At 36.9% G+C, this 51,149-nt stretch overlaps 4 protein-coding genes across 12 annotated transcripts in view; 1 reads left to right on the plus strand and 3 right to left on the minus strand.

Annotated features, from left to right (window-relative positions):
- Window positions 1-2,592: 2,592 nt before the first annotated feature.
- Window positions 2,593-5,044, minus strand: LOC148842382 (putative transcription factor At5g61620). The gene is made up of 3 exons (XM_088959711.1): window positions 4,362-5,044; window positions 3,448-3,644; window positions 2,593-3,338 (listed from the first exon to the last, which is right to left on the minus strand). Exons 1-3 carry the CDS (start codon window positions 4,669-4,671, stop codon window positions 2,898-2,900), a joined length of 948 nt encoding a protein of 315 aa, XP_088815837.1. The 5' UTR covers window positions 4,672-5,044; the 3' UTR covers window positions 2,593-2,897.
- A 6,784-nt stretch (window positions 5,045-11,828) lies between these two features.
- Window positions 11,829-23,543, minus strand: LPXA (bacterial transferase hexapeptide repeat-containing protein). 9 transcript variants are annotated; one of them, XM_088958941.1, is made up of 10 exons: window positions 23,388-23,543; window positions 23,213-23,310; window positions 22,288-22,412; window positions 21,885-21,993; window positions 14,006-14,098; window positions 13,784-13,900; window positions 13,592-13,675; window positions 13,286-13,390; window positions 12,309-12,395; window positions 11,829-12,188 (listed from the first exon to the last, which is right to left on the minus strand). In XM_088958941.1, exons 1-10 carry the CDS (start codon window positions 23,506-23,508, stop codon window positions 11,994-11,996), a joined length of 1,134 nt encoding a protein of 377 aa, XP_088815067.1. In that variant the 5' UTR covers window positions 23,509-23,543; the 3' UTR covers window positions 11,829-11,993. The 9 variants fall into 9 exon arrangements, with proteins under 9 accessions (XP_088815067.1, XP_088815069.1, XP_088815068.1 ...); XM_088958943.1 differs by having other exon boundaries at window positions 11,829-12,201; XM_088958942.1 differs by having other exon boundaries at window positions 11,829-12,201; window positions 21,885-21,996; window positions 23,388-23,533.
- A 5,728-nt stretch (window positions 23,544-29,271) lies between these two features.
- Window positions 29,272-36,675, minus strand: LOC148842384 (inactive protein kinase SELMODRAFT_444075-like). Its single transcript, XM_088959030.1, has 9 exons — window positions 34,703-36,675; window positions 33,946-34,100; window positions 33,767-33,861; window positions 32,539-33,575; window positions 31,410-31,570; window positions 30,701-30,777; window positions 30,468-30,615; window positions 30,132-30,281; window positions 29,272-29,698 (listed from the first exon to the last, which is right to left on the minus strand). Exons 1-9 carry the CDS (start codon window positions 34,881-34,883, stop codon window positions 29,468-29,470), a joined length of 2,235 nt encoding a protein of 744 aa, XP_088815156.1. The 5' UTR covers window positions 34,884-36,675; the 3' UTR covers window positions 29,272-29,467.
- A 12,176-nt stretch (window positions 36,676-48,851) lies between these two features.
- The window catches only part of ET2 (effector of transcription2), a 6,770-nt gene continuing 4,472 nt past the window's right edge, over window positions 48,852-51,149 (plus strand). Inside the window, exons 1-2 of the mRNA XM_088960048.1 lie at window positions 48,852-49,014; window positions 49,927-50,298. Coding sequence (XP_088816174.1) covers window positions 48,928-49,014; window positions 49,927-50,298 — 459 coding nt within the window. The 5' untranslated portion in view covers window positions 48,852-48,927. The remainder of the gene's footprint in view (window positions 49,015-49,926; window positions 50,299-51,149) is intronic.

A 51,149-nucleotide genomic window follows, 5' to 3' on the forward strand; every position in this document is an offset into this window, starting at 1 on the left:
GATGGCTGTGTAGGGGGCTGTGGAACTAATTATAACGTCCTGCGCAAATGATAAAATACATGGGCCCACGGTGAGAGATTGAGTGATTGTGGGCCCATGCATTAAAAGACTGGCGTGGGGCATTATCATTGTTCCCACAGCTGAATAGCTATTGCATTCAGTTAATCCTATTTCTGTATATACACCCCACTAATGGTGGTAGGCTGATAATTCAACTGAAAAAAGAAATGAGTAAAATACAGAGGAAAGAAGAAAAAAAATCGAATCCTGATGTAAAATTGAACTGACTTACAGTGTTTCATATCCGAAGAAAATCACCTTAAACTATTATTTTACTAGGAGATGTATATTAACATTTAACAATGTAAAGATCGAAGAGTACTAGAGAAGGGAAATAGCTTGAAAAATGTAAGAAGCAGTGATCACTTCTGAAGTTTCAACTAATCCGAGTGGTGGCTCACTTGGTTAAAATGGCTTACTTGGTTGGTTAAAATATATGTACGATGCAAGGGCCCACCTTGTCTGGTTGTGTGTGATCCTTCTTCTAGAGTTGTTGCAAAATCTAATCCAACGGAAACATGTGACTATGAAAATTGGAATACAACGAAAAGCTTCCAGAAAGGATAATGGGATATGCGAAATTTGACACCTCATTGGCTCATTCTGAGAGAAATTTTTGCCACCCCATTGACAGTTAAAGGTAGTAAAGAAGGCATGCTTGGTGGTTCACACGTCGCTATTTCTTAAAAGTGATAATCAAATATGATAAATTGTTCATATTCAGGGGAGGGAGAGAGAGAGAGAGAGGAGTAATTTCTGAAACAAAGTAGGATATATTTCTACAAATTAAGATATGATATTTGGATACTTATTTTTCTTGGCAAATTACTTGGGAAGCTTTATTATATTCGACTGAACTCTCACCATGACTCTGTTTTGTGTTTTTTAAGTTAATAAATAAAAACAGAGTAATAGGTGAGGTACTACCTTTACAGTGAGGTTCAAAAGTAACCCACTCTGGAGTCACTTCAAACCTTCATAAAGATGCTATTATCAAGTTATCCTCTTCACATGTTATATTATCTACACAGTGTAAGTCAAAATCAACTGAAAAGAAACAAAAGGTCTACACCCACCAAGCAAACCAATTACTGAGAGGTCGAGGTCCCCCCACAAAACTTCAATGGTTTCCCAAGCAAGTAGAAGAAGAAAGGAGCTGGATGACAACACTAGGCAGAGAAGACCCAAAAGTTTTGTCTTCACAGTTTGTGGACATGCTTTATTCTTTCTCTCCTCTTATCCACATGGTAATAGTTGTCACAAACCCTGGAGCTGGAATGATGTGTCAATGCCTTAGACACACATCTAGATCCTTCAATTTTGTAAATCCATGGACACTATATCAGGTCTTACCTAAGGTAATGAATCGTATATGTAAACCCTGTAATCACACTTTTGAAAATGTTGAAGGCTTAATTGTTCGCCCTCCTTTCTTTCTGCAATTAAACCCAAAAATAAATAGAAAAGAACATTCTAAACACAATAATATCTCAAGATTTGATGACTTAAATTGCACTCCAGTAGCTCAACCTTAAAGGCCACTTGAATCAATCCATTCGAAGTTTGTTGTATGACTAAGCATGTGCATGCAATACAAAATTAAATCAAATGCAAAATTGAGTATAGTTTTATTGATGGAAAAAGTTCCTTCTGTCGATTTGGTCGACTGTAACGTCGTTATTGAGTCATATAATTCACAAATTCAGTGGTGTTGCTAATACAAGTTGGACCATTTCTTCGGCTTTGTTGCGTCAACTACAAAAGTTTCAACCCTTTTGAACCAGGACAAATCTGCTTAGCCATGTCATAGTCTATGTCATACTTTGTTTCCTCTCTTGTGCCTGATGTCTTGTTCTTGATTGAAAAGTGTTCTTTGATAAGAGCAATAGATGCCCAGGCCAATGGTTAAAAGAAGAATGAATGCAACTTGTAAGAGGGTATAGTAAAAAGGGGAAGAGCTTCACTGGTTATTGTTTTGACAATCAAATTACCTCTATTACAAATGAAGTACAGCTTCAATTAACTTACAATTCTTTGTAGTCCTTAAGATCAGAAAGAGCTCATTAAGATAATTTAGTGAAGTATGGTAAATTTCTATTTTTACAACCCAGAAACTCAAAAGAAGGATTTATTCTTTGTGGGTAGGAAATTAGTTTTAACTTGATCAGCAGGTGAAGACAGGTTTCAAATCCGTGTATTTAGGATACTTGTGCAACTGAGCAAGTTGGCATGTTCAACTTGGATGGATTGATTGAATGACAGAACAGAAAAGGCATAAGATAAAAATCTTTCCTGGTCCTAATTTTCCATGGACACCTTTATTGATGCAACTAGCACTTTAAAGGAATTGAATCTGCTGTGTTTTTTAAGCTCCAAATTGAAGCTAAAGTGGGGAAGACAGAAAAAAGTTAGGTATTGAGATTTCCTGTGGTGGTAATTGCTACAGTTTTGCATCTCTGACATCTGTTTTGTTTTTTGGTTGCTGTTTCAGTCAATGAACAGAAACGTGAATGGAGCACAAAACATCATGACTGCATCAAATTGTCGGTTCTCATGACATGTAAATCAATTTAATTACCCATATACAGAGGAACTCTCTTTCCTTGATAAGATCTAGCTACTCCCATTTAAGTGTCATCCACAGTCTGCTCATTCAGACAACAAGACTATTTTCTTTTGGAACATTCTGAGAGTACAACAGTAACAATGTCGTTGAGCGCAAAAGACATTAAAAATGTCCACTTTCAATTGATCACCTGTTCCATCCTCCGCTTCAGGTCAAAAAGGAATAACACTGATAATGGCAACTATTAACTCATGGATTCTGCTAGCTAGAGCTAGATCACACTAATGGGTCCGATTAAAAGGGGACCTGGGGACGATTTACCCTGATTCAGTGGCCTCTGGACAGAAAGTGTGAGCTCTAGATCAGGTGAAGCATTTTGGACAGTGGGGTTTGTTGTGATGGTAGCACTAGGCCCTGCATCAAGTGATTCATATGGTCGAACTGGCATCAAATGAAAGCTTGAAGGAAATTTGGAGAAACTGGTTTCTTGGTCATCTATCTTGGGGCATTGTTCTAATGGATTAAGGTCTAGCAGTGGTTGTAGGTTAGTGTCCTGATAAACTTCATTAAACGAAGCAGCTGTTGCTATAATAAAGGATGGGGAAGTAATGGGACCAATGGGCAACAATCCACAGGAAACAGAAGGGTCCTTGAGCTTGAAACTGGTAGTGCTAACCTGCTGATCTGCCATACTGCTGCTGCTGCTCTTAACCTGCAAAGTTAAGAAGCAAAAGAGAGGCACAGCAACTTATTGACTGGTTTTGACATTGATAACACAGGATCCAATAATGTATAATAGGATTTCAGAATGGTGGATATACCATGTCAAAGAGGCTTGAACGACGCTTCTTCTTGTTGAGAGATGTCTGCCGGAGAAAATACTTCTGGGCATGGCTTGCAACTTGGGTTGGAGTTCTTGTGGTGACGAAGTTCCTTGAGATACCCCTCCAGTCACCCTTGCCAAGCTTCTCAAGCCCAGCTAGAAATGTCCTGTGTTCTTCCTCTGTCCACGGGACTCCTAATCATCCACCATTAAAAACAGTCACACCTCCCAAGTAAAAACGTATTAGTCAAGAAAAATGACAATTCTAACTAACATTATTGACATACAGAATGAAGTTTCTCACTAGCAAATTGACAAATAATGAAGTCTTGTGAAATCAAAAAAGAAACCATCAACTACTAATGAATCCATGAGTGAGGAATTAGAGTTAATTTGGCGCATTTGAGAGTAATTCTGAGAAACCGTCATCATCGCACCAACACCAAAACCATCACGACCAAACAGGAAATTTGAATTAGAAATCACTAGTAAAAGAATAAAACCTCTATTAGAAAGCATCCGCACAACCCCATTTACAGGAAAATCCGTTGGAAGGTGTATGGGAATGTAGAAAAGAAGGCCTAAACATGAAGTAAGACGACCAAAAGCTTCAGGGATAAGATAAATCTAGGTTCTGCTCATGAAAGTCAACGACAGGGAGATTCATGGAAAAGCTTTCAGAAACAAAAACTAGGCTCTGCTCCAATTCCTCAGGAAAATCAACTCAGAGAAGCGCCAGGAGAAGGGGTCGAAAATCTAAAGAACAGAACAGAAAAGTTTTACATGATCGTGATAAAAAAAAAAAACGTAAACGAGTAATTAAAGTATCCACCTTCCAAAACCAAAGCTATCGCTAACTGCATTGCATGGCGAAACAAAAAGAAGATAAAACAGAACTCAATCCGTGCTCACCCTTCTTCCTCTCTTGGGTTCTGGCAACGAGACCATCCGAGAGATACCCATTGGGGGCTTTATCTGAATTCTCATCAGTGACAACTTGAGACGAAGACGACGAAGAAGAAGCTGATGATGACGAGGCCGACGGTAAGCAATCCATGCTAAAACTCTTCTTCATGGAAAGAGAAGAAGATGAAGAAAGCAAGTCGAGTTGCACACCGAAGAGCCTTAGCCCACCAACGGCGGCGGCGGCACTCCCTCCGTAAGTGGTGCAAGTTCTTGAATTGTGACCCATATTCCCACAGTGTGAGCATTTCCTGCCCATTCTCACTCGGACAAAACTCAAACACGACAGAATTCACCGACACCCACAGCACAAAGAAGCTAGGGAGGAAGAGAGAGAGAGAGAGGTCTTACTAACAAGTTATTAGTTCGTTGGGGTATATATGATGAATTGATGATAATGTGTGTGATGGGTGGGGATTGGGTAGTTCAATAAGAATGCAAAATAAGGAAGGAGTATTGGATGGACATAGTTTTTGCGTTGGATATTTTTCCAGCCTAATTGTTTCTTTCTAACTAAAGGAAAAGCTATGTAGAAGACGTACAGAACGTTTCTATGTATGAAAAAGTTAATCCCATACTGCCATTCCTGTAGTTGGGGACCCTTGTGTTATCTATCTTCCTATATATGAATCATCAATCATGGGTATGTGTTACGTATATTTATCTAGTATTTGAGTCCCCATCCATTTAATTTACACCATAAAATTAATTGACTTTGAATTGATGAGAGAGAGAGATGGAATTAATTTTGAATGGCTTAGGTGGGTAGCTTATAGAAGGAAGCCAGATTAAAATAGAAAACGGGGATCTAGAAATTTGAAGCTGATCAACCAACAACATTATAAGTTATAATAAGAAATAGGAAATGTTTTAATGCGTCAATACTAAGAAAGCTAAAACATTAATCTGAGTAGATTAGTTTTGATTTTTGAATCTTTTGGTTGTCCAAATTCCCTGTCAGTATAACATATATTTATGTAGGGCAAATCGGAGGATTCGGTTTCAACACTCCATTTTTTTATGGGCTGCTTGTAGCCAATGAATTTTCACAGAATCCCCCACCCCTTCTTCTTCTTTAATCAAATCAGTCAATACTACCCACCAACTAGTTTATACCTGTCTCCAATACCCAAAATAATGGGCCAAGATCAAGAAGACACCTATTGGATAATGGTGGTTGTTTGGGTGCATCAAATACTTCATTCACTTTGTCCAGCATTAAGAGAAATCCGATCCCCACCCTACAAGGATACAACCCACAAGACAAGTTAATCAAACCAATTTTCTTAGATTCATTAAGATGTTTGGTGTGGGATGGATTTGTCTTAAGCCGTAAATAAAAATTTTGTATACTTGGCATTTATTTCTTGGGAAATAAAACCACACAAGCACAGTTTGAGAATTTTTTTGATTCCCCTTATATAAGTCAATACTATCTGGCTCACTATTAATATATGCTATTTAATGGAGGAGGAGAAAAGGAAATTGTTTTCCCATCTAATGTAATATATATAAATCAACGTATGAATGGAGATTGAAATATATAATTAATAAAAAGTTACTTTTCAGATAGAAATCCTTCTCTACTTGCTTTTGGCTTGATTAGTGGTATTATTATACCTGGCCCCAGCTTGCTAAGTATAATTAGTTTGTAGGTTTCCTAATCCAATGTATCTGAAACACAAGTTGGGAATACTTTAAGTGCCTGTCACTATTTTGTAATCTGGACCAGAAAAGACATCAATTTGCTTATTAAATTCTTACTATCATGGAGTGGAATCTTCCCTAAACAATAGATAAAGAGGAGAGAATGGTGTTTGAGGGGTTTCTTTTTATACTTGTTTGACTTAATTTTTAATTGCTTGTTATGTGAAGTGACTTGTACCATTTATGCAACTTGGGGTTTTTCTTCTTTAGGCCATGCAATCGCTCTCAGGAATAGTGCAAGGAAAATTCTCTGTATCAATTCTATTCAATGGTTGCTTGCTTTTCACGTTCATTGAAGACTAATGACTTAAAACCAGAATATATTAATGGTTGATTGACATCTTTATATTGCTCTTAAAATGGTTTCATTTCATAAGATAAACGAAATGCTCATCCGATTAAGCTCCCTTATGGTCGAGTATTACTTAAGTGATTAATTAACTAATAGTTCTTCCTACCACTAAATATGAAGTTTTCCCATATTTGATTCGGGGTTTCAAATTTGGTGGAAAAGCAAGATCCACCAGTTGTTCTTCCCCTTGTCATTGCATGACTGCATCTGTGGGGGATCGTTTTAACTTTTCTAAAGTACAGCAGAATATCTGTACTAATGAAGCATTAAATTGAATGAGCATCCGATGATATGGAAATATAGAATCTCTTGCATGGTTTTTGCCTGGTTAGGTCAGTATAGTCTAGTCTGGTTTTGATTTCCCAGTCTGAGTGGAGCATCCGTGGACACATGCTCAGTTTGGAAAGAGTACAAAAGCAAATGCATACAAAATAATATAAAATACAAATTTTTGCATTATATATATTTGTATTTGTACTCCTTCCAAACTGAGCCTAAAATACTCATTGCTCCAGGTTCTGAGGCCATGTTTGGCAAGTTTTCCATGTGATCTTTTGGCTTTGGTAAGCTCAGAAAACCAAAAATTCAGTATTTTTTTTTCGTTTGGTAACCAGAAGTTGAAAAAGACCGAAAACATTGATTTTTGGAAAGCTTCAAAAGAAATTTTCTGGTCTTTTCATGTGATAAATAGCCTCTAAATGTGTTTTTAAAAGTCTGATAAACCAAATTACTTATCAAATGGTGTTTATCTTTAAAGACAATACCCCAAAAATTCAATATATCGTTTGGACATCTAAACTGTTGGAAAGTTTTTTCCAAAAAAGACTTTCCAAATAACACCTCAATTGGCCAATCCCAATCAGCTTCAAGTTCATTGGGTGGCCTAACATTTCGACAGACCAAATCAAGGACCATTGCCCACCTGTGCAGTATATACGGCAGACACAAATAGTTCTTTACCTAAACTTTCGTGGTACATAACCTTCCTCCACACATGCTCCAAACTTATTAAAACACACCAATTAGTCTATCATAATGTACTCCACCCCATTAAATGATAACATAGTTTTTGTGCTAGTGAATAATGAATGATTGATCGCCAAGAGAGAGAAAGAGAGAGAGAGAGCATGGATCAAGAGCTGATTAAAGAAACTGCACGTGAGGCTGATCCAGAGGATCTTACCCCAAGTATTATCTGTACACATACAGAAACCATTGTAGCTGCTGGTTTTAAAGCCTGCAGCAACAGAAAGGGATGCCATTTTGCCTTGCTACAGTGGGTCACTTGGAACATTATAAGTAGTAAATTTTTTTTTTTTCTTTCTTTTCTTTATCATAGAGTTTATGGGCATAGAAGTATGTCGCATAAGGAAGGATCATTGAGAAGAGAAGATCCTTGGTAATCATAGAAAAATAGGGTTAGTTAAAGTATGAACATGGTAGGAATAATCCACTAAAAAGGAAGGTCAGAATTGGTAGACAACCACATGGGTCACATTCATACTTCCAAATCCAAGCCCACAAAGCAACAGCCTCAACCACAACCACTACTGAAATGAGGATAGATGGAAGCAAGCATGTGCTTTTAATCTTATTTGCACATTATGTTAGGCCAATTATGTCTTATTATGCCACCAAAGTTGAATCTAAGGACACAAGTAAGTTTGCATCATAACCCATTTTGTAACTTTAATTATTTGTACTAGAATATGTTGCCAAACAAACAGCCCATAGAGTCAACTGTGCTAAATACAGTCTATAATGTTAATAACTAATTATACTGCTCTTATCTCCATTTCCTTAGTCCTTACTTCTATGGTATATATATATATATATATAGAAAAAGAGTGCCATCAAATATTGGCTGTTCAAAACCAGACTTCGCTAAAGGATAGTAATTGTTAAAAGGATGAATTGAAGGGGGAGGAGCAAAAGAATAGCTTAATGAGATTGTTAAAACGACTTTTGAAATAAAACGAATTCTTATTTTTCCACTAAGAACAAAAAAAAAAAAAAAAAAGCCTTGTTTGGATAAACGAACCAGTGGCAAGATTTTCCACATGTTCTTTCCTCGGTCTCCATTCACTGGATAAACTTCAACTCCCCTTGTCACATTGTTAATCGTTCTTTATAATAAATTGAGAGAGAGAACTTAGGGCTGAAATGGAGTGAGGGAGTGAGCAAATGAATGATTCAGAGGGTCCCCAATCCAAAAGATGGTATGGACAAGCCACATCACTATTAAACGTGTTAAGAATTGGGTTGGTCTTGCTTAAGAAACAAAAACAGAGAGGGAAAGAAACAGATTGGAACCTTGCAGTTGGGATACAAAGCCGTCCCTATAAAACCAGTCTGTATCGAATCTTAAGCTTGGTTCACAGGGGCTATAGTTCCGACTGTAGAGCTTGAATCCATCCTATTAATCTCCAAGATTGAAGATCCCAACCCAACAGTTCCAGGCTTTCAGCATAGGAAGAGCCTATAGGCTGCTCCAAAGAAAAACCAAAGACTTCACAATGGTTCAGTGAATTTGAACATTGCTGATATTTAACAAATATGAAAGTACATGTGAAGTAGCATAATCATCAGTAGGAAAAATGGAAGTAAATGTCATTCCCATGATCCCATCAACGAGACTAGGGGTGGCCACGAGCTCGGTTCGAGTAGAAAACAATATATATAATAAAATTATAGAAAATAATATATATACTAAAAATATTATAATTCTTAATTTTTTACAAATAAAAAAAATATTTTTTATATATATTTTTATTTTTATAAAACATTTTTCTCAAATCGAGCTCAAGCCAAGCTCAAGCTCAAGCTTACAAGTTTTTTGACTCAAGCCGAATTCAAGCTCAAGGTTCTAGCTCGAACCGAACTCGAACCTTATACTACCTTGATGAGCCATGCTCAAGCCTTGTAATATTCGGCTTGGCTCAGCTCGAACCCACTCCTAAATGAGACACTATATGTACAAGGAAAAGCAGAGGTCCTTGCCTCCTTGACAGTTTTAAGTCCCTCAACATTCTCAATACAGTGCACATAGACACTAGGAAAGGGAAATTCTATCTGCCGGATTCCTGTTCTCTCCAAGACAAAAAGATAAGGAATCCTCACAAGAAGCCATAGAGAAGATATTTGCCTCTACCCAGCTTCAATCCGAAGACAATACCCATCAGGCAGTTATGATCAGTTCTGTAGCGACTCTATGGAGAAAAGTGGACTGGATGGTATTTGCAAACCTAGAGGGCAACAAGCTACTAGGCTTTGACAAGTCCAGAAATATAAGCTACGAATCTGTTTGTGGAGGAAGATCGATACTTTACTAGTTTACTTACACGGCCATTATTTTTTTTTTTCTATACAAAATTAGATCTTGTAGTGTGGCATGGAGAAGTTGTCCAAGGCAAAAGAGAATGTAGTGATTAGTGATTATAATCCCCACCTAAGCTGGGATCATTAATTTGGATGTTCACAACAACTAAGCACCGCAGGTAGAAAAAGAGGAAATTCATAAAAGGCCAGGAAGATTCAATGAACTCGAATCGCTTGTATTGACCAAGAAAACTAAGTACCTCTTGCTCTTTTGATTCAAGCTGCAGCCTTGGTATTCCCCTGAAATGATTTTTTTTTTCTTTTTGTTGATAGGTATTCCTTTAAATGATATTTTATAATGTATGTGATGTTAATAAGGAAAAGAAGGGTGTCAAGACTTAAGAGCCATGATAGTAAAACCAAGCTTCACTTAACAATGGATTCCATAAGGCTGGCGCACTTCCTTTATGAACAAGGATAATCTTCTTTTCCTTAGTCCTTACTGTTTTGTAATTGATTCCCAGAGATTTAAGGGTGTTTGACAACAAACTTGGATCTCCCGGATCTCCTATAACAAAAAATTGTGCACATAGCATCCATTCACAATGGAAATATCTTCCATACATGTATTAAATTCATGGGAGAGATGTTCCCAATGTGCAGCTGGATTCTCATGATTGCAGTGTGTACAGAGTTTTTACTTGCAGGGGACCCCATGGCTTGGTTGGTTTCAAAAACAAAACCAACCATGTTGTCAAACACCCCCTTAAATGCCGATGCTGACATTTTAGCTCAGAGAGGCATGGCAAAGGCCTTATGTACGACAGCTCTTTTTCCTTCCCATTCTTTCTCTTGATGATCGGGCTGCAATTTTGCTGATGTGGTTGTTGTTTTTGTTTTCAAAAGCAAAACCAGCCATGTTGTCGAACACCCTTTTAAATGTCGGTACTGACATTTTAGGGTATGGCAAGGGCATTGTGTACAACAATAGCTCTCCTTTTCCCTCCCATTCTTTTTTTTTAAATAAATCTGATTTCATTAAAAGAAAGAGGGGGTATGCATATAAGTTCTCAAATTGTTGACAACCAGATACCGAATTTTAGCAAAGGAAATGCCTATAGGTTCCTATAGGTATAGGGGGTTGGTCAAGGGGTGATTACTTGGTTTAATGGTAAAATCTGGGACTGGCATCCATGAGAACTGAGAATTCAAGTCTGAAGACGGCCATTTTGTGCCAAAGAAAAAATAAACAAAGGTTAGGACTGTACCTAGTCTACCCCTCCAAGGTCCAGAGCTGGGACCAACATTGGGTAATGGCCTTTCCTTATAGGGGTTGGTCAGACCTAATTCATGCCAAAAAAACAAGAAAAGAAACTAAACTGCTCATGGACTTAAACAACTTTGGAAACTTAAAAACAACTGTGAAAGGATAAAAGGATAAAGTCCCATGATCAGAACCCAATAGAAAATTACAAAAATCATGAAAATGCCCCTGCTGCTGAAAAACCAAAGAAGATACAGATGATGCCCACAAAAAAGTGTATGCCAAGCTTCATACTTCCTTAATGAAATATATCCTTAGTATCCCTTTTGCCACAGCCCAAATCATGATTTTTTTATCTTCTTCAACCACTAAGTTGGACAAGAAAAGCTTCTTTGCCAACTCAAGATCTTGAAAGCAAGAACCCTGGTTCTAATGGAATATCCCAATACTAACAGGACTTCTAAAATCTGAATAATTTAACAATAAACTTCCCCTCTTTCTCTTTCCCTCCCTTTCCTCACAATGAAGTGAAAGATTCCAAAATTTAACCTATAACACCATGTTAAGATTTTTTCAATGTAAGGCACCTGAAAGGTCACCACCCTCCCACTCTTTGATGACTTCGATCATAATTGAAGACTCCTGCTTCTACATCTCTAAATATTCTGTGGTAAAAAAAGTTACAAGAGATCTAAAAACGGGAAAGGAAGTCATAGCACAAAAACATCCTTAGAACAATCTGAAAAACAAAAATGACAAAAAAAAAACAACCACCTTTTCTGAACAAGGTATTGTATTGATCATGCATACTTGCATAATAGGCATTACTTGACTACTTTTGAAAGCTGTAAGCCTAGGGACCAATCAATCATAAATCCTCCATAAGTAAGGTGCAATTTTGGCTAATTTGAAGGACCATTCATCAGAAAAAAATGAAATATTACAGTACACAGTAAGAATAAAATAAAACAAAATAAATACATCTGACAGTGAACAAAAATAATAGCAACTCGCTATAACTGTGGCCTTCAGGAGCCACTCCAATGTCTGAACTTGCAAATTCCACGGCGTGTTTCGTCAAAAGAGTCACGAATAGATTGCACCATAGAGCGTATAATGGGAAAGCTGGATAATTCTTCATTATGCTCCTGCAAAAGTGGTTAGTCATCCTCTTTTTTCTTCTTTTTCCTTTTCTGTTGGGTGTTTGTATGTGTGCACATGCAAAAGTAATCAAGTACAACAGAAATGTGATTACCAATTCTTTGAGGCGGTCTTCAATTCCCCCCAACTTTGCATCTTTGGGGATGAATATCTTTTGATAAGCCTTCCTCATGCTCTTAGTCTAGAACATTTGTCATAAGGAACATATCCTTAATGTTATAACATTTCATAAATAATTCAAAAATAAATACCAAGTGGTAAGTATTCTCTTAGCACACATGAATTCAAAATAATGAACCACCAGGTAGGCTAAGAAAAGAACAGAGATTCACCAAATTCTACTCTACATCATTGGATATGTTGTATTCAAATAAGAAGTTTCAAGAAACAGACAAGGTTGGGTAATACCAGTATATTAGCAATCAACTTAACCACCAATCATGCATTTCCTTCTCTTAATGTATTATTTATAGAAGAGATATGACCTTGCATATTTTGTTGCCACAAAAGAAAGTGTTTTCTCAGGTTACATGACAAAATTTTATAAGTTCGTTCACAAACTATTACCAGTAACGCCATCATACATACCAAATTTTCCTGTTAATCATTCAGATATATATAATCTAAGTTCTCCTCAGGATGCATAGAACTGTTCTTCAAAACTTCTCATTCCTTGTTGATTATTCTGATTTTCTCATATTCAGAAGATTCTTCATAAGATTCCCTTTGGGTTTCAGGCTAACCATGTTTATACATGTAAATATGTGTATTATATTAATATATTGAGATGAAAATAGAAAGTTGAAGAGAAGAACGAGGAAGGCTAGCCAAGATACAGGAATAAACAAGGTGGATAATAGAAAGATAACTTTCTTATTTGAATTCTTTACTTGAATTCTGGACAAAATATAATCCCAAATTTTCAATTTCAAGGCATTTCAAAACCAAATTTTAAAACCTTGACTTTATTAATATTTATTAGCATCAGTAAAAAAAAAAAGAACATTATAGCATCGTTAAAGTGTTAACCAACAAGAAAGTGTAAAAGAAAGTATTTGACTAATAACCAACCTCTTCTGCTGAGAATCCACAACGTCGTAAACCCTCCAAATTTAAGCCACGAAGCTCTGCTCTTTCTCCAGACACCATCATGTACCTCGGAACGTCTTGTGAAACCTTTGGGAGTAAATGGTTTTTTGAAATTATGCGGAAGATAATACAACTCAGAGGGGACTTGACAATGAATATAATTCCTTTTTTTCCAATTCAAGTAGAATTCTTGCCAATTATCAAGCCAAAATACAAGGTAGTGCAGAATTTCATGAAACTTCAGTATACAACAAGAATAACAAACTAGAGACCTGAAGATGCACATACCACAGAACCACCTCCGATGAAAGAAAAAGAACCAATATGACAAAATTGATGAACAACAATGGCTCCAGCAGTGTGGGTATAGTCCTACATAAAGACATTGAACCATCTTTAGGTACAATCGTACAAACACTCTCCCAGGAAAAACTAAATAGAGTAACGTGATCCCATAAATGAAAGGACAAGAAAACATACTTCAACTACAACATGCCCTGCAAAAAGAGTATTATTTGCAAAAATATTGTTGTTACCCACTTTGCAGTCATGTGCAATATGACAAGACCCCATAATAAGATTGTTGTCACCAATAACCTAATAATAAAATGCCAATGACCATAAGAAAATTGTAGAAGTTGAAAAACAAAAGTTCTAAAGTTGAGACTTGGGAATTCATCAATTAACGTCACCCTTCCATACAGTTCTTTCACTTGATTTTGAAGATCGGTGAATTGATGTATACTCTCTAATATCATTGTTGTCTCCAATATCAAGAAAGCACTCATCCCCTAGCTAAAACAGGAGAAGAATAACCATGAGAACTGCTATCCTGCTTCCAAACTAGTTATATATGCTTCTCAATTGAAAAAATAATATTGTAATCATTTTGAAAGCGCGTACTGTAAACAGGTGATCGCATAAGGAATGAAATAAACAAATAGAAATTGTACTTGAAATTACAATCTAGAAAGTTCTCATAGACCTTATCCCAGTCTATATCCAATCTAAACTGACAATGGACCTTTCATCATAAGTGCTCCAGAAAGGAGAAAGGGCAAGAGTGAAAAGAAGATGACTGTTTCAGGATCGCAGGAAGAGATTATATGACACTATATAATATTCTTTTCCTATAGGCTTTTATATAAAGATTGGCAAGATATAGTACATTTTTTGGATTCTCACCTTCCACACTTCCTTTTATTACCTTTTTTCCTAGTACATTTGTTAGTCAAGATTGCACTTCAAAGAGATGGAGTACCATAAATGGCATTTGTAATCTGGTTTCATGTGACACTAATGATGAAGTATCACGCTGGTCCTTGGTACATAAAACCAAATCAAAAGAAAGCAACATAGAGTAGGAGATAGACCAGTAAGATATTTAGGATCTAGGGGCAGATTATATTTGAAAAGCTGTTATTAATGCTGATGTGGTGCATCTGGGAAGAATGCAATAGAAGAGTATTTGAGAACAAGGTCACCGCCTTTGAAGACCTTGGGGGAGGATTCACTCCATTCTTTACTCATGGATGCTGAACCATAAAATATTTAAAGGCATCAATTACAGAGGTATCAGCAGGAATCTCTTAGAGGATTCTTCAAACCTCACATTTTAAGCCTCCTACTAGGCCTATCCTAAGCCCCAGTCCTCTACTGGTTTTGAACTCCAGTTTGATGGCAGCTGCATGGGCTCCCTAGGCTCCCCAAATACTGCTGGTATGGGTGGAGCCGTTCTCAAATCTGAAGGTGATATGACGTGGGGATTTAGTGGGCCTATAGGACAGGTTGATTCTATAGAAGCATAAGAACTCTATCAATGGGCCTTACAGCGGCTAGTCCCTACCTATCACTTCTTTGTCCATTTAAGGAGACTCAAGAAATACAATTGGTTGGGCTAAAAGCACAGGCATTGGTCCTTGGGGACTAACTCATCTTATCAAATGAAATTAGTGACGTAATTGTTAGGAGACTGTTATTTGCCAAAGTATAGTACCGCAGGGGTACTCTTGTAATTTTTTTCTTTTATTTTTTTATGTTCTGTCGCCCTAGTATATATATCAAAGCTGGCACCGCCAGCAGTACCTTTTTGGCTCTCAGTTCTCTCTTCTCCCTTCTTCTCTCTCTCTCTTCTCTCTTATTCCGTTCTTCTCTCCTGCATAACATGGTATCAGAGCGGGAATATCAGATCTGAAAGGAGAAGTGGAGTGAACAGTTTTTTCTTCGCACCAGATTTCCAGATCTGCCACCCTCATCTGCTGTTTCGGCTGATTGAAGATCTCACGCACTGAAGTAACTTTTCTCTCTCTCCTCCTATTTTCTGGACATGTGCCAAGGAAGAACCTGTACTAGGTCTGCTGATTGGATGTGAGGTGATCAGCACCTCTTTCTTTCCTTTTTTGTGGGGTCGGATGATCCCTGTAAAACTGTAGGTCATGAGGACATTTTGTGTGCTGCAACAGCAGCTTTTATGGTGAACTGAAGGTCAAAAAGTGACCTGTACTTGCTGTAACAGATTTTGGGTGCTGCAACAGCAGCTTCTATGGTGAACTGAAGGTCAGAAAGTGACCTGTACTTGCTGTAACAGCCATCCTGTTGATGTGTAGGTCAAGAGATGACCTGTATGCACTGTGGCAACACGTGTTGATTCTGTAGGTCAAGGGACGACCTGTTAGTGCTGTAACAGCACCTGTGCTTTTACAAAAAGAAGTGTGTTTCCGAAGAAAAAATGGGTTTTTTCCTTTCTCCCTCAGCGTTAGAATTTTTTTTAAGGCTGTGTACCCCATTTAAGAGTGTTTTTCTGAATCTGAAATCATGAGTGGTGAAGATTCTGCTACATCTAGTGTTTCCTCAATGCCGAATGGAATGAGTGGGGGTGTGGACCTATCCTTTCCCATGGCTGTTATTCCTCTCGATGGCTTAAATTATTTAGAGTGGTCAAGAGGGATCGAGCTATACATCACTGCAAGGGGAAATATAGGTTATATAAATGAGAGGATCAAAGAACCCAATTCTGGTAGTGCTGAATATGACAAATGGAACCAGGAAAACAGCATGGTCATGTCCTGGCTTTTAGTGTCTATAAAACCTCAAATATGAAGGAATTTTATGTGGGCTGAAACGGCAAATGAGATCTGGGAACAAGCCAAATCAACCTATTTTGAACTGTGTCCCTATGCAAAAATCTATCAGTTACAGGCAGAATCGTCCACTTGTAAACAGGGGGAGAGGTGTCTATCTGTGTACTACTCAGACTTGACCTCGGTCTAGAAGGAATTAGACCATTATCAGAATGTGGACTAGAAGTGTGATGAAGATGCAAAATTGTACAAAAAACTTGTTTCCCAACAGATAGTGTTTGCTTTCCTACATGGTTTGAACCCTACATATGAATCTATTAGAGTCCAAATCCTAGGTAGCAAGGATATTCCATCCGTCCAAGAAGTTTATGCTCTTGTACAATCAAAAGAAAGCAGAAGGAATTTGATGAACAATTCTGGAGGAGATGTAGTTGTGTTGGCAGCGAAAGGGAGTGTTACTACCGGTGGGGGAAATACCTTGAAGGGGGATTTTCAGAAAAAAGATGGATGACAATGACAAATTGTGGTGTACTCATTGCCAGAAACCCTGACACACCCGAGACACATATTGGGATCTTCATGGGAAGCCGAAATGGGCTCAAGATCTGAATAAGAAGCAAGGTTCAGATATGAATAAAAAGTCAGGACAGCAAGGTACATGAAAACACACTATGGCAAATATGGCTATTCAGAGAATTAACCCCCCATTACTACTTTGACTCAAACAATGCCTCTGGATCTGACCCAAGGGAGGATATTATAAATTCCTTCTGTGAGCATTTAGAGCTTTATGTAGAGCAATTCATCAGATGGATACTCCTCCCTCAACTTCATTTGCGTCTACATCAGGTAACTCTGCCACACTTTCCATGTAGCATCTCATACCCTTGACACTCCTTGGGTCATTGATTCTGAAGCGTCTAAACACATGACTGGTAAGTCCTCTTACTTTCGATCCTATCACCTCATTTCTGGAAGAGACAATGTGAGACTAGCCGATGGATCATATTCTACCATAGCTGGTCAAGGAACCATTTCTCTTCCTTTTGGCCTTACCTTGTCTAATGTTTTACATGTCCCAAGATTTCCCATTAATTTGTTCTCTGTTAGTAGTATTACTAATTCCTTAAACTGCTCAGTAACATTTTTCCCTTCTCACTGTGTGATTCAGGATCTGGCCTCGAGGAAGATGATTGGTAGAGGATGTATGGTGGATGGGCTTTACATGCTGGAGAATAAGATTAGTCTTCAAGTCACAAAGTCTAAGAGTCAATCTTGTAAGAGTCAGGTCTATTTATGGCATAGTCGTCTTGGTCATTATCTTTTGAGTCTTTAAAAGTTGTGTTTCTAGAATTGTTTAAATTAGTGTCAGTGTCAAAATTTACTTGTCAAACTTGTCAATTGAGTAAGCAATGTAGAACTCATTTCTCTTCAAAGAATAATAAATCTAAATCTCCTTTCCACATTATTCATTCTGATGTTTGGGGCCCTGTTACTTTACCATCTGAGAGTGGCTACAAGTATTTTCTTACCCTTATTGATGATTACTCCAGATATACATGGGTATATCCCATGCGAACCAGGGATGAAGTACCTAAAATTATCTAAGATTTCCAGTGGATGATCTTCACCCAATTTCAAATTGAAATCCAAATCTTTCAATCGGACAACGCCAAAGAATATTTTCATAGTGATCTCACGAAATTTTTTGCTTCACGTGGCTCACTTCACCGTAACTCTTATTCCCGAACACCACAACAAAACGGTGTTGCTAAAAGAAAGAATCGACACTTTCTTGAAGCGGCCCGGGGGTTACTATTCCATATGAATGTCCCAAAACGTTTTTGGCTTAAGGTTGTCCTTTGTGCTACCTATCTCATCAACCGCATGCCCTCTCGATGGTTAGAGTACAAAGCCCCACATCAGTTTCTTTTCCCTAAGGCTCATCTTCTTCCTATTCCTCCTCATGTGTTTGGGTGTCGTTGTTTTGTTCAAAATCTGTCACCCACTCGTGGCAAATTAGATCCCCGTGCCATTCCTTGTATTTTCTTGGGGTACTCCTTCACTTAGAAGGGATACCAATATTTTGATCCTGTCTCTCGAAAATTTTATGTCTTTATGGATGTCTCATTTTTTGAAAGTGAGACTTTCTTCCCTGTTTCTCCTCAAGGGGAGTGTAGGAATGGAGGAGAAACTAGTTCAGCTCCCTCCTCTTCCTAATCCTCCTTCCTTTCGTGTCTTCTTTCATCGTCACAAAGGCCAACCATGTTCAAGAGCTATGGGGCACCTAGAAGTTGTACCACCAATGCCATCAGACTCTCAAGAAGCGGATCATACCCATTCAGGTACATTGGTCCTTATTAATGCTCCTGACCCTATTGCCATTGACACTTCTGTTGCTAATGACCTTGACCTTCCTATTGCTCACCGGAAAGGTATTAGATCTTGCACCACTAAACACCCAATTTCCCACTTTGTTTCCTATGAAAACATTTCACTCTCCTTTCGAGTCTTTCTCTCTTCCATTGACAGTGCCCCTATCCCTGAGAATGTGGCAGAAGTTCTTTCGGTACCTGAATGAGCAGATGCTATGAAGGAAGAAATTAATAAGTTACATAAAAATGGCACATGGGAACTTGTAGATCTTTCTGAAGGGAAAGATCCAGTTGGATGTAAATGGGTTTTCATGGATAAACATGATATTGCGCGATCTGACTACTCCCTGCTGGAGGATGACCCGACTTCCAATCGGGCAGCGAACTAGGTGAATCTGCAAGATAGCGGATCAAAGAACCCGGGGTGGCTAACCCGGCGAGGTCGCTCCGATGCTTAAGTTAGTGTATTGTGGTACAAGCTGGAAGCTTTGAAAGTTTGAGAGCTAGAGAGTAGAAAAATCACGCGTACCTTGTGTCATTGGGGTTGGTGCCTTTATATAGTTGAGCTCTCGCGGGTTTCGCGGATCAGTTCCAGGATCTTCGTTCTGAGGGGATCCGTTTCCCCTTTAATTGGGGAGTAACGTATCAATTAATAAGGTTTATCAATTCCGCTAGATCCGGGTGGGGAGAAGATTAGGCATGTCGTTACGCGACGTGATCCCATAAGGTTCAGAGTCTACTAGAGAAACTTCCAGAGCCGTTACGTGGCGGTTCGGGTTGATAGCCCTGAGCTGACACTTCGGTTCTTTAGTTCCGAACTGGATTGAATGCCGAGGTGACCCTACGCCGAGGTGACTCCATGCCGAGGTGAACCTACGCCGAGGTGACTGAACACCCGAGCTCAAATGTTGCGAACTAGTCTTGCTAAGCTGAGTTGTCATCCCTTAGTCAGGTTGTGTCCACGTGTCCCCTTCTCGCCAGGTCGTGCCAAATCACCCTTCATCAAAACACAAGGCTGATGGCACCGTGGAACAGTATAAGGCTCATTTAGTGGCAAAGGGGTTTACACAAGCGTATAGAGTAGATTATGCAGAAACTTTAGCACCTGTTGTTAAAATGAACTCCATTAGAGTCATTTTCTCCCTTGTTGCTAACCTTGACTGGGATCTACATCAACTTGACATCAAGAATGTCTTCCTAAATGGTGACCTTGAAGAGGAAGTATACATGGTTCAACCCCCTGGTTTTCGGGCTCAAGGTAATGAACAGAAAGTGTGCAGGCTAAAGAAATCATTATATGGGTTGAAACAATCACCAAGAGTCTAGTTCAGCAAGTTACATGTAGTAGTACAACAAAGAGGATACAAGCAGTGTCAGTCTGATCACATATTGTTTGTGAAGAGGGGAAGGGAAATTAGCAGCACTGGTAGTATATGTTGATGGTATAGTTATCACTGGTGATTGGAATGATGAAATTCAGAAGTTGAAGAATTTTCTTGCTACCCAGTTTGAAGTGAAAGACCTAGGTCCTCTAAGGTACTTCCTTGGGATTGAAGTGGCCCACTCACAAAGGGGTATCTTCATTTCCCAAAGAAAGTACGCCCTAGATCTACTCCAAGATACAGGAAAACTAGGAGTGAAGCCAATTGATTCCCCTATTGATCCCAACCACAAACTAGGTGACTGTCAAGGTGAATCCATCAAGGATGTGAAACTGTTCCAGAGACTTGTAGGAAGACTATTATATCTTTCTATGACTCGACCATACATAGCTTATGCAGTGGGTGTTCTTAGCCAGTTCATGCATGCCCCTAAGACTATCCATCTTGAAGCAGTAGAAAGAGTTCTCAGATATCTTAAGAAGTTCCCAGGTGCAGGCTTGTTATTCCAAAAGCATGGACATTTGAAAGTTGAAGTGTATACTGATGCAGATTGGACAGGATCCCTAAATGACAGAAAGTCAACTAGTGGTTATTGTACCTTCATAGGAGGTAATTTAGTTACTTGGAGAAGCAAAAACCATAATCTAGTAGCTAGATCTAGTGCTGAAGCTAGATACCGGGCAATGTCTCATGGAGTGGCTGAAATTATGTGGCTGAAAATTTTATTGGGTGAATTGGGTTTTCCAGTTGACGGACCTATGACACTATTCTATGATAACAAAGCAGCCATAAACATTGCTGCTAATCCAATGTTGCATGATAGAACTAAACACATCAAAGTCAACAAACACTTTATCAGAGAAAAGGTCGTCACAAGGGAAGTGTGTACTCCTTATGTCAGCTCTAAAGATCAACTTGCAGACATCTTTACAAAAGGGTTACACCACTCACGGCATCATGATTTATGTGACAAGTTGGGCATGATTGACATCTATGTCCCAACTTGAGGGGGAGTGTTAGAAGACTGTTATTTGTCTAAGTATAGTACTGTAGGGGTACTCTTGTAATTTTCTTCTTTTATTTTTTTATGTTTTGTCACCCTAGTATATATATCAAAGCTGGCGCCGCCAGCAATACCTTTTTGGCTCTCAGTTTTCTCTTCTCTCTTTCTCTTCTCTCTTCCATTCTTCTCTCCTGCATAAAAGTAATTTCTCATATGAATTGCCACATTAGGTAGATCCCAAGGGAATTAAATTCTGTGGCAGATGGATTGGCTAAATCAAGTGGGAGAAGGTTTTTTTTTGTAAAGTAATAATACATTACTCATTTAAAGTTTGGGTCGTCTTCTTATATTTTTGGTTTTTTGTCTTGATTGTACATCCTATTGCGTATGCTTTTCCCCTTTCCTTTGGTTTTCAATCCTCTTCCTTGAGAGAGAGAGAGAGAAAGAGATCACTACCATGATTGGATTTCCTAGTTCGGCTCCACTGGAATTCCCACTAGTAATCCATCAGTAAGGTATGGTAGTACCAACAAGAGAAAAAAAAAAGGTCATTACCCAATGTTCATCCCATCTACCTACAGTCTTGGGGTTTTGGAAGGGGTGGACTGGATATGGACCTAACTTTTGGTTTTTTTACTTTTATTTTTGCACAAAGTGGCTGCTCTCAGAAATCTGCTGTAAAATATGAGTTCATCTTCATTGATGAACATGGCAGAATTAACCACCAAACATGGACCTAACCTTATATTTCATATCCTGGCACTTCACACCAATCACTGCATGATGTCCTATAATGTTATTGCATCCAATGGTTGTGCGCCCTGGAAGATCTTCTCCAACAATAGCACCACTGCTTGACAAAGTTTCAAATAGAGAACAAAAAGTCAGGAAAAACACTAAAAGAAAAATTCACTAGCAGGGTTGTTCATACCAAGAAAATTTCTTAAAAACTAAAAGGAGAACTTATGTTGGAAAAACAATGCTACAAGGAAAATTTTGTTACTTTGCTATATGAAACATTATGCAGGACAGAAGTTACTTGAAAAGCACACATGTTTAAAAACAAATGCAATCTTTGTATGGGTATAAACAAGAGAAAAAAAAAAAAAAAACATAGAAACTTGAAGCAATATCACACACTCACGTCAAAACAGTACAATTATCCCCCAACTCTGTATCTCCAAAAATATGGCTTCCAGGATATAATTGGCAAGCATTCCCAACTTTTGCATATGAACCAACCGTACAAAAGGGACCAATTGAAACACCCTGAAAATAAATAAAGAAAAACAATGACTCCTGTTTTCCTTATAGGTAGGTAGGATATAGACAGAACCTTGACAGAAACAGGCCTGTTGAGAATATCAAATTATAATTCCCAGTGTCAAAAATTTCATAGAAACGAATAAACAAAAAATAACATCCATGATAGTGGTGGTAATTATCAAAAAAACAATGATGGTGGTGGTGGTGCATTAACCAATCTGATTGACACAAGCTCACCCTTCCATTATCATTAATCAAAATACTTATTTTTCAAAGTCAAACACTTGAAATCTATAGTTTCCTACTATAAATAAGGCATGAAGCAAACCAATACAAAAGTCAAGTACTCAAGTGTTATACCTCACCATAACCCGCGGGCCACGCCGACCAAATCCATCATTTATTTTCTTATTTTCCTATATTAAGCAAAAAAGAAAAAAAAAAAAAGAAAGAACCAATACGAAAGGATAACCGCAGGAACATGAATCAATTTTCGTATCAGTACTTCCTGGTTTAACTTTCATTAACAGTGGCTCTCAAGAGATGAACGATGAATTCCGAATTTTGAAGTACTCTAAAGCAAATGCACAAATGAAAAAAAAAAAAAAAGAAAAAAGAAAAGGAAAGAAAAGAGTTTGCTTTTTTACAAGAGACCGCTCAACCTTGAATAATTCGATAAAAAAAAAACAGACCAAAACAATTTATATTGTTAAAGTTAATTGCCATATCGAATTTGAAAAAAAAAATAACAATAATAAAGGTTGAGAATAAAACGGAAAAGCACAACTTAGATAAATAAGTACCTGACCAAGAATGGCTCCGGGATGTACAACCGCTGTAGGGTGAATGAAAATAGGCTTCTTATCCAACAGATCTTCGCATTTCTTCTCGTCCGGAGCATCTGCATAGTTAAACGCCGGGATGAGCAGACTTGAAGAGAGAGAGAGAGAGAGAGAGAGAGAGAGAGGATGTTCGGACTTGTAAGTGATCGGGTGAGTCGTTGCAGTGTAAGCAGCCGTAGAGAGGAATTGAAGGGCTTGAGAAGGAGTGAGGCCATGGCGCCAGCGGGTTTCAAAAGTTCAAAACCCCCCAACCCCATGCCTCCCTTGAAACAAATAACATGTGTTTACATTCAATAACTTAACTAATAATAATATTTAAAAACGATAATTTTATAAATTAATGGAATAAATAACCTATCAATCTATATGTATATCAAAAAACATTTTTAATCTCAAAAAAATTCATAGAAAGTATTAAAAATAGAATAATTATTGTAATATTTAAAATTTATAAATTTGCACATGATAAATATCTTAAAAATATTATATATGTATATAAATTATTAATTAATATTTTAATCTGCACTAGTTAACAACATATTATTATATACGAAACTGAATATACCAAACCCATTAATATACATTTTGTCAAAAAATATTTTAGAAAATTTGTAAAAATAAAAATGTTAATAATAAAATAATTATTATAGTAATTAATAATCATGGATTCTTATATGATATGCATCTTAGAAATTCTAATAGATTTAATATATCTTAAGTTAAGATTATATATTTTTTATAAATTATTAATTGATAGTTTAATAATAAAAATATATTAATTGTTATTAAGATTATATATTTTACATATATTTTGTTTACATAAATAAAAATATTGTTTATCAAACATTTGAGAATATAATATTTTTTATTTTTTGTTAATGTTAAAAGTAAAAATACCAAAATAGAAAACAATTAAAATATAATAGTTTAATACTTTTTTTTGTCTTGGACTTAAATAGAAAATAACATAACAAAGGACCTTGTGCATGTATTATTTTGTAAAAATATATATAATATGTACCTTGGACTCTTGATTGATGCATTGTCAATAAAATTGTAGGTTATATATGCATCTTGCTATAGATACATAGGATATTTTACATTATTGTAAATATCCTATGTATTTATACATTATTTGTGGCTACTTTGACCTTAATTTTAATGTTATTAATGTACTTATAGAATTTGTGTGTGTTTTGCTAGCACATCCAATTATTTCCATATTCATATGTTTTCAAAGTGTATATATATTTGCATCTAAATTGTCTGATATGATACTAGATAATGATATTTTGATCCTTGTGTCGTTATGTGGTTCCACAACAATCTTGTTTGATGGGATAGTTCAACCATTTTATTGGCTGGTGGTTTGTGATGACAAAGGTGGGATTCAATCCCAGGTTTCTAGGTTTGGGTTTTATTTCACAATCTCACAAAGAAGATTCAGGTCTTAGGTTAGCTCATTTAAGTGAGAGTATTGTTCTAGATGTGGATTGATACCAACTTGAGACTTGACCTATAGTTACTTATTTAGGGTTGCATCAAATTGGGTAATTGTAGGGATGGAAAAATGTATTTGCAAAAATTGACCTTACCATTTTGTCATCCCTACAATCCAAACCCTATGAAAAAATCCATGTTGCTGGAAAGACATGATAATGGAAGAGCTTTGACAAATCAAAACACATGACACTTTTATGGTATTGATTGATTGGTTACAAGTTCTTTAGGTATCATAGTTGAACCTTAACTTTATTTAATACATAATTTTATAATATTAATTATTTTTCATCACCTAATTAACTCAGTTAGGAGATAACTACTACTATTAAAAAGACATGATGCCAAAAGATCTTTGATCAATCAAAACCCCCTCTATAAATTTTAATGAATACCACCTTAAATGAGTTGGAGTAATATCATTGGGCTATTAATGATATCATGTACGCATGTTAAATATAATTGAGTACCGCAAAGGCATGATAACAAAATCTAGTACTTGTGCTAAATATAATTAGGTATTAGGTAGCATAAGATCAAAACCCAAACTTTATAGGATTTTGATAAGTGGGTCTTATTAGGGTTGGGATGGGCCAAGTACCTCAGAATTCCCACAAAATTGTCATCCCTAGGCATTTGGATTGGTGCAACTCTAATTGATTGGGCAAATCTCTTAAAGTACCTATAAGTTCGAGGAAATTGAATAGCTCTATTCCTACTGTTTGCATATTGTCTTAAATTACCCTTAAGTTTTTTAATAATTGACTAAATCCTTTCCTACTAATGGAAAGATGTAAAGGACTATTTTATCCATCATTCTTCTTTAAATTTTTAAAATGAAACATTTGAATAACACCTTATGACTCTTCTCGTCTTTCCAAAGGAGAAAACCCTAAAAACTAGAACAACCTCCCCACTCCCGGCAATCCATTCACCCTTCCGACAACGAACAATGACCCAGTGTGGTCCCTCTTTGATCCCATTTATTGTAATCAATCAATACATGCAAGGGTTGAAAAATCAATTGGCGTTCCTATCCTTTTTTTCTCTGTACTCCTAAGAATTTGTTTCATGTCTATCGACGTATTGTTGGTGTAGATTTATGAGCTCCCCACTGAAGTTGCATGTGGGTTTTCATGGCCATCGGATTGAATCATGATTCAAGTTCTCAATGATTCCACAGATCCAACCATCAAGGTCCCCACTTTATGTTAGACAACCTTGGAGCAGAAAAAAGAATTTTCTCTTTAATTCATTGGATGAGTGTTATAGTTTTTTTCCTGTTTCTAATTTGAGTTTCAGATAAGACAAAGCTATCAATTGAGAGGAAAAACCATGTGTGTTTCCCTCTAAACTTTCAGTTTTGATCTGCTTTCATTCTTATCACAGTTCAAGACAACAATGAAAAAGCCGAAACTTCTTTTACATAGTCAACTAAATCCTGATCAACTTGTTAAATGTCTTATACAGGACAAAGTCCTACCTTTTTACAGGGTTTTGGATCTTGAACCGAAGATTTTTTTTACAAGGGTTCAGATCTTGAATGGAAGATTGAACTTACATTTTGAAAATATGAAGAACAAAGGAGGGCAAAATCTACTACAAAAGGGTAATATTGGGCTCACATGTGAATATGGAAAACTAATGGATGCTAATAGAAGAAGAGGATTTAGTCAATTGTCAGAAAACTTAAGAAATACTTTAAGATAATATGTAAACAATGGAGGTAGAGTTAGTCGATTTCCTAAAAATTATAAGTACTTTAAGATATTTGCCCTTTCATCATTTGGATTATTAGGATGGAAATTAAAATGGATGGGTGTGGATGAGATACAACCCACCCATCTTATTCACTCCATTGTTAATTTTGATGAATACCACCTTAAATGATTTGCCAGGATATTATTGGGCCAGTAATGATTTCATCTACTCACGCTAAATATAATTGGATACCAGAAAGAGCATGATGCTAGAAGAGCAAGTACTCATGATATAATTGGGTTTGGGTATTAGATAGCATAATATCAAAACCCAAACCGGAATTTTTTATGAGAGGGGTCAAAACCTAAAGTGAATTGGGGGATGGAAGAAATAAATATTGATGGGCCATAGGGGGGAGCAACCATTGAGATGGAGACTAGGGTAGGGAGAAATTTACATGAAAAAGTGCATTACAAGTAGGGTTTTCTAGACCATAGGGAGGGCCATGGCTCCCCTGGGTCCCCCCTATCTCCACCCTTGGGTTTTGATAAACAAGTCCTATTATGATTGAGATGAATCAAGTACCTAAAAATTTCCATAAAATTTCCATCCATAGGCATTTGGGTTGATGCAACTATACTTTCATCATTTGGCTTACCAGGGTGGTAATTAAAGTGGGTGTGGAGTGAGATACAACACACCCATTTAATCCACCCCTTATAAATTATGATGAATACCATCTTAAATGAGTTAGCATGATATCATTGGGCTAGTAGTGAAATCATGTACTTGGGTTAAATATAATTGGGTAGCAGAAAGTCATGATGATAAAGAGCAGGTACCCAGTTAATAAATATAATTGGGTTTGGGTATTACATACCATAAGGTTAAAACTCAAGCCCTATAAGGTTTTGTTAAACGAATCCAATTAGGGTTGTGATAGTTTTTAACCAGGATTGTCATAGCTCAAGTACTACATTTGGATTGATGCAGCTCTAGCTTCATCATTTGGCTTATTGGGGTGGCAATTAAAGTGGGTGTGGATTGAGATACAATCCATCCATTTTATCCACCCATGCCCATTATAACCCAAATCTGATCAAACAAATCTTCAACAAGAGAGATGGGGTGTAAATGGATCGAATTCAAATTGAATCAGACAATTAATATTCGATACTCAAATTTGATTTGATATCCGACAGATATTGAAAATTAATATTCAAATTTGAATTTGACTAAGTAATTATTTTAGTTAATTCATAAATATATAAAATAAATATTTATTTATATAATATAATTATTATATATATAAATTACATAAAACATTTAAATGTTTTATATATTATATATAAGAATTAAATAATTGGTTGAATTTATATATTTATCAAATTGAATTATGCCATCCAAATTCGACCAATTAAATATTTGAATTATCCATATTCGATTCAATTATGTCAAATCTCAAATTTAAAATTGATTTTTTCAATAACATTGACACCCTCAAGAGAGACAAGAAAGAGAAGATGAAAAAAAAAAAGACACCTGTCATTTCCATACATGCCCACTTAAACTTCTTAGTGGCCATCATCAAATCCTATACACACCCACTTAAAATTGATCTATATGTGTTGCCAACCTATGTAAGATGGTTGGACTATATCGGTTAGGATCAGAGCTTACCATATTGTTCTACAATTAAGTGTGGATTTTAATGATTGGAGTTCAACTCTCGGGGTTAAAGATGAGGGTTTTATGTATTTAACTATTTATCAAGAAAAAAAAAAAAAGGTTGATCGAGGTTCTATATAAATCACTTGTGAAAGGTGTTCGGTATTCAAGAAATAACATGCTTAGAAAAAAACTACAAAATTGTTTTCATACACCACCTAAATCTACCCATCAATTCCAAAAATAGCAATTGGAAATAACAAGACAATTGGGAAGACTGACCTGCGAGAATCCTTCTTTGTCTATTCTTTTAATATTGTTTGAATCTCTATTGTTAGATTCCAACTAAATAAAAAAAAAAACATATTAAAAATGATAAATGGTTTTTTTTTCATTGGTTTATATTTCACATGTGCCATCTCCTTAATCCATTTTTTTAACAGATCCTACTGGTTTTTGAATTAAATCATTGAGAATAGAAAGAAAAGGAGAAAGAAAAAAAAAAAAAAGAAGCCCTTTCTAAGCTGAGAGGCTGAAATCTAAAGCATTTGGTTTTCAAACCATTATTTGGTTAGCTCGACGATACTAGGTACTACTATACCTGTTCATGTTGAAAAAATAAACTACACCTCTTCATGGGCTGGGGAGCTGTGTGCTCGGGCTCAGGCCGTAAGTCCGATTATTTTTGGGGCATACTTGGACCTGCCCGCTTCATATTCAGAAGAATCCAGATTCAGTCCTAACATAATATGTCCTCACAATACTTTCAGCCATGCATTTAGAAAATCTCTCCATGAATGATAAAATATAAATAGAGAGATATTCCAAATGTACAGCTGTAAGTGTTGCAAGGACTAGGTGAGGTCAATTTTTGTGAAGACTGAATCCAGCTTCGAGTTTTATATAAGAGCTAGGCTCAGATTCAAGAAAAGGTTTGATGATTGGGCCTGGCTCAGGCTTGAACCTAAACATTTTTCTGTTGATAAGTGGTAAAGCCCAGCTAGTGAACTAGGTAATTGTAGGAAGTAGACTGTTTATCGTGCAAAGACACGAACTTGGATCCGCTTCGCTGGTTCAATGGCTCTATTGAACAGGTTGCCCAAAACCAAGGTGAAGGCGTGAAGCCATAAAGAGATGCAGTAGTTCATTCATTGAACAGTTTAAGTGGCACTTGATTCATTTATATATCAACCATATCCAGCATCAACATGTAGTTATAGTTAGTTCCTTGGATCCTCATCAATGAATTACAAACTGCAATTTCACGACTATACATGCAAAAACCTAGAAGGCGTTGAATATAATAAGATACAAGTATTGCGTCTAATATGTTACGATTCCTACTGTTTATGGATCATCCTCACATGAAGCCCTCCTTGCCTTTTCTCTCTCCCAGTAAACTGACCTAAGTGCTTCGCAGGAGAGATTTCCACTTGATCCTTCTGATATCGGGCCACTGTAAGATTGCTGTTGCTGCTGCTCTGCCCAATTTCTTCCACTTCTGCTTCCCGCATCATACCCAGGTGTCGACATGTAATTTGAATCCATGACCATGTCACCCTCCAAGATACGAAGCACCTTTTAGGAGAACAAACAAGAAGAAATTTGAAACATTAGGTGAAATTCATTTATGATGATCTAATGATGTTTCTTTTCCAAGGCATAACAAGTGAGGGATCTGACATTATGTCTTAACTCTTAAAGAAATGGTATAACCATAGTCCTACTGAGAAGAATTTCAACCACAGTCCTACTGACTTTTTTTACGTCCTATGGTCCTTTCTTTGATGACAGAAAAATGAAAGGTATGAATTTCAATAATCCAGTTTGATCATCATAGAAGCACATACTTAGAGAATAACAAATCAAATGGTTGGTAATACATCTCCCTGTAACACAATCCGTACAACCATTTTGATAGGACCATTTTCAGTCTTTTTCAACTGGGATAACTTTGGCAAATTAGCAGCAAAAATTGACTCCTTGAAGGATGGGTGCCAATCTCTCTTACCTGAGACATACGAGGCCTTGAATGGGGATCTCGTCGGATGCATAATGATGCAGCATGCAGCATGCAATAGACTTCCTGTTCTGAATAACAATTTTCCAATCGCGGGTCCACAAGTTCATCAATTGCATATTCTTCCAGTAAAGGGCGTGCCTGATCGAAATGTATAACATTAGTAAATAAAGATCATAAAAAGAAGAAAAGAAATAGTATCAGGAGGAACACAATGAACTAGAGGCTTTCTTTTATCCCTGAATATAACCTCCTATTTTATTTGACGCCACTAAATTCTAATTTGTCCATCCATGTATATGTAAACAAGAGTTATTGGCCTAATACCCATTCAGTAAGGCACTGCTGGCCCTTAGGCCGGTTAATGTCAACTGCTTTCCGTCCTGTGACAAGCTCCACCAATACAACTCCAAAGGAATATACATCAGCTTTTTCTGTAATTTGGCCACTTTGAGCATATTCTGGAGCCAAATACCTAGATAGAAGCAAAATAGTAAGTCAGTTTCCCCACTGCCTGCTTGTTGGCAGCCAAATTTAGGAATAAATCCATCTGAGTTTACCCAAATGTTCCAATTACTCTTGTTTCCACACCCATGTCTCCATCAGGTTGCCATCTTGCCAGGCCAAAATCTCCAACCTTAACAAACCAAAAGATTGTATCAGTCAAAAAGCCATTTTTTGTTGCATTCTTTGATTTCTATTGTCAAGTTAATACTTAAAAATCTAGCAGAAAGTATTGCATTGTCTAGAGGATTTTCAACTTGGCTAACTTTCCAAAACAAGCAACTTGAGGGTATGAACTAGAATTTATGTGAGAAACATTAAATGATGAATCCTGGCTCTCCAAATTGCAGCTCTTGGCAAGTAACAAGTGCAAGGGTTCCAGACCACAAATGCAGGTCTTACATATAGTTCCATTAATTAACTATTAAAAAATATAGTTCTATTCTTTCATTTATAAATAAAGTCGTCAAATAAATCATAACTACAATTGAGATGATCAAAAAGGAAATGTAATTAATATATGATCCAGAGTCAAAAATATCATAAAGAAATCCTAAATAAGGTCCCTTGAGTAGAAAATGGATCACAAAGGGCAGGTCCCATAGCTAGTCTCCAAGGAACTCCTGTTCTTAAAAGTACAATAGAAAATAAATCTTTAAAAAAGCAAGCTAGTGAGTTCTTTCAAATTAAGAGGTTATAAAATATTGATAAAAGAATGCTCACACATTCAGATCAGTCAATCAAAACAAAGGCATATTGTCATACCAGTGGCTCAAAATCATGGGTTATGAGGATATTGTTTGGCCGCATGTCACGGTGGACAATGCAACCCACTCTGCACTCTTCATGAAGGTACCGCAACCCCCTTGCAGCTCCAACTGCAATTTTTTGTCGTGCAGACCATTCTAATGGATCTCGATTACGTCCTGAAATTTTCCAAGAACTTTTGTCAACAACCTTTTGAAGACAGTAAAAAACATTTGGCAACTCCCAATGGTAAAATATTCTTAACATACAATTATTCTTACAAGGTTCCATGGGAAGGATATAATTTTCCAAGAACATTTGTCAACAACCTTTTGAAAACAGTAAAAAACATTTGGCAACTCCCAGTGGTAAAATATTCTTAACATGCAATTATTCTTACAAGGTTCCATGAGAAGGAGATAATTTTGTGTTACTTTTAGCACATTAATGTAGGCATGAGCTCATTAATATCTTAGGGCAGAAATTTTCATGCTATACGTGTCCTATAATTGAAAATGGTTCAGATAAGGACTGGACAATGATGGCAACACCATAACCAAATAGAAGACTTAACATGGAAAGCTTAGTAACTTTTTTTTAATGAATATCTAAGAATATGAATTCTTTTCTTTTTTTCATGTTCCTATCTTTTTTGTCAATTCCATTTTATTTTAGATATATCAAAGGCTTCACATAAGAATCAAAACCTGGAGCACCTTAACACTATCTGCTGTCAATCAAAGGAGGTTATTCTGTCATGATTATATTTTCTGGGTTTTGTTAATTCCCATAGATTTAGGACCTTTTACAAAAGAGAAAAATATGACTTGCAAATTATTGGAGTACAAGTCAATTTTCAGAACATACACATTGCTGGGAGAACACTTATTTCTTAGTCCTTTATCTGCAATCAAACATATAAAAAATACTTCTTTAAAACAGTGACTCCTCTCCAGAGAAAAAATTAAGTGCCAATTCCCTTCTTTCATGTGCAAACAAATGGAGATATAGTGCATTTGGATTATCTTAGTTTCAAACTGTTTTAGCGAAGTGTTAGTTTTAAACTATTCTAGAAAATAGATAAAATTTTAGTGTGTTTGAATAATCTTAGTTTTTAACTCTTATACATAGATTACAGAATAATTACCATAAAGGTGAGAATCCAGAGATCCATTGCAAATGTATTCATAGACCAGCAGCCTTCTTCTGTCTTCAACACAGAACCCAATCAACATCACAACATTCCGGTGCTGTGCACAACTTAGAACTTCCACTTCCGAGCAAAATTCAAGATCCCCCTGAGAACTAGCAAGCTTGTGTTGCTTGACTGCCACTGCCTGGCCATCTGGTAGGACCCCTCTATGGACTGATCCAAAGCCACCTTCAGCCAAGAAATTTGCCTGTGAAAATCCACCTGTAGCAAGTTCTAGTTCAGCATAGCTAAACCACCTTGGAGGTTTTCCAAATACAGGTGCTTTGTGCTGACATATTGAACACAATGGAGGTGGGCCTAAAGGTGCACTTCTGGATAGTGAAATGGCTTCTCTAACATTTCCACTGAAATCCAGATCTCGCCTATAATTCAGCATTCCAATTCCAGCTTCTTGATCAAGTTTGGAGAATTTCTCCAACAAGGCTTTGGTTGTGGAATTCTGAACATTATCATTTACCTTTTGTTGGTTTTCCTCAACATGTTTTAAGGAGTGGCGGCTAGAAGTAAGAAGTTCTGCCATCCAGAAACCTGAACTCAATGAAGGTGAACTGAGATTGTCACTATCTGTGTCAGAGCTGGAGTCTTCTAGATTTCGGTTCTCCTCTTTTATTAGAGAGTCATCTTTTTTCAGACCCCCATTTACTTCAGAAATGAAAAATGGAGAGGTTCCTGGATCAGAGCTTGAAACAGAGGATGTTCCAGCTTCAGTTGCAGTGAATGGTGTCCCTAACTCTGGACTACTATTTGGGGTCACAGCTGGATCTTGGATGGAACTCAGAGGATCACTGCTCTTTATTGGATGTTTTTCTGGTGCCACCTCTAACTCAGAAGGTAATTTGCATGCTACTTTAGGTTCCTTCTTTGGTGATCCACCTAAATTAAGACGAAGAACTTTTGGTTGGGACCGCTTCATAACTACAATGTTGCATTGCAGCTCTTCCATGCAGCATTTCTCCTCATGTTTTAGCTGTCTGTAAAAGGAAAGGCGAATATGAATGCCAGACCAAGATTAAGACAATAGCTTGAACAAGAAGCAACAGATGTCAAAGTAACAACACATGCAATCAGATCCCATGGTTCCAAAGTCCCAACAAATAATAATGTTTCACTCTATATTAACTATAAAAAAATCAATGTTTTACACTATATATCTATTTATTACTTGTCCAGTACAACCCAGCTAGCTTGAGCTCTCTTGGCTTCTGCAGCCACTGCACCACACGGTGATCCGGAAATAATCTTGATCCTTACATTGATCTAGCAAACAAGTACAAATCAACCGTCAAGAATCAAGATAGCATGTAAAGCACAGAATGTAGGAGAACAAAGTTAAACACTGACATTGTTTGGATCATAAACATCATGGAGTTGAAGCATCATCTGGGAGAAGGAATCAGTAATATCAGACTTCTGCTCTGAACTGGTCCCTGAGTGAGACCTCCGGTGACCACTTGCACAATCTCCAGAAAATCTTGGAAAACCCCATAGCCTTCTACCTGTAAAACAGAATATAAGTATCCTATTGGTCATTGGTATGATCTGCTTGCAAATTAACAAAGAAACTCAAATACTAAAAAGAATAAAAAATCAAATCCACACAAACAATTGTTCTCTTGCGTTCTAGGATCTATAATGAGAAAAATCAGGGCTTCGTACTGGGCAATCGGGCTTGACCAAACCACGATAGTTAGCGCACCTTGTCAGGCATACGTAAAGACGGTATATGTTTGACATTCCCATCTTAAAGTCAATTTTAAGGTTAACCATAACACGTAGGCCCCGATAGCCCAAGGCACGAATATAGCATGAAACTGAAGAAAACTTTCCCCATGTTTCAAAGATCATTACAGAAGTCCATGGATATTGACAAGAGTAACAGATGCCAAAAAACAAGCCGTGGCAGGCCAGCCAGTTCCATCCCCTGTTCTTGAGAAGGGATCTATCAAGAAACCGCTTCTCTCACTTTACAGAAGAAGGTGAAAGCAATGAGGAGGAGAGAGAATAAAAGAGAAGAACTTGGCTAACAATCATTGAAAACATAGAATTATCCAGATTTATCAGAAAAAAACGTGGAACAACAAGACAGAGAATATGGTACCCGAACTCTGAGAAGAAACTACCACCAACAGCGTTATACAGTCTCTAGGTCGAACAACATGAGTCAATGCCCACACAAGCGCAGTTCTTGGGACTTCTTTGGACGCCTTGACAGCAACGACGACCTTCTCGGCGACATCCGAGACTTTGTCCTGCTTCCCGCTCTTCTGTTGCAGAGTCATCAGACCCACTAAGTTGCAACTTCAATCCTTGTTCAACAGACACAGACCTTCAAGTCCATCAAAGAGAAAGTGCTTTCTTAAAAGATATAAGCCCGAACACAGAAGATGGTGAACAAATGAAAACAACGAGAAATCGCATTAGTGCTTTTTCCTCGCCAAGTGATCAGATGTGTAAACAAAACCCTAAAAGTGACTACTGTCTTTTCCAGTAATAGCAATCACGGATGACAAGACGCTTTTAACCTGCGCAGATGAAATGGTCACTGAACGCAGAGTGAGGAACGGCACCTGAGGATGCTTTTACACAAGAGAGCTATACCTCTGCTTAATTAATCAAAGGACCTCTACCTTTTCTTCTCTTTTCTTCCGCGGAACCCTAAAATGCTCAGCGGATTGAACTTTTCCCTTGCCTTTATTGATACATCGTAGAATCATGCATGCATATTCCGCACATGGCAAAGCAATCTTAAGTGGATCTTCAGGAACTTTTCTCCAAGACCTTGTAAAAACTAAAAATTTTGGAACGGAAAACTAGAGGTTTCCAACCAGACCTCCTCTGTTTAAGTTCAATGGAGCTTCTGAAAAGGGGTCAGAACTCAGAACAACTGTTCCTCATAAAATGTACAGTGTATTGTACAGGAGAAACGGAACAAGCAAAAGCAAATCTCACTATCTTCCGTAATAACGGCGTCCAAATCGAACCTTCAAATGACAAAACTAAACTGTGAAGTAAATTGAACTTCAAGAGCTCGGCAGAGGAAATGAGGTAGTTTCAGATTAAAGAAGAAAACGAGGAAACGACTATCACAGGAATCATCTACAGGAATTCAGCTTGGCATATTCATGTCCAATCAGGACGATCAAATCACGGAAATGTCATGGTTGAAGGCTTAATAATGCTGAAAGTGACACCGGTATCCTAGTAACGGTTCTTCGAAGGTGAAGATCGAGTAAAGCTCTCAAAGCCTAAAACGATATAACCAATTGAAATTCCAAAATAAGATACACAGCTTGCCTCAGCAACGTCAAACAGACCAACGTGAGAAACTCCAAATTCAATATCATCGTCAGGACAAAAGGGAGAGCATAATTTCAGAATCTTTAATTTAACCCCGCGAATCAGAAACACGGAAGCTCTTCCAATTGACAGAATGGAGCAATTTCCGAAGAGGAATCCAGAAATCTTTCAAATTTTGAAGCCTAACAGTACAGAATTCGACTACCGCGATGGAAGAAGCACCAATGAATGCCAGAATCTCTCCGAACTCGACCAGTCAAATCTATATCTGCACCGCTCATCAATTCAGTACTAAAAAGAAATACTAAACGAGGTTCAAACTTCAAAACGAACAGAACAAGTCCAAATGGAATATAAGAACCACTGTCGAGACGGATTGCTACAGTATCAGCAAAGCCAAATGACATTAATCTGCCTAAATTTGATCTCCAAAGACCTCCGATAGCAAGGCCTTAGCAGAGTAGTAAGCAGAGCCAAATTCAAAAGAAATCAAAATCCAGCTCAGTACAGATGTGTTGTTATCGAAATCTGTCTCGCCCCTTTTGAATTCAACCACAAATTTTGAAACCAATAAATACGGAGATGAGAGAGAGAAGCGCGAAAACGAGAGAAAACAAGGTTTTGAACCGCCTCAGCTGCTATGAGACAAAATTGAAAGCAAGTTAATTAATGTCTTCCCAGCTTGAGAGTTGAGTTGAGAAGACATTGCAAAACTCATCCCCATTCCCAGCAGCAGGAGGCAGGAGGATTTACTGCTAATGTACCCCTCGTTTTAACCGAAATTTCAAGACTAATTACTTCCAGTGTAATTGAAGGACGGACTTCACGTGAGGTCAATTCTGGTAACTTATTAGATTGGAACAGACTCATCGCTAGATTTACTATTATTCCAATCCAACAGCATGCAGAGACGAATTGTAACTGACTCATCTGATTCTATTTTTCAACTGACATAAAAAATAAAAAAAAAAATAATCGTGGCTTTCACAAATCAGAATCACAACCTGCTCAGGTTAGCACTTGGCAGGATTTTCAAGAAAAAAAAAGGGAGAGCGTCAGAGAGAATCGAACCAGGAACCAAAGTTACTGTTACCACCTGTAATACGTTAGTCAGGGTTCTCACAGGTTCAGATAATAGGGAAACCGCCGCTGGGACCCACTGGCCGTTATTGATGTCCGTCGAATTAGCTGACCAACTGATAGACACCACACCAGAGAACTGCTGCCTGCTGGAAGGCTGGAAAGGACGTCAAGTCCTACGCCCGTCAGTGACTAACGGCGACATCACCCTGAACCGGTGAGGGTCGGCTGAGGCCCCCTGCCTACGGGTGCAAATGGATCGATCCGAGATCCGATCCTATTTCATCGAATTCGGATCACTGGTCTTCGAATCAGATAATAAGATCCTATTCGGATTTGGATTATAAATATATATAATACATATATATTATTTATTTATTTATAAATATATACATATTTTATATATTATGCTTTTATAAATTTGTTATATTATTTATTTTTTTATAAAAATATGTATATATATATGATGAAAATAATTAAAAATACTTGTATTTTTGTTTTAAATTTATTTAAATTAGTATATTTTATTTTTCTTTTAATAATTTATTAATATTTACAAAAAACAAGTCAGATTGGATCATATCCAAATATCCAATTTACCGATAGGATTTGAATTCAAATTGAGTCCTATCAAATCTAATCGGATTAAAATACCAATCCATTTTCATCCCTACCCCTGACCCTAGGCTGGGTCTGTTGACCACACATGAATTGGGACATGCTCGTCACAGAGCGCTCCTCACACAAACCTAACAACTACATCCCACCGTCTATTGGAAACATCTCTCATGAGTAATATATGCTGTTGGAACATGCTATGGGGTTATTATGAGTGGATTCTAGCTTAGTCAAGCAGAATATCCAATTATATGAGATTGGTTGGTCAATAAAATACTTAAATTCAAGTTAGAGACTTGAGTTCGAGTTCAGTTCAAGTCAAAACTCAAAAACTTGTAAGTTCAAATTCAACTCAACATGATCTAAATGTTTTATAAGTACACATAAAAATTTAAGAGTTGTAAGTCTCACGAGGCGTTATCATTAATTATTATATATAATATTTTTTATTTTATTATATAAGCTCAATTAAACTTGTAATTCTCACGAGTCAAGCATGAATAGCTCATAAAAAGCTCAACTTGTGGCCACCCGTAGAGGTTGGTGTGAAAAGCATTCTATGAGGAGCAGATCTAGCCTCACAAGTCGAGCATGAATAGCTCATAAAAAATTCAATTCATCGCCATCTTTAGAGGTTGGTGTGAAGAGCATTCTATGAGGAGCATATCTAGACTCCCACGACACATTGTTTGCCATGTTCATCTAGTCACACATATAGAACATTGGTTGTATGTGGTCATTGATATTCTAGATGTGCAGGCTGGATGAGCATGGTTAGTAATGTGTTGTGGTCAAACAAATCTGAACTCGTTTGACTAGGGGTGCAGATGGATTTGATCATGATCTCAAATCTGATCCTATTTGGTTGAATTCGAATCACCCTTGTTTCGATCTTCTGATCGGATCGGATAGGATCATGGGATCCGATCAGAAATCGAATCACCCCTATCCGATATGAGAAGATCTGATCCAATATATACTATAAAAATATAAATATAAATTTGTTATATTATTTATTTTTTATAAAAAATGTATATATGATGAAAATAATTAAAAAATACTTGTATTTTTTGTTTTTACTTTATTTAAATTAGTATATTTTCTTTTTCTTTTAATAATTCATTAACTTAAAAAAACAAGTTGGATCAGATAAGAGTCAAATTATCGATAAGATTCAAATTCAAATAAAGTCTTATTATATCCGGTTGGATATTTGGATCGGATCAGATCCGACATAAAAACAGTGTCAAATCATATTCAAATCCGATTAAATCCATTTGCATCCCTACGTCCGGCCTCTCCCATGATGATGAATAATTTAATAATTTAATATAAGGGTAAAATATAAAACTTTCTTTAAACTTTCTAATAACCTCTCTTAAGGTTTAACTTTAACAAAACAAACCTTCCTAAAAGTAAAAATAAAAAAAAAAAAAAACCTGTCTTTACCTCTTTACCATCATTGTTGTGTTTTTAGTAATAGAGATTTCAAAGTTATGAAATTGCCCTAATAAGGTATCTTTCAATATAATTTACGAGAACATCTTTTAATATGATTGAAAATGTTAGATTTTTCCTAAAAAAAAAACGTTTTTGTAAAGTTAAATTATTTTATCACTCTTTTCAATTTGAACACGGGAATATTTTAATTAAAAGTTAAAATTCTTTTAGGGTCTTTTAAAATTTTCACCTGAATTGATAAATATAAGGGTATTTAATAGTAATGCATTAATTCAATATTTCTGTTCAGGATAATAACAAAAGTCAAAAGGTGAGATAATTGCAAATTTTTTCCAATTTAAAAGGGAGGTCTTTACCAAAGTAAAACCTCAAAAGAGATTTTTATGATTATGAGAGAAAATTCAAGGGAGGTTTTATAATTAGTCTAAACTCGTCCAAAGACATTGATGGCTGGATCTGATCTGTGTCTCGGGTCTCAGCCTTGGAAACTGTGGGTAGGCCGCTGGCGCTCTGTCGAAGTTCTGACAGCTGACATTTCCATACTTTGACGGCACCCGCGGATCGTGTGCCCCATCCGACCGTTCGAAATCAAAGGGTTCGAAGGAATCGATTGATTACAATATTATGATCTCTCGAGTCTCGAGGCGTAAAAAAATGTGACGCATGTGAGACAGTGTCGCACAGGCCAGCACTTTCTCTTCCTTATTTATCCAGATTTTTATTGTCGTTGCTCGTTGGGTGTCTGTCAGTCCGTCAGGGTGTCTGTATCTGTCTGTCTTGTGTGGCTTTGGGCTTCCCAAATCCCAAATATCAATTTACGTGAAGCCAGGATGACTGTCGTGTATGTTAGACCAGAGATTAGACCAATTTAATCATAGTTAATTAAGCTTGTAAGCACTTAATTAATTATTATGAATAAACAATAATTTCTGATTTGTGTTTTGATGAAGATGTGCAAGTAAACTCACTAACATCCACGCCCAAGACCAGAACGGTGTTTCGTTTGCTTGCTGAGAGAAAAAAAGACAGGAGAGAGGGACAACGACCCAGATTTTTTTTTTGACAAGTACGACCCAGATTTTTATGGGATTGATTAATATTCAGTCGCTTTGAAAATTGAAGTTTATATTATTATATATTTTATATATGCGACCAATCTAAAGTGCAATTACCTAATTCAATTCAATTGCACCCTTTAATACCCCAAATCATTCAACGATACACTTGATTTTAGTTTTAAGATACTAAGGTCTAGGATCTTGCATGTGCGTGCGTTGTATTCATTCATTCATTTCATATTATAACGACGATTTATTTATGAAGGAAAACATTTAATTATCAAGTTCGTTGGATTTATTTAACACTAATTGTTAATTTTCTATTCATGGAATCAATTAGAAACCAATGATATTCGTTTTCTTTTGCCACAATCTGGTTGGCAATTCGCTTTTCACCCGATAATTTAGGAAACCATAATAATAATAATAATTATTATTATTTGTATCGGAAGCTTCGTATTAAATCAGTTTTGTCAGGAAATGTGTTTTTTTTTTGGAATTTTGGGGATCTTAATATATAGTTGATAATACCCCTACGGTGAAAGCGTGCATGTCCATCATTCCATTCAATGAATCAACAGCTAGCTTCATCGACCGGCTCTTAATTCCCTGTTCCTCTCCTTCTCTTTCTTCTGTATTGATGGATACATGTTTGTTAATAAAATCCATTGATTTATAGGCTAGAGCCTAGAGGTGACCATTTCCCATCCTACTTATGGATTATGATGGCTTGGCTTGGCTTGGCTTGTCCCCAATGCAAGGGCGAACCTGACCAAACGCTGCTAATATAAGAAGAAGTTTCGTCCACCTACGGTTGAATTAAAGCGCAGCCTGCCCCAAGACAAGTGAATATGATTCTACATATTCACTACCTCTGAGAAATAACCCATCTGTACCACATGCCCAATTTATGGATTCTAAAGCAATTTCTGGATATATGCTCTCGCACAGCAACTTGATACATACAATTGGAGCACATGCGTCTGTAACTCCAAAACTCACTTTTCTTTGTATTTGCTGTATTTGCACTCCTTGAGTAAAGATTAAGGGTCTGTTTGTTTTGCAGTTAGAATTGGAATTAAAATTTTCTGAAATTGGAATTGGATTGATCCATTTCTGTAGTCTATTTAGTTCAAATAGAAATGAAAATAAAAATTGGAATCATCAGGAATGGAATTTCACTCCTAAGGGAGGGGCAGGAAATGGCCATTCCCTCAAATGAGAGAATGCAATTTCAATAAGAATGAAAATAGGGTTTTGATTATATCCAACCAAATAGTTGGAATTGGAATAGCTCATTCAGATTCCTATTCCAAACATCTATCCCACAAATCAAATGGGGCCTTAAAAATAGTGGGCAAGACAACCACTATTAGGATCTTGACCGCAGTTTGTCTTTCTTATAAAAATCTGGCTTATTTCGTACTACTCACTACTTAGCTTTAATTTCGCTAGTTAGTTGGTTGCTTGAATCTACTTTGCAAATAGTTGAGTTGATGATAGAATTTAAGAGTGAAGATTGTGTTTGGTTGCAGTGCAATTTTATTTACATTAATACAAATGAAAAAAAATGCAAATTCTTATTTAATTTTGTTTTGGATTTTACTTTATTCTGTTTCATGTCTTAATTTACTTCATTTGTATTACAATCAAACAAGATAAGTTAAAATTCGAAACAAAAACAGGTCATAATTTATACTCAAATCATTTACACTCCTATAGTTTTGCATCAATATAAATTTATTTGCATTGCAACCAAACACAGTCTAAAGGATTTCTGCGAAATAATTCTAATGTGAACAATAATAAGAAATAAGAATAAACGAATTACTGGCGACAGACTCAAGAATTCTATTTTAATAATATCTTGTGTCTCCATTGATGATATGGGCAAACTGCCAAGAATACTTACATGTTGGTACAGGGCGCGGGTCCTCTCAGTGTTGTGTCTACAGACTCCCTCCTAGCTAAGGCTAAAAGAAAAGTGGATTGGGTAATCTGCTTACGTCTTGATCGGGAGTCCTTCCTTTTGATTCTATATGCCCATTTACCCATTTGATTTGTAAGAATAGGGGTCTGGATTTAGAATTGGAATCCAATTCTCATTCTTATTGAAATGATATTTTCTCAATTGGGAATGGAGTCTCATTTCTATTGATTTTAATTCCTATTCTGATTCTTGTCTGAATCAAACAGACTATAAAAATAGATCATATTCCAATTCCAAGTCTGCCTGCGAACCAAACGGATAGTTTTGTGTATTATTGATTGGTTGAAAGAGCCAAACTGTTTGGTGGACATTGAGGAACAAAAGTACATAGTTTCAGGACCCCACAACACGCACCCACATGAAGAAATATTAGATCCAAAATTATTGAACACCGAACAGACCCACCTCCTCCAACTTGACTCTTCAATGTTTTAAGCTTTAACGGCATTGCAACATTTGGACCGACAAATAAAATTGACCAGCCAACAAGAAGCGTGGACCCAAACGCCTCAATATTGAACATGATATTATTTCATCATTCAATCACTAAAACTCAATCCCCCTCTAATCCTGCATGTTTAGGTTAGATAGCTACCAGGTCCAGGGGCTTAGCTTGTCCTAAGTCAATATCCATGGAATCTCACATGAATACTGATCGACTGCCAAATGCCCAATAGCCATCCATTTTGGGCTTCAGGCAGATCATCAAGTCGTCTCATCTAGAACGAGGTCGCTCCTCAATCCTCATTCACAATTCAATTCAACTATGAATCAGTTGGAGCAATCAAATGGGTTGACAACTGACTGGACTGGACCCACTAAAGCCCAACTATATTTGATAAAAGACAAGCCCAGGTGTTTTGATTTGTCATCAAATAAGGCCAAATCAAGCTAATTATAGATAAATAACTCAAGTGAATATTTCCTTGTCTTACTCCTCTCAATGATATATGATCTCTCTCTCTCAATTAATCAAATTTGAGAAAAAGAATTTCACCAACCGATCCATAGATTAGGAACTTGTTTAATGATGTACAGTACACTGTATGTAGCAACAAATTTGAAGGATGGGTACGGATAGCAACTGTTTGACCCGATCCAACACCCCGACTCAATCCGTTTGTATCCTTGTTATTCAGGTTTGTAATCGTACTTGTAAGTTATAAATGTCAGTTGAGGTTCAGGTACTCCCTGAAACCGTTTTGACCCGACTGACAGAACCCATTATTGAAGAATCATCTGTCTTAACACGTCCAACATAGTTTCACATGCTTGAGTTGACAACCTGATAAATGGCCTGAAATAACGAGTCAGGGAGCCATGTTGGGTCGGCATCTTCAAACTGGCCCGACCCAAACCTCAATGACCTGACCTGACTCGTTCAAACTGTAATTTAGACTCACTCCAGTCTGCTCCTGACATCTTCTACTCTTATTACCAGAGTTCACTCAACTCGGGGACAACCATACAAGTCATAAATTAATCACCACATTTGTCATGCGATTTTTAGCGTAGCTATTGGGATTTGAACTGAGATGCCGAAGCGTTACCTCTCATTCAAGGGAAAATGGGTATAATTTATGGGCCGATCAAAAGTTAAACTGACCCGAAGCCATGAGCCCACATCTAGACGGACCCGATTTGATATTGGGTTCAAGCAATTAATGGTTGTATTGTGTATAACTGTGTTTGTTCCAAATCTGTTATATCCCAGAGGATGAATTAAAGTTGAATGTATATATATCATGTAACACAAATGGTTTAGTAGTTAATGTAGTGCTTAAAAGGCAAAGTATTGAAGAAAATCCTTTAAGCAACTAATATCCTGATGCTGCTTTTTCTTAATTAGATGAGGATAATCCTATATAAAGTAGAAGAATCTCTTGGTTGTACGGCAAGGATGATCCATTATTTTAGATGGGATGATCCCTTAAAACAAGTGAAGATGGAGATTCCTTATCAGCCACTTACACTTTTGGGCTTTTCATTGATAAGGCTGATTACTTTGGTCTTTTCAATACCCTCTCTCTCTCTTCGTACAGGCCCAGGACTGGTACGCAACTAGGCCACAGCCATCGCTATCCAGTGAAGCCCAAGTAGGCCTCAACTTTTGGGGTCATGGTGTCCACTTGCACAGGGTAGGTTAAAGGCAAATGTTGAAAAAAGGTATGGTTTTCTTTTGGGAATAGCTCAGGTGTATATATGGTTGTGGCTGGAGGATGTGGTTCTGGTACTGTAAGCTCGGCTCACAGGGTAAGATCAAAAAGTGCATTTCCTTTATTGTTCAAAAAGAAGAGAAATTGATTGCAAAATTATCATTTATAGTATAAATCATGATTTTCAAACAGTCTTGACCTAGACGATCAGACCATTTAACCCGAAAGCCAGTCAGGCAGTAATCAGTTCTGTTTTACATTGAACCGTTTTTTTGGCCCAAGAAGAAAAAAAAAATCATTGACTTGATCAACAACCCGCTGAACTGGATGGTTGAATCATCAACCCATTTGACCCAAATAGTAGTTTTTAGTCATTTTATGTTTTTTAATTGCAATGAACTGTCTGTTTGGATTAGATGGTTAATCAAAAACCAGTGGCGAAAGCGATTCCAGTTCCAAATTAGTTTTTAAAACATTGGTATAAATATTAATGATGTTAGGTGCAAATATGATGCTCTCTTTACAATTAAACGTACAGTAGAGATGGCAAGAGACTAGCAGATCAAATTTGTATATATCTCAACAGACAAAGAAGTCAAGCGGGCTCACCAATGTTCTTCAAGAGGCGTTGGCTTTGGCAAACCTGCTTTTTGAGAACCCCATTCCTATTTCCTACGCGGCAGCTGGTTGGTTGATCTAAAAGACAAGAAAAGAAAATGCTCTGTTGCTCAGACTAACTTTATGTGATTTCAGTTGGGTTGCTGTGTGCTGTTGTAATCTTTTCTTTGATTATATAGTTTGGTCTTTAGTTGTGGTAGGGTGGCTTAGGGTTGTGTTGGGTTTAATTTGTGTTTTTGTGTTGGTGTGTTTCTGCTGCTTAAAAATCTCTTTTTGACCATCCTCCCCCTTCTCCCTCCCCAAAAAAAAGTATGCTGCTTCAACTTGTCCTCGATGAAATAGACAATTCGCAGTGTCTAAAGTTGTCTTTTCCAACTGTCCTCTAATTGTTTATCAACCAAAAGGAAAGTGATCAAAGAAAATAAGCCGGACTAGGTAAGAAATGACGGCCTGTAAAAGTTCATTTTGGCTCCAAACTCATTATAGATTGAAGATGGTTTCCATTTGCTTCTCCAACTAATCGAGACAGAAGAAAAGTGTTCATAGGTGCCGGATATGAAAATCTGGGAACTCGTATTACCGACTTCAATCAAACACCAAAACTGGAAGCCATAACCAAATAAATAGACTGTCAAAGCTATTGTTAAACCCAAGGTTATAATTAAGCAAAGGAAGAGCATTAATTAGGACAAGGTTATTAATAAGAAATCGGAACTCATATAAAAGACACACTTGGTGAGCAGATTGAACAAGTACATAAATCATTTTATTGACATGTCTGTCTCGAAATTGTATTTCAAGTGGGTTGGGAGTTATTTAAAGCTGCATCAATATGATCATTATTTGGTTAGTTAGGTAATGTTAAAATGGAGTAGCATTATGATATTTCCTACATAATACAAAAGCGGATATGTTGGCCATGTTCATGCCATTTACTGATCGGTATTGGCATGATGTTTTCTAAGGATATATATATATATATATATATATATATATATATATATATATATATATATTTGTTTGTTTGGGACCATTACTGGTTGCTGTGACATAAACACTTTTCAATGCCAACACACTGTTTCTAGCAACAGTAAAACAATGAGAAAACACCAGGTCACACCTGATTTTTAAGGTGTAAGTTGAAAAAGCATTTTTCTAAAAAAACATATAACCAAAAATCAGGCATGACCTGAAAATACAGACTCCAAACGTGGCACTTAATTGGGGCCATTTTTTCAAGAAAACGATATCGATTATGATGATGCGCAATCCAGCCACTCCTAGCTGGAAGTGGCGAGGCTTATAGCTGGCGACGAGCAAGAGATACCTGTAAGAGGGATGAATGGACCCGGGGTTGAACACCCGGCGAGGACTCTCGATGCTTAAGTTAGAACTCGCTAGCGAGCTGAGAAAGAGAATGAGCACGCAAGAAGATGAGAGCTAGAGAGTGATGAATATGTGATACCTTTGCCTCTGAGGGGTCGGAGTCTTTATATACTAACATTCTGACAGGTTCTGAGGGGCGTGACGATTTGTTGTCAGGTAACGCTTCGGAGTGATTGGCTGTTATCGTTAGGACTAGGGAGCAGGTGGGCTAATGTGACCGTTGTAGGGTACGGTCCTGCCAGACAGGGGACAACCTTTGGGGCTGATAGGCATAATGCCGCCAGGCGAAAGACAGGAGTGCGATCCTCAGGGTTTGGCAAGTACTGCACCGCCAGATGAGGGACGTGGGTGCAATCTACAGGTTTGGGAAGTACGGTCATGTCAAGCAAGGGGCTTCTCGCGAGATGCCGAATTACCCTGTAACGAGCTACCTGTGGCGACTTCGAGCTGTCTAATTGTCAAGAGGCTGCACTTAATTGGCATGAGGTGCTAGGTGTCATAATGTCACTGGAAGGCCAAATCCGCCCTCATCAGGCTCCAAACATTTGGTGTTGTTTTCGGATGTCAGATATGCAGAAAAAGAGTTTTTCTAATTTTAAGATATCAAAATTCAAATTACATTTGAACACAAATTAGGCATACCGCTGCCTATAGCAATTCTGTGCGTACCATTTATAAAAATGAGAATGATAATAATTGTTGCGTAAAAAAACCTAATTTTAATTTTCCTTTTTACCTTTTATATTTTTTCTTTTTCTAGTATTTAACTAACGATAAGGCCGTATGCTGTTCATCAAAGTGGGGCAAGTACAATGGTCTAACACTCTGTCTGATATATAATTCCAATATTACCCCTGGAAATTGGAAATGAGAGTGGGGCCAAATAACAAATGCGTTTTTGCCCCATTCTCACCCCTGAAAAGTTGCAAATGCTGGGTCCTCCGATTGGGCGAACACCCTTACCAGATATTCATCATAGTTGATGTGGGATGGACCTGGAAAAAAAATAGAAATTAGATAAAAATAACCTAAGAATTAGCACCTCAACCTCTCTATTTATCATAAAACAGAAAAAAAAAAAAGGTTCTCTGAGCTACACTTAAAACAAACCAATGCAACATCTACTAATTTACATAGTTACTCTTGGAATTCCAACTCAAACAAACCAATATTTTCTCAGAATTTAAAGGTAAACAAAATGAAGTGATTGAAACTGTTACAAAGAAATAACTGAAAGTTCTGGAAACATAAAACATTTAGGCTATGTTTGGTTTGAAGGAAAAGATAGGAAAAAGGAAGGGAAAATGTAAGGAAACCTTGTATGAGTTTCTCTTTCTTTCCCTGCCTTTTCCTTCAAACCAAACATAGCCTTAGAGAACTATCTTTTAAGATATGCAAGTAAGATTTAGAGGATTATTTCTATCAACTATCATCCCCCAATAAAGATGGCCATGTCAACAATTATATCCAAGTAAGATTCACCTCTCTCAAGTGTTGATTCTCTCAATTTGAGTACAACTTTTCTCTTTGAATATTTATTAAAGTATACTAGCATTTATTGTTAATTAATGAAACTAACTAGATATACCCAAACCCATCTGAAACTACTTAATCTTAGGTCCAATTAGCTATCAATTCCTTGTAGGAGTTCATCAGTTTTTTTTTTTTTTGCAAATTCCAAATAGTCTGAAACATTTCTTTCTAGGTGGATTTCTTGCCCCAATTCTGTTTTCAATTCAATGAAACCCTGATACAAGTAATAAAAAGTATGGAATAAGTAGACTTTCAGATTAGTGATTTTAAGTAGAAAGCCAGGCATATTCTATCCTATTTAGCACATATATGAAAAACACTGTTTTATTTTTTTATATGATACATTACTGCTGTCTTTGTAATTTACAAACTTTCTTAATTTAGACTCCCCAAGGAATTCACTATTCATTTGTATCTCCCCATAAAATTCCTACTATATTCTATTATTTCTTATATCTATTGCAGCAAGATTTGATTATTTCTTTTTATTTTTTTTTGAAATTTGTGTAGTATGAATTCATATTGTCTAAAATATTTGCACCTTCATTTATATTTCATTGTGATTATATCATCATTTTAAAACTTGCAGTTGATATCTTAGGCTGCATGTAAATGAAGGTAACTAGATATGCTCAAACCCATATGAAACTACTCAATATTAGGTCCAATCAACTGTCAATTCCTTTCATTTTAGCACAAAGTGATTGTTTAAGAAAATTTTACATTTTATTTTCAGCCTCCATCTTCCTTGCATAGATTTTTGCTAAGAAAACCGAAAAAGATACCCAATACTGATCTCTGCCCGATGCAACCCTTTAACCTATCTAAAATTTGAATTGTTCACATACATATATTTGCTTATTATTGTACTTTGCACAGTTAGGTTCAATTGTTTACGAGGAATAGTCTACACTATACAAACTCTTTAAGTTGCAAGTATAGATATTAACCTGAGTTTGTCGTTCGTAGCAAAAGCCAAAAAGTGGATTGACCTGTGGAGGTCGGATTGGATGATGGGCCGTGTAAAAGTGCATCCTAGCTGGGCTTGGGCCAATAAACTCAAATTTTGATCATCCGCTATAACAGCGGTCAGCGGGTAGCGGACCCTTGTTTCTTTTAGGGCGCGATGGGAGGCGGGGATATCTCCTCCACCAGGTTGAAGAGAGAGGAGTGCAAGCGCACTAAACACGATTCTGTTTTCTCAAATTGGCAGGTTTGATTTGAGTCTTCGATGATTCTCTCTCTCTCTCTCTCTCTCTCTCTCTCTCTCTCTCTCCAGCTCATTTTTTTCCCTTTTTGTTTTTTTTTTGGGGAAATAGGACATTTGGCGTTTATGTTACCACCCTGATCACGAATTGCTCGATCTTACCATCTCATAAATTAAGCCCAACTATCGTCTTTTTCCCAATTGATTGTTTTATGTATATTTCGCAGATATCAGCAGCACTTTTGTCGTCCGATTAAAATTTTTCTCTTATTATCCACTTCATTTTTTGTTATCATCATTGAATCTTTTTCTGGGTGTCGTTCTATAATTTGCTCTTGGCCTGTTTAAATGCGCATTTTTGTTTTCTCGAGAAAATACGTTAGCAGAAAAATGCATATTTTACTGGCTTGCATTGGGGAAGCCCGAGAATCAGTGACCAAATAACCAGAACACACCTTGACAAGTCCCTTGCTAAATCCCCCATTTGTTCCTCGGCTTCAGAGAGCTTCTCATATGAGTTTTCCACGTAGAATTTGAGTTCTGTTTTGTTTGATGCTTTTGGAAGCCTTGGCGGATTTTTGCACCGATTGACATTTTGGTTCCGTCGATATTAGTTACCTATTTTCTGCGCTTCTAATTACATGGGATGAAGGCAACCTCTGAAGGTTGCGTTCTAATGGCATTACAGTCACAACTTTTTGGGCAAAATACTCATTAGATCCCGCACTTACAAACTTGTTCGTTGACGTCTTTGTAGTTAACTATTTGGCATTTTCAAACTACTCAGTAGATTTTAGAACTCTGGTTTGGTGTCTTTTTCTTCCGGAAAGCTGATATAATCATATAACATGTTAGTTAATTATAGTCTTTTATTAAAAAGCCTGATTTTCCATTCTTTTTTTTTTTTTTTTTTTTCAGATTCTCATTGGGCCTTCTGATTGGGAAAACCATTCCTCAGGGAAGGAAGGAGTAGAGAGATACAGGTCCCATAACCTCCCAATAAGTTGTTCAGGCCCAGGACTTTATGAGCTAGGCATAGCCACATGTTGCTCTGATACAGGACGGGAGATTCGCAAGCTTGATCCATACTATATAATTGTTGTCTATCTTGGAGAAGCTGATAATGCTAGGACACGACTCCAGGAATATGGACGGGATGGTTCTCATTTGGACCATGGAAACTCAGTTGGTTTTCTTGATAAAAATAAAGGTGTATATCTCCAAAGAGGACCTGGATTGTTTAAGGAGATATTCTCAAGAGGTTTTCCAATTGTATTTAGATGGGCTGCAGTAAGTATACCTTTCTTCTTCTTGAATATGGTCGCCATGTTCTGATGTTCAAGCTTAAAAACTAAATTTTAGGAGTATTGGTTCATCACCATAAGTCTGCATAATTATAATTTTGCAAGGGAAAAACCAATCTACCTGTCTTGTCTGCATGACTCATGCTGTTAGTCTTTTTAATCTTTACTTTGTAATTTTGTTTATTATGTAAATGTCTCATGTGTTTTAGGCTACTTCTTGAACATATGCTTCAAAGAGTCTAGGCAGGGGCTGTTACCAAGTGCAATGCTAAAATCTTTGGCTGACAAGCATGAGAATTTGGGTTTGAGTACGAGATTGGCCACTTTGCGCTAAAATGCTTGAGGTTACCCAAGACCTGATAGTCAGAACAAGCACTAGGTAATCACCTTCTCATACTGCAAGGAAAGATGTCTAGGCCTTGCTGATTACTAAATCTTAACAGTCTTATGTTTGTAGGTCTTCTACTCCTTTAGGCGCAGAAGAGTGCAGGAAATAGGAATTCATCTAATTATACATGCACAATGCTTAACTTTCTTCTATCAGTTGATTGCATTAGACTGCAACAGAATTCTCCTACGGTTATACTCTTCTTTGGTTTCTTTTGATGAGAATGCATTATTGGACTCATTGTTACACTGTATCCAGGGGTGTACCCTTGGGTTCGGGGGGGGAGGGAGGTGGGTTTAGAGAACCATTTCTAGGGCTTTAAAGCTTATGCTAAAGGTTTCTGTACACCAACTTTCCCAACAGAAAATTCCTATATCCGCCTCTGTAGTGTATTCGTAGGTTGAAATTTCTCAGTTGCCTTTACCTATGTCAGTTATTATTGGATAAGT

The sequence above is a fragment of the Nelumbo lutea genome, chromosome 8 (genome assembly GCF_056320005.1).
Source record: "Nelumbo lutea isolate HS-2025 chromosome 8, American lotus-T2T, whole genome shotgun sequence".
Taxonomy (NCBI): domain Eukaryota; kingdom Viridiplantae; phylum Streptophyta; class Magnoliopsida; order Proteales; family Nelumbonaceae; genus Nelumbo; species Nelumbo lutea.

Excerpts from the sequence above, each read along its gene's own strand:
- LOC148842384 (XM_088959030.1), bottom strand. The coding sequence starts at position 34,883 with ATGACTCTGCAACAGAAGAGCGGGAAGCAGGACAAAGTCTCGGATGTC. Across the intron at positions 30,616-30,700 it reads AGAGTAATTGGAACATTTGG|GTATTTGGCTCCAGAATATG; the intron begins GTAAACTCAGAT and ends GCTTCTATCTAG. Across the intron at positions 29,699-30,131 it reads CAAGGCCTCGTATGTCTCAG|GTGCTTCGTATCTTGGAGGG; the intron begins GTAAGAGAGATT and ends TTCTCCTAAAAG.
- LPXA (XM_088958940.1), bottom strand. The coding sequence starts at position 23,508 with ATGGGGTTGGGGGGTTTTGAACTTTTGAAACCCGCTGGCGCCATGGCC. Across the intron at positions 13,391-13,591 it reads TCATCGGAGGTGGTTCTGTG|GTTTCACAAGACGTTCCGAG; the intron begins GTATGTGCATCT and ends TTACTCCCAAAG. Across the intron at positions 12,189-12,308 it reads AAGACCGCCTCAAAGAATTG|AATTATCCAGCTTTCCCATT; the intron begins GTAATCACATTT and ends AGCATAATGAAG.
- LOC148842382 (XM_088959711.1), bottom strand. The coding sequence starts at position 4,671 with ATGGGCAGGAAATGCTCACACTGTGGGAATATGGGTCACAATTCAAGA. Across the intron at positions 3,645-4,361 it reads AACCCAAGAGAGGAAGAAGG|GAGTCCCGTGGACAGAGGAA; the intron begins GTGAGCACGGAT and ends GTGGATGATTAG. Across the intron at positions 3,339-3,447 it reads GTTCAAGCCTCTTTGACATG|GTTAAGAGCAGCAGCAGCAG; the intron begins GTATATCCACCA and ends TTAACTTTGCAG.